General features: G+C 41.1%; 2 protein-coding genes across 6 annotated transcripts in view; both read right to left on the bottom strand.

The window, feature by feature from the left end:
- LOC140314696 (chloride channel protein 2-like) overlaps nucleotides 1-4,542 on the bottom strand; it is a 125,571-nt gene extending 121,029 nt beyond the window's left edge. For 3 of the 5 annotated variants that reach the window (XM_072393040.1, XM_072393039.1, XM_072393041.1), the window contains exon 1: nucleotides 4,237-4,541. In XM_072393040.1, coding sequence (XP_072249141.1) covers nucleotides 4,237-4,287 — 51 coding nt within the window. In that variant the 5' untranslated portion in view covers nucleotides 4,288-4,541. Of the gene's footprint in view, nucleotides 1-4,236 lie in introns of all 5 variants that reach the window. The other 2 variants (XM_072393038.1, XM_072393037.1) reach the window with 1 other exon arrangement.
- A 27,796-nt stretch (nucleotides 4,543-32,338) lies between these two features.
- Nucleotides 32,339-49,586, bottom strand: chrd (chordin). Its single transcript, XM_072393022.1, has 21 exons — nucleotides 49,196-49,586; nucleotides 47,090-47,193; nucleotides 46,870-46,996; nucleotides 45,177-45,323; nucleotides 44,891-45,008; nucleotides 44,566-44,653; nucleotides 43,455-43,596; nucleotides 43,134-43,271; nucleotides 42,840-42,922; nucleotides 41,236-41,383; nucleotides 40,017-40,123; nucleotides 39,254-39,533; nucleotides 38,918-39,159; nucleotides 38,711-38,824; nucleotides 35,485-35,670; nucleotides 35,203-35,296; nucleotides 34,969-35,025; nucleotides 34,715-34,818; nucleotides 34,322-34,585; nucleotides 33,673-33,766; nucleotides 32,339-33,269 (listed from the first exon to the last, which is right to left on the bottom strand). The coding sequence occupies exons 1-21, from the start codon at nucleotides 49,338-49,340 to the stop codon at nucleotides 33,205-33,207; spliced, it is 2,847 nt and encodes a 948-aa protein (XP_072249123.1). The 5' UTR covers nucleotides 49,341-49,586; the 3' UTR covers nucleotides 32,339-33,204.
- Between the last annotated feature and the right edge of the window lie 14,695 nt (nucleotides 49,587-64,281).

Below are 64,281 nucleotides of genomic sequence, written 5' to 3' on the forward strand. Positions count from 1 at the left end.
AGCATGACAGATGGTCACAACAACACACACACAGAAACACACACACAGGGAAACACGCACTCATGCATTATTAGTTCCAATGCGTCCCTGCTGATTGTTCAACAGCACTCATTTCTGTCATGATTACGATATCAAAACACTGGCCAACATAAACCAGAGGGACTGTCACTAAATCTGCCTCATCATAACTTTCCCATTAACAGCTTAACAAAAGCACCTTCATGACGCAATGATCAAACCGTGTTCAGACATGTGAAAAAGTCTCAGACATTCGATCAGACAAGGAAAATAAAAGGGAATTTCTTTCCATATTTGTCAACCACCTCGTAATCATCATTGTCGTTGACGAAGCGTCAGTCATCCACGATGCTTTGGGCAGTCCGACTGCGCTCGTGACATCATAATCTGACGTAACGCCATGACATTAAAGATCTCAAAACGCAGAGTGCAGTGAAGTACCATGCGACCAGCTGAATTTGGCCTCCTTCAACTGCCCCTCAGGCCACATAAGTGTGACAAAGTCTATGGAAGAAAAGACTTTAAAAGGTAAACAGAAAAAAAAAGCAGCACTGAATGACATGAAAGCAAGAGAAACAGAGGGGAAAAAAAGGATAGACAGCAATGATTTGATAAAAAGGTGTAAAAATCGTTGGTTCAGATCGTTGTGTCAATGTTCTTACAGGGAGGATTTGAGACTTCTCTTTTTAACTCTTCATGAATACAAAAAACTAACATGTAGCACAAAAAAAAAAATAAAATCTTGAGTGAATTATTAAGTACATATGAGCAACAGTCTGAAAAACAAACACTTTGTCGTCCCCCCCCCCCCCCCCCCCCCCCCCCCCCCCCATTTCTCCCTTTGTCTCTTAATTTGGAGAAACAGTGAGGATGGTCCCCCTTCCTTCTCTGGCAGCGAGAGGTGGTGACGAGCAGCCAGGGACGAGTTTCTTTCTCAAACTAATGGAAATACATTTGCTGGTGCGAGGAGGCGTTTCTTTAAAATAATCGTGCTATCAGAGCGATCAAAGTCCATCATGTCATTAATAGTTGACATGATAAATGGGGCGCACAAAATAAAACAGAACTAGACTAAAACCAATCATTTGCAGGTTAAAGTGCAGCCTGGGAAGAAACTATTCCACAATGACTTTCTTCATCCACTTCATACTACCTCGTTTCTTGGTATCCAAACAGTTCTGCTGTGTTTGTACTGCTGGATCTGAGCACGGCATCGGGAGTATGTGCCGCCTGACACAGCATTAAATGGAGTGAATAAAGCCTTGGTTTATGAGACATCTCACAGAGCTGGTGTGGACGCTCCTAAATGGAAATCCTCACGTTCCGCACACAGTGCAAGTTTCATGTCTTCTATAAGTCTGTGGAGGAGCAGCAGCATCAGAGCCAGAGACTGAAAGAAACTGAACAAAAGTTTCAGGTTTCCAGCCAGTTTAAGTGCCAGTGAGGACTGCAGCACTGAATTTATCAGTGAAAGCAAAACACCAACCTCACACTGAAATTTACAGTTGACCGTTCAAACAGCGTGCAGGAAAATTTAAATACTTTATAATATTATCAGCAGAGTACCACAGCATACCTGAATCACTTTGCTGGTTGAATAAAACAAGGGTTTAATAGAGTCCTGCTGGGCTTTAGGAACACGTCAGATCTGTGGCACATTGCCAAATGTTTAATTAAACGGATGAATCAATATCTAAAATTGTTAGGATTATAAAATTGCCAGAATTCACTGTAGTACCATTGTTGGTAGCTGCCTGCTCCCTCCCTGGAGTACATCTTCATCACTTTAACAAAAAAAAAAAACAAGAAAAACAGATGGTTTGACTGAATGAGACATTTTTGAAAGTTCCTTTAAAAACCAGCTGAGAAATCTCACTGCAGTTCTCCTCATGTGTCACCAAGTCATGTGTAGACTGTGACGTTCCCTTTTAAGAGGCTCACATTTCATTTGCAATCTGCATTTGGCACCAATATCATCAGCAGTTCAATTGTAAAATCTACTCATAGTTTTGCAATTTAAGGGAAGCAAATGCAGACAAAGTATTTATGCCTTTTATTGCCATAATAGACTTTCCATACCATAAAATGTCAGCTATTAGCCTCACGCTTTAGAACAACGCCTAATAAACTTTACCTTTGATCACATGAAACCATGAAATGACCAGCCTAATATCGCCATAAAACAGATATCCGATTATCAATTTCTCATTTTTTGTCAAGTGAAAGAATAAAAAGGTCTTGAGAGGGGACTTCAGTTTCTACCTGAAATAAAAACCAGAATCTTACCAGTTCAGACTGATCTGAGGGTGCTTTTACTTTAGCAACCCCACCAGCATTTCTGTACAGCCGGCTTTTCATTCTCCCTCACGACCGAACTACACTGGCCTCTTTGAGCATCCACTGCCCACAACAAAAAAAAAACCCACACAACCATCACGATTGCCAATACCACACAAAGACACCATGTTACAACAACCCACGGTGAGGAGAGTGGAGTGCAGTGAGCACTCATTTCTGTGAAAGGACGTTATTCTCGCACTGCTACTATTTTCATTTGATTTCCACTTAGATGCTTACACTATGTGGTTCTTGCAACAATCGTCCAAGCCAAGTGAGGCATGCCGAGTTTAACATTAAAAGGTGGCGTGGAGGGATTTTCTTCTCTTTTAAGAGAGCCGAGCACAAGAACTGCCAAGGTGACGGAGTGTCCAGTGCTGAATCAGCAAATTGTGTAACCACTCACATGGATTAGCAGCACACAGAGAGGGGTCCTCTTTACAAAGAAACATTTGCAAGAAAAGGAAACTGAGGCCCAAAGAAGAGCTACAGTTGTGGCTCCACTTCATTTAAAGCCTCAGAGTGACTAACACATAAAAGGAATCTATGCAAGGAGTGCATTCGTTAGGCTTAACAGAGGTTTTGTCAAGAAAAGTTTTACAACACACTCACATACACAATGTGAGGACTTTCAATCCAGATCCCAGCCTTTATCTTTCCGAGAAGTGTACTGCAAATCTGTGCTTTCAAAGACTGATCTTAGAACTGAGAAATGTCATTTACGATCAGTATAATGATGAATCTTAGTTCATCTAGACAAGAATCCCCTATACCTGATAGAAAATGTACCGTACAAGTGGAAAATCTGCAGACCCTGATGTGGACCTGTGCTTTACACGACATTTAACATCAATGATTCACCTTCTGAGCTACATGCAGGTCTTCCATAATCTCAACAACTGTCTGCTTGTTATGCAACATAAATTGAGCTGCAGGAAATGGCGCGAAGGTTAATGTGCGTTTAGTAACTTATGATTCCAAAACACTGTTGGTGCGGAGGGGCTGACATAACGCACAACATACATCTGCAAAGCTGTCTGCTGCATCTCAGCTTACTGAACATTATGTTCACACAGCTACTGAACAACAATCTGTTGTTCCGAGGGACACAACTTACTGGAGTTCCTGGCACTTACAGTGACACCCACGGGACAGTAGGTCAGTTTTTTCCCCTTATCAATGAATTAAAGTTTGATTAAATCAACCGGATTACATTTTTATTTATTTATTTTTATTTATCGTTTTTATTTTTTTTTTTTAAATCACAGCCAATAACGTTCTTTAAGTCATATTCCTTGGATTAATTTGTGGCTAAACTGCCGTTGTTCCGCCTGCATCCAAATCCTTGGTATGACAACAAGCACCGACACTTCCTGTGCCGAGCCGTCACAGACGCCAAATGTGTCGTGATCAGCGCTTCAGAAACACTTTCTAAGAGCACTTAACGTGCACGTGTCGTGTGGGGGTCACACGAAACAGGGGTCACACGAGCCGTACACAGCGGCTTCCAACGCTGCAAGACTTGGCTACGTCCACGTGAGAGTACGGAGGTTGAACTTCGATTAAAATCTGATCAATTATACTTGACCCTTGGTTTCCTTAAGAGTCATACCCATTCAATAAAGATTTTTCGAATGAAAAGGGTCATTGTTTAATTCGGCATATGCCAATTACACAACAACGCGTTCTTTTCACTTTATTCCAACTTTTGATCAGTTTTACACACAGCTCGCCGAAGCTGTTTGCACCAGAAGTGAACGCTCTGCCAGCCTTAAACTGAAGGATCGGTTCGCTCACTCTGGCGTTCTTTTTCATGTCTGACAAAAGTACGAAATGAGACACCCGTGGACAAAGATCAGATTGGCAACAAGTGACACTTACCAGAGTTTGTTCATACTGCAGCGCGCGCTGGTCCGAGCCGCCCCCGGCCATGGTTCCGAGCGTACCGACCCAGGAACGGGATGAAAGGTTTACAGCGTGGAAGTGACAGGAAACCCGACAGCGATGTCTCTCTCTGCGTCCTCGGTGACTAAAGCATTGGGCTGACTTTCGTGTCTGTGCTGGAGTTCACAAAGGGAACTCTAACTACAGAGTGCGTCTCGGTCACAGAAAAGTCCTTCATTTTATAGCTTTAAGTCCCAGAAAGAAACACACAGCGAGGCGGGACTTTGTGTGGATTGAAGTAGAATCGACCCTCCCATCGGAGCTAGTGTCAATCAAGCTGGACGAAACTGGCTCTCGGGGTTAATCACATGTATACATAAATAGCAAAAATTGTGGAACCCTATGTCTGTCTGATTTTTTTTTCCTTAAGAAAGAGTTCGACAAAAGTCAACACTTAGTTTGTATCTCAAAATTAAATTCTGACTTAGTTTCTCAAAGTTGTGACTTTCAGATTTAAGATTCAAAAATACTTTATCATTCTGAAACATGCAGCGACTGAACTCCCCAAGACGATGCAATAATGTAAGATCAAAACACATATAATAAAGTACAGTCAGTGGTAAAAGTGCGCAAAAAGGTGACGGTTCTATAAATAAAAAAAGTAAGAATTGTAGCGGAACTGAAGGAGAGCTGTATAGCAGTCTGACTGCCTTTTAAAAAATCCTTGCAGTTCTGGTTTAAATGGCCTTACACTGTTTGCCAGATGGCATAGGAGCAAATAAGGTGTGGAGGAGGCTAAAGGGGTCTTTAATGATGTCCTGTGCTCTCTGAATGCATCAGCGCTGGAACAGGTCCTGGACAGAGTGTAGGGAAACCCCAGTGATAGTCTCTGTTCCTCTGATCACCTGTAAAGCTTTACTGTCTGTAACACAACAGCTGGACAGGATGAGATTCACAAAGTCAGCGGCTCTCAACCACACCTCTACAGAATTCTGATGATGGAGGTAATTGATGTACACTTTAGATTCCTCAGAAAATCCAGTCCCTGCTGGGCCTGCTTCACCATTCTGATGGTGTTGAAACCTGGACCAGTGAAACTTTTGGACATCTGTGCTTTGAAGAACTTGGTATTGTTCACTCTCTTAGCCATAGAACCACAAGTGCTGATTATGTTCATCTCCTTTGTTGTTGTCACATTCAGCATCAGGTTATTGTCTCTACACCAGCTAACCCTAACCATGCTGAGCTCCATCATTGTGGTGTGATATTAGATAATCAGGTTCTGTGGCTGTACAGTCACAACCTAATAGTGTGAACAGCAGTGGGCCGAGCACACATCTTAATGCTCAGTGTGATGGTGTCAGAGCCTGACTTTCTTTTAGCATTCCAACATAGAATCTCTTGGAAATAACATCCCGATAACTTAAAGAGAACCTTACACAGCGGACACAGGGACATTGATTGTGTACTGGGTTAGTCTTTGCAAGCAAGGATGGGTCATGGCTTATCACTTTATGTCAAACTCTGTTAGAGAATCATCAGTAAGTTTAAAAAATATTTCAGAATAGAATAGAATAGAATAGAATAGAATAGAATAGAATAGAATAGAACAGACTTTATTGTCATTGCACTCCAGGGTACAACGGAAATGTCAATATAAGATTGTAAAGAACTTAGGTCTTTCAACACCTACAGAGCAGAACATTGGGCTCAAGAGTACCATTTTCTGCTAATAAAACCATTTTCACACAACACAGTCTTCTGCAACCCACTTTTCTGCATCCAGAAATGTAACCTGAAACTGTATTACACATGGCGGAAGCTAAATATCAACTCTGTGCAGAAACACGGCCAAGTTCTCTGGACATAAGCTCATCTGAGATGGACAGTAAGACAGTGGACATGTGTTCTGTGGTCAGATGAGTCCATGTTTCAGCTACTTTCGGGAAAAATTTACATCTGTTTCCACGTGCCAAAGACGGAAAAGACCAACCAGGCTGTTATCAGGGAAAGGTTCTGTAATGGGGAAAATTCCCTCCTCTGTTGTCACTGGTCTGAGTAGCTGACAGCTTGGCTCACCCATCACAAATCCTCCTTGATTATCCAAACTGAGGGTGGACTGGCTGCTGTTTGGTCCCGACCAGAGTTCGTTTCCTCAGATAGTCTGTTTCTTTGAGCAGGTGTGAAACCTCATCTAAACTCTGGTGCGGACCAAACAAGCAAACTCTGGTCCACCTGAAAATGTGGGTCTTGGTTCACTTGCAAGTGAACTCCATAGATTATGCAGCGAACCAAAGAGAGGAAGTAATATAGTAGACCATTCTGGTGTGAAAGTGCCCTTAGTATTCTAGCCTATATCAGTGCATCACACAACCCCACTTCAAAAAGAGTAAAACATTTCTTTAAGATAAAAATCCAGCAGGTATCAATCCCACATTGGATCAGATCAGTGAGCAGAAACTTCAAATAGCAAGATGCACAGATTTTCCAGTTCTCATATTAGGTGCTGACCAGTTGAGCAAAGGGGAGCTTTTCCAGAGGTCAAACTTGTGTTTGATTTACTTTGTCCTTAGAAACAGAAACACTGAGAAATTAAAGTGTTTGATGTACTTTTGCTGTGACGTGAAACAAATACAGAGTGCCTATTCATGCTGTCCTATTCAAGGAACTCCACAAAAATACACAGGCTCACACGCACACAAAAAGTGTATGGTGTTGGTTAATCATTAAAGTGGCATTGCTTTGTGTGAATCTTGTTTGAGAGTGATGACCTTTGTGGCTTTAAGTCCTAATGAAAATAAATTGGCTGTATGTGGCCCAATGGATGTAGGTATGTTTTGCAGTTTTTCTTAATGGCATTTTGGTGTTTTTTTAGGAGGCAATTTCAACGTGTATAAAATTACTCCTGCAGTCAATAATTAACACAAATGTTTCAGCTACTAAAAAGCTGGTTTTAAATTTCAAATATCAGTAGAGCTGATGCAAAATGGAGGCCAAAGTCTGACGGGAACACTACAGCCAACCATTTAGCAGATACTGAGATTACTGGGACAGAGACAGCGTTCTTAACTTCAGCTTTTATGGAAAACATGCTAAATCACTGTGTTATCAATTTCACAGACTTTAAGCTTGTCTCTTGCATTGCTGCTGTTTCTGATTTCTAAGAAACATATGACACAAAATGGAAAATGACTGGAGGTATGAAACAAAGAGAGATATAAATAGTCAACAATAGCCACTCATCCATTTCCACCTCTTATCTGGATTTAGATCATGATAGCGGATCATAAAAAGATTTTATATATGCCACTGGATTTGACTTAGGGTCTCTGTCCCTTTCTGAATAAGGACAAAATACTTTTGCAAAGAGATGATAGCCCAGTCTCACAGATAAGGAGTGACAGTTATGTTTGTCTACATGTCCCAAACACAGTAGTAGGATTAAAATGATGAGACGTTCACGTATGTTTAGGTTGTTCTTGTGTAGGCATTACTATAATGACCATCAATGAGCATTATAACGTTAAAGCCATAACAATCTATGCTGTAATATGTAAATCTTTCATACCAACCCTAACCATTGGTGAGTGACTAGAAAATAGGAAGCAGAGAAATCGCGAATGAGTGCAAAGTAGAGAAATGAAAGAAAAGTTGTGTCATAGTTTTGGGTGTAGCACGTGAACTCTTGAAGATCAGCAAGATGGGCTAACATCTACCTCCCGTCCCTCCTCCTCTTTGTAAGCAACTAAATCAACAGTGTACATATACATTGTAATGTAGCAAGACATCAGAGGTGAAGGATATCACCATGTCACCGCACATGACAGATGAACAAACAAAAAATCCAACTCATTTTTTTTTCACCAATACATTCTACAAAGTTTGGACAGGAGCAATAAAAGACAAATAAAAAAAAAAAAATCAGACTGAAAACCATCACCATTGAACACAAAATTTATACAGCATCCACCACTGCAAGTAAAATCCGTGAAAAAATGCCATCACTCATGCTCTTCCCAGCAGCCAGCTTTCATGTGGCACCTCTGTCTACTGTCTTTTAAAGATGTCTGTGTAAGTCATATGACAGGACGCTGCGTGCCGTGCGTTGCTGGAACAGTATAACCTTTCAACCTCTTAATCCAACTCTACATGTGAGCGAGAACATGAATATTTGGGCCAGAACTTTGCTCAAATGCTACTATACGCCATCTTCTGGTATGAAGTAAAATATCTTCAGTTTGGTAAATGCTGATTCCTCATTCTTTGAGTCAACTAATCACTCTATACATCATTGTCTATACTCTATACAAGTTTCATTCTCTCCGTATTACTTGTGAAGTGATCCTCCTGGGGACTACACTGATAAAAACTAAATTATTAAGAGCTACTGAGTAACACATAACTTGTGCAGAGTCACAGACCATTTAAAGGGTTTGGAGGTTTATCTTTTTTCTTATTTCTTTGTCATTTCCACAAACAAATGATCACATTATTCAACTGTTGAGGCAACACGATCTCAGTTAAATGTAGCATTAGAAAATATTTTCATACAGATTTTTAATTTACAAAGTACAAACCTAATAAAGTGCAAACCTAATTTATATTGCCAAAAAATAAACATAGTTACACCCTTGGTTAGGAATTTTGTGCAAACATTTGCTCCCAAACTAGAGCACACAATCCATTGTATTCTGGCAGAGTGATTATTGTGACCTCCAACCTACTCACACCCAATGCTTGAAGTGAGCCTTCTGAAAATAAGAGGTGACCTCTCAGAGACTAGCAATGCAATATTACAGAGCATGACAACACTGTGTTTTGTGATCAAGTGAGATCAAAAAGGACTTAAATCATAAAATCCCCACCAGTTTCCAGAGGCTGTTGTGGAAGCATTTAATCATTTTCCTTTTCTGTCACTCTACAGTTTCTCCTGGACCAACATCGCTGTATTATCACTGCTCCCTCTCACCATGGCTGCTTGTTAATCAATTTATTTGACAGCGTGTTGTGTTGTTTATTGTACAGTGTTGTGTATCAAGCTGCGGCCAGGCTTTGTGCTTTTGCTCTGTTGGTACCTGTTCAGAATGATCATATTTTGGATCAGGTTTAACAATCATCTTGTTTTTTTGATTGAGTCACTCAGATTTGGGTTATCTAAAATGAAAAGAGATGAGAGAAAGGATAGATGGAAAATTACTTGACATTACATGAGTGCTATTAATTAAAGGCTCAGGTACTGAAACCCATAGACAAATAAGGTCAACAAAGCCCTGCTATCCCTTTGTTTTTGTTCTCTTTTCTCTTTCTGTCTAATTCATAAAACTGTGTTTGTCATCAGGATAATGCTCACCCCACTCAGCAGTCCTCATACCAAAGCTAACAACTTTATTTGCCTGCGGGACAACTTGTTTGATGGACAGCAACGAGTGTGATGGATCAGGCTGTGAGGGGTAAACACACTTAGAGATAAATAAGACGGCTGTCGCCACGGCAGTTGGACACACTGAGGATGAATTTGGTAGGGGATATGAAGACTAATAGTTCAATCAAACAGTGACAAAAGAGTGTTGGTGCTTTCTTGGTATAAACAGTGAAGAATGGAGGTCAGTGAGGCCTGGAGCAGCAAGACTGTTTAAAGAAATTCATCTTTGAAAATGTCTGAGCATCAGGAGTGCTCGTCTGTGTCCATCCTAGTCTGGCTCAGATTACGGCCTATATTGTCAAGACAGGAGAAACAGAACACAGTTCACTATATCTAATCCTCTTTTGACCCATCTATTATAAAAAAAATAATATGAAACAGTTTAAAGTACATCTTTAAAACATGCATTTCTATTCACCCATCCTCCTTCTAACATAAAGAGAAATGTACTGTAAAACAACACGCTTAGAAGTGTTTTGTTCTGGGGCTGGAGTCTATCACGGCTATCATCAGGTGAGAGGCGGAGTACACCCCAGACAGGTCACTGGCCCATCAACAAGACAAATTACTATGCACAATCACACACTCAAAAATCCCAAATCAGCCTATCTGATGTAAAAAGACACCAAACTGAATATTTTGAAAGAGATGAAAGACAATGACACACGCACAAACACATCCACAGTCACACACACTTTCCCATGCTTTAACCACCTCTGTCTTTCTTTAAATTTTCAACACTGCAGCTAAGTCTGAATATTTTACACTGCCAGGTGACCAGTTGGAGGCTGTACATTCTAGTGTGTTTATGTGTAACATTACAGTGTTAGGGCTGCTATACACCAAACCAAGAATCAGGGACCCAAACAGAAACTTTGAATAAATCGTCTGTGGCATTTCTACATTTGTTCATTTGTCTATCTTTGAATTTTCACATTTATCTAGCTATTTTTGTTTTGTGTCAATATCAAATGAATAAGGTAGGAAGTCCACACAGCACTCAAACACAGAGGGATAGCATAGCTTTTTTTCATAGATTTCAAAGGAATTCTTTGTATCTATTTCATCTATTTTGGCTCAACCTGCTTTACATCCATCCATCATTTCATTGTCTTCTGCTTATACGAGGTCGGATCATGGAGTCAACCAGCTCAGGAGCGAAATGCAGACATCCCTCACCTCAGTGACACTCTCCAGCTCTTCCAGGGGGATCCCAATGCCTTCCCAGGCCAGGAGAAATATATAATGGATGGCAGGGTAGATGTAAAGCAGAATGAGCCAAACAGATGCAAGATTCCCTCCAGCGAATTCAGGGTCTACGTCCAAAGGGAGGGGACCAGGAGGCATCTTAACCAGATACACAAACCACCTGAACTGAGTCCTTTCGATGTGGAGGAGCAGTGGCTCTACTCTGATTTCCCAACAGATGGCCAAGCTCCTCACACAATCTCAAAGGCTGAGCGCAGCCACCCTCTGAAGGAAACCTATTTTAGCCACTTATAACTCTCTTTGGTCACTACCCAGTGCTCATGACCAAGGTTGAAGGCTGGAACAAACATGGACCAGTAAATTGAAAGATCACAAAAGACCAGAGCAGCATCCTCATTACTCCTGACGAACACAGGTTATAGAACCTATTATTTATGTTTCTGCGTTTGTTTATATATTTCAATAATTTTTGTCCCCCATATAAATATTACTGCATTAACTATTATTATAACTATTATAATTATTATAACAATTATATTATTAATTATCAATAACAAATAATTAATTAATATATTATTAGAACTAATAATAGCTATAAAAACAATTTTTATTGTGAAATAACAACTTAAATGGACATCATATTTTATTATAATAATATAATAATATTTCCCTCTCTGTAGTAAACACAGTGGACTTTTTGTTGTCAATCAAAAATAAAAGATACTACCACAGATCAAGCAGTAGTTTCAACTGAAATTGTACTTTTTCATTAAGATAGTTTTAAAATTTTTGCATGACAGGACATGTGACCATAAAAAACTACCATCCATAAAGCAGGTATTCCCAGCACAACACTGCATTGTTAAAGATAGGCAGTGTTACTTATTATATCTATCGGTGGTTTCAATGTTTTGGTTGATCAGCAAAACAATGCTAAGCAGGTGGACAGGTTGGAGGAACTGTCAGCAAATTCAAACAGGTTGTTTTCTGTTCTGTTCATCGGCTGGATGTTAATGTACCTGCAAAGTAAAAAGTAAAAAATCCAACTCCTTCATCAGGACTCCCAGCTCCACCTGCAACAATGCTGCTGTACTATGACTCATGACTTTGTATTCAAAGAGTGAGTGTCTGACTCATTCCACAAAATAAGGTCTCTTATAAAATTAACCAGGAAAGTTCCAAAATCAATGCCCCAGTCTGGTTTATAACATGTATTTCAGGTTATTGTCAGTATAGCAACAAATCTGGCAAAACATTTCTTAATGACACAATCTGCGATTGTGTCCAAAATGTTAAAATATTTTTAGATGCTTTTAGTCTTCACTTAGACATCAAAAACAGCTCAACAGCTTTTTAATGAGGGCATGTATCACAAATTATTGTGCACATAATCTATTCAAATGTACAGATTGACTACAGACGTTTTTCACACATGAGCACGAGAGGTTTTTCAGAGAAAGAACAAAACATTTGGTCTGGTCTTTTTCTGGAGTCATTGTTCACACACCTGTGTCACATCTGAGTGGGAGACTTTCTGCTGAAGATGAACTCTTACAGCTGGAAATGCAAGGGAGAGGGATGCGATGTGTGTCTATCTTGTGAGCTGAGGAGGTCAAATGTGATGTAAAAATACAGTGTGGACATCATTGTGTTCTCTTTATAACACAATTAAATTGCAAGTGATGATCCTTGATGACAAATGCTCCAAACATTTGCGTTCTCAAGTGCTGTTGCACCAGAACATATCGAGAACATTTGAAGACACCAGTGTGTGTGTGTGTGTGGAATCAGTTTGACTGATTCCATACACCATCTTCTGGCTCACAGACACTGGCTCTCAGATCTGACTGCATCAAACTAAACAAGGTTTGCCTTTGAACTGCAAATAAAGCTGAAGTGACTCTGGTATAAGAGCTGAGATTATGATAAATACTCTTTACCATTTATAAATTAGGTTCAGTGCAGCAAAATATGCATAAATGCCACAAATAAATCCCTGCCACATTATATAAAGGTAATCACTGTCATAAAGTATTTACAGTGGTTGTGTAAATACAGTTTGAAATGGGAAGTGCTTATCAGAGGCCTTTATTTGGGACTCCAATAATTATTGATTTAAGTTGTAATATATGAGAGCAGCTGTCTTTCGAAAAACCTTCAAAACCGACTACAGACTGCTCAGAGTCTGAAAAAACAACACGTTTAAGATTTATTTATTAATCTAAACATGCAGTAACAACTGCATACTTACTGCCAGCCAATGCTCAACAGTAAACTTATCCTAAAACCCAGCACACTGTATAACTGTTATTACTTATATTCCATGCCTCACATACATTTGGAAACCCAATGCAAAAAGTCAACACGAACTCTTGAGGAAGAAAGTTTAGTCACAATGAGTGGTGCAGTTTTGTCTTATGATTTGTCCAAACTGGTAACTGTATATCAGGGTACAAATGAGCCTCCTGTCCCTATGTTCAAGCAGCAGTCCTGTTCAGCTATATGTACTTTACTTCTTTTCCCATCAGTTGAGCTGTGCTGAGTAAATCATCTGACCCCCCGTGAGCTGTAGTCTGTTCAGACTAGAGAGAAAGGTTAGAAGGTAGTAATGGCAAAGATCTGACAGAGTTAGAGTGAGCTGAACAAAGGACAATATATGTGGGGAACTAATAGGGACGTGGCTGCAGTTGATTGAGTTGGAGACAGGTGCAGAAGTGGGGCTGATAACCAAAAGAGGGGAACTCAGGATACTAAAAGTAATGACCAGAACAATCTAAAACACAATACTGAGTATAAGCTCAAACAAAATTCCAACTTTTTAACACATCAGTGTAGGATATGACACACACAGCATGCTCTGAGATGTGTTTGTTATGGAAGACTTCAGAGGCCCTGACTGAAATCCTCCTTGCTCTGTAATATTCCTGCGATTCAGGTATTACTCAGAATAAAAGGAAATGCAAAGTTCCAGCCTATAAAGCCCCCCCATGCTGAAAATGTAGGCAGACAGGAGCCACAGGAAACCTGAGAGGAGGAAGCAGACAAGCTGAGGAGTAGAAAGTGATAGTGGCGTCTTTTTTTAATGTGAGATTCTATTCCCTTTCATCTGAGACCACTGACAAATCAGACTAGTCTTTCTGTAAAATGCCTGTTTGAGTTCCAGTGGCTTCCATCTTTTAATCCTCACTCTCTCTTTGTCTGCAGACAAAATTTCACGGTGCGTGGTGCGAGAAGGGACCCAGATGCAGTTCTTCTCAAAAATCAAAAGGTTTATTTACAAAACGGGGAGCAGGAACAAAAGGCAGAGCCGGATTATCAAAAATACTTAACATGAAAAAACACTAAACAAAACAAGGCTATCTTAAACAGGCTATGAGGCAGGCAATCAAACTTATCTTTTGTCGTGGAAGCATGAAGGGATAGTGAGGTAAGGATTCTGCAGTGACTGAAAGGAAACCAGAAGACTAAATACTGTGGAGGGAGTGATCAGTGAATGAGGTGCAGCTGTGAACAATTAACCAGGTGACTTGAGTGAACTGAGGTGGCAGGGGAAAAACAGGACGAGAACATAACTGAAACCATGATTAAACAAACTGTGACATAACATAAACTTCTATAGCAGACTGTGACACAAAAACTGAAAAGAAGCATGTTCTCCAACTCAGAGCCGAGGTGTTAAGTGGAAAAAATAAAGAATGAGAGGCAAAATGAGTCCTGGCCAAAGTTGCCACATTTTCGTGAGCATGTTAAATTTTTAAACATCATCGACTCCTGAACCAATCCCACCTGCATGCTGGGAATGTTTTAATTAGTGTAAATCTGTAGCCTGAGGCTCAGTGTGTGTAGAAGGTTTTTTGTATATCCTCCTTCAACCTACAGGCTGTAAGTAAGTTAAGGAGTCCTCAGGTGCAGAAGTCATTACTCAGATGGGATTTTGAGAGACAAGTCAAGGATTTATGGGTAAAATGAAAAAGCAACCATCCAGAAAATAAATGTGTTACTTGCAAGCATCCGCGCAGGTGTAGCTGATGAATGAATCTTTCTTTCATCTGGAAAAAATCCTTTTCATGAGCAGGTCACTGCGGGTAAACGTGAACACAATACAGATACAAACACACAAGGCAGTCATAAAAGACATACTCGCACACACACACAGATATACATACTTTTATAGATTAGATACGTCTTATTTCTTGTTGTCTGAATCATGGGAAAGTTTTTAATCCCAGCAGAACCTGGTCAGCACCAACAACCAAGGTCATAGTCTGATGAACATAAGCAAAATGCTCTACAAACACAGATTCCATGTGCTCACCTCCTTCATGCACTCAGCAGTCACCTGTTTGCGCTGGTGCCCAGAATGTCACGGCATATTTTCAGTATCAGCAAGTCACAGCAGATTGAAGTCTTTGTTCCACTATGTCCTTGCCAATAACTTAGATGAAGATTTTGCTGACACATATTTGTGACGGTTTGACTGATAGTCAAATTGCTTAAGTAGATTGAGTCTCAAATGAAACAATGAGGCTGCAGAAAAAAGGGAAACACTGCTTTTGGCTTCACAGCCATATACAGTGAAATTTTTACACTGGCATCAGCAACATCAAAAAAGGCTGTTTAAATCCAGTTTCTTCACGATAAATTGGAACATTTTGAGAAGCTTATGAAATATTTCCCCCTCTAAACCTCCAAATATCTTAACTGCTGTGTCAAGAACCTGAAAAAACATAACATTATAGAATGTCATGATATCAATGTCAGCTGAACTTTTTACACCAGAAGCAGCAACTGTGTACAGAAGGTTTTTAAAATACCTCAGCTGCTGCTGCAGATTTAACTACCATAGTATCCTATGATGTCTAAAGTGGACATGACATTTTGATTCCAAAGTATGTTTTTACCTTGAGAAAATCCATGTACTCTAACATCTATGTATTTTGGTTTTTGAACAAGATGAAGTCACTGATTTCTGAATTCCTGAGTTGGAAGCTACAAAATCAGAAGCTGACTACAACATTTAAAATGAGCTGATGAAAACCTTTCCCATTGTCTGTAGTAGTACGTTTATCATCAGTGTTCTAAGGGCTTTTGTGCAACTTTACTGTTTAAGTACACTGATCAACCATAACATTATGACCACCTGCCTAATACAGAGTGTGCTGCCAAAAGAGCTCTGACCAGTCAAGGTGTGATCAAAGAAGTATCCCATAGTGTCTCATACCAGGACCTTAGCAAAGAATCCTTTGAACCCTGTGGGTTGTGGGGAAGGTCTTCATGTATTAGGGCACTTTCACAGAGGCGGTAAAATTTCATACCTTCATTTGGTTTGGTTCACTTTCACACTGGACTTTTGAAAGCGGACCAAACCATCACATAGTTACAACAGCTGCTCAATTGGGTTAGTATTGCCCAAAACGAGTATTGACTAGGAAGGATAAAAGCATGACGAAGAAGAAAACCCATCGATTGGCCAGAACTGAAAACAGAAATCCATCCCCTTCAGCTGGTTTGTTCACAACAAAAACAAACAACAAAACAACACCAAATTTATGCAGTCTTGTTTTCAGTTTGGTGTTCAAACCTATTTGGTTTTTCACAAGAAGCTGCCCAGTATGAGTAGCAGGCGTGGCAACGAGCTATCCAGCATGTTGCTCTGTATATCCTCTCTTTGGTTTGTTCTCTTTACATTTCCCAGTGTAAACAAACCGCACCAGGGTTTGTTTGCGAGCGAACTGAGAGCCACTTTTTCAGGTGAACCAGAGTTTGAATGAGCTTTCACACCTGTCCAAACAAAGCGGACTATCCGAGGAAATGAACTCTGGTCTGTTTAGAGTGGACCGAACAGCACTGGTGTGAAAGTGCCCTTAGGCTTGCTTCCCACGGATGCTATCACATCCCATCACATGGGTATCTGGAAGTTTAGAGGTGAAAGGAATACCCCGGTATTAACATAACATGTAACATGCAACTATTCCAAAAGCCAGATGTTAGATGTGAATGGGTTTTTCATCAGTATAACAAGGGGTTAACAGTGACAACAGAGTGCAAAATATTTCCTCAGTTTTACTGTACTCTTCTGTTTCCTGTTTTCTTGTGTTGCCTTCCACAGTCCCGTTGAGTTCTTGATAAAGGCTCTTAAGATCCTGTTGATGTTGTAGAGTTCCAGGCATTCCATCATCCATGTGTGCGGCATTGAGTCGTAGGTTTTCTTGTAGGGTTTTCTTGTAGTCTTGGCGGTGCACAGATTTGAATGTCTGATCTTACAGTCTTGAGTGAGAGTTCTGTCAATCAGTAGCTGGTGTTTAGCTTCTCGGGTGTTAAAGCCAAATCACCCCTGGGCCCTGCTCATGCCTTGAGCCATAAGCATACTTGTGTTATCCTATATTATGCCTGACAGAAGCTTCATGTTGTATTTCGACAGGTTATTGGCTAGTAGTTGAATGGAATTGCCCCTTTCTTGGGATCTTTCATGACCAAGACTGTCCAACCTTGGATGAACCAGTCTGGTACTGGCTCACTGAAGCTCCAATCTTCTTGTCGCCAGATCGTTGGTTATCCATAAATGGTACAACTCCGTCCTACTCTTGGAGCGGCACCAGAAAACGACAGTCACCTCGCCTGGAAAAGGGAAACCGGGGCACACGCCTGCAGCAAGGCCTGGTGGCCGAGCCTTGGCTCTTAGGGCGTTAGCCCGAAGAAGAGTCAGGAAGCCACCTCCACGTGGGCCCACCACTCGCAGGGAGAAAATTCAGCAGGCGAAGGCAGGGGCCTATGCGTACTGATCCCTGTCATTGCAAACTGGCTCTAGATTATGTTATTGCAGTGTTTCTCAATTCCGGTCCTCATGACCCACTGCCCTGCACGTTTTCAATGTGTCCCTCCTCCACCACACCTGATTCAAATGAATGGCTCCTTATCAGGCCACTGCAGAGCTTGATAATGAGCTGATCATTTGAATCAGGTGTGGTGAAGGAGGGAAACATCGAAAACGTGCAGGGCAGTGGGTCATGAGGACCGGAATTGAGAAACACTGTGTTATTGGATCATTGTTAAATGCAGAACTGTAATTGCAGCTATTATGTTTTCTACTCTGTAGACTACACAGATATCTGTATCCAGAAACTGACCAATCACTGATGCATCTCCTTGTACAAGTACCTGATTACTTCCTCTTTTGTTTTGAAAGTGTTTTCGTGCATGTATTTTATTCAGTATTGCCTCCTGCTCTTGTTTCACACCAGGTTCAGTTTGTTGATTGCTTGTGTTTTGTTTGTCAGTATTGTCATTTGTTTCCAGTACATGTTTTTTCAGTCTCCCTGTCATTAGGTTTGTTTTGGAGCCTTATTTTGACCGTTTGTTCAACAAACCTCCACAAACTGACACTATGACTGAATAAATTGGGTAAAATCCACAGCTATTACTTCAAGTGCTTTTTCTTAACCTTGATATCCCATGACTGTTGTCTGTTGATGGGCTGGTTAGACTTAAACACATGCGATGCTACACCACAAGTGCTTAGATAGGTAGGTTTTTATTTTTATTTCCTTTTCTTTTTAGCTTTTTTAAACTTGTTCTAGTTGGTATCTGCTCAAAAGTGTTTTCATTTCTTAAATACATTTTTTGAGTGCATTTTTTCCAGTTCTATGACTTTCCCTCCCTCCCATAATTTATGTGTGGCATGTCATCACACCAGCAGTGTCCCCTCAGGAGACAAGGAACTGTGATGTGCACATCATTACAAGCCATCCAAGTGAAACCCCAGTGGGTTTTCAAGCAATCAAGACAAACAATTATCCAGCACAAATTGAACAAGTACTGTCCAACACACACACATGCAAATTGCAGCAACATTTCCATGGACATACATGCGACTAACTTGGCTCTTCAGAAATCTCAATTAAGCCCACATTTTCTAAGCCCCCATCCCTGAGACCGTTATGGAGGAACTTCATTAAAAGTGCAATTCCATTAGGAAAAATAATTGAATAAAACTAAACGACTTGTTCATGCAGTAACACACTTTGGCTTAGTATTTCAGACCCTCAAAGTGAAAGCTAGCTATCTTTCAAAGATCAATACAGAATACTAGGGGGCCATCAAATTGCTCTCTGACTCTCTATCTCCTACCCTTCCTCCATCACCTCACAATTTCCTCTCAGCCCATCTTAACAAATCTGATGCTGTCCCTTAGGTAATAAACTTTAAAAAGAAATCCATCACATTTGATCAGTTGATGCTTCACCTAATTGTTTCACACTCAAAATAACACTGGAAAATGTGTCTATTTTTTCTTTTGCAGATGATGCTCTTCCTCCTCAGCTACGGTGGCCCCAAACAGCCTGAATGAGCAGGATTTCCCAGTATTCCCCCCCACCATATACAGGGTTCAATGGACCCTCTTTTGCTGCCTCCACTCTACCCTGCTGTGTCCAAGACGTATTTCTCATCTACTAAGAGGGCTAAACAACACTCAAGCTCAAGCACCCACACTAAGACCTGGCTGTTCAATTCACCGCTTGTTCCAGTGACATTCTGACCATGCCTTGGCAATCTGCATGTTTTTCAGGGAAACATGCTGGTGCTGTTGCTCACTCTCAGCCAGCAGTTGAGTGTCAGTCTGGACCTCAACCTTCCTCCACTGCTAAGGCTTCAATTGCTGCTAGGGTCAATCATGCCAACTTTCCTTATGTGCTTGTTGTTGAATCATCCATGGTTTGTCCAGTAAAGATGAACAGGTGCTACATCTTATGCTACCCAGGTTCCATTGTTAGCCTGTGAAAATTGTTTAGACTAAGACACGTTGTTTTACTGTGTGTGTGAATAGATGAAAGTGGTTTGTTGTGTAAAAGCCCTTTGAGTGGTCAGCTAGACTAGAAAAGAGCTTTATAAGTACAGTCCATTTACCATTTAGTTAATGAAGCACTTAGCGGTTTAGCCCCGCAGTGCAGTCTGACTTGCTCACTGCGTACCAACCCGAGCAGGTCTTTAGGTCAACAAGCACAAGTCTTTTAGTTGTTGTCAGAATTAAAACTCCAGGGGTTTCTTTGAGTTACTGTGGTCCAGATCTCTGGAACAAACTATCTGCTGATCTGAGGTCCATTACAACTGTGTCTTCAAAACTAAACTCAACATTTCTGTTCTCTGAACTATATAATCAATAACTGTGTGGGATTGTGTCAATCTGTGATGTATTTTCCTGTGTAATTTTGTTATGTGTGTCGTTTGTGTTTACATGTAATAAAATGTGTTATATAAAAAGATTGCTATCGTTATTGCCACTGCTTTGCATGTTCTCTTCAACTCACCTGGATTTGTGGCTTTATTTCAGGCATTACTTGGGCTTTGGAAAGTTCAGTCAGTTGCACCCAGATGCAAACAACTTTTCCGTCAGCACAGTGCTATTTCTGAGTGCTTCTTTTAAATTGCTCCCTATGAGTAGATGGTAGATTAAAGGTGACAAAAGAGTATAAAGATGCTAATTGTCTCTCTGAAAGTTGTGCACTTGCATTGCAAACCATCACAAGAGTCCCACCTAAAATGGTTCCTTAATAAAACTTGAGATTGACCCTGCGACAAAGCAGCCCATACACAAAGCTGTGATTTTCATTGTTACTGATGAATTGTGTCACAAACCGGCCTCCTCCCGCTGACAGCTGTCAAACTGTGTTGAGCTTATTCACCTGTCAATGAGGGTAAATGTTCTTGGTTTATCAGTCATGGTGAACTGTATTTAAAAAAAAACAAAAACATATTTGGACAAATAGGCTTCAAACAGGAGTGACTGATCAAGGGGATCTTGTATATAGCGCAGTAAAGGAGCCAAGAGCCAGAGATTACTGAGCACCCAGCAATGGGTTGCTTGTAGAGGGAGGCTATATCCCCCCTGAGATTCTTCTGATTTAACTATTGATAAGCCTGCACTGATAACTGAGTGGCCCATAGTGGCAAATGAGAATGCAACTACTTATTCTACTTGGGTGGTCATTCCTGTATTTAATGCTATTGTTTTGGAGGTGTGTTAGCACTGGAGAAGTTACTAACTACCTTCTGCTGGTGACCCACTGGATTCGACACTGCTTTGGCACGGGGCTTGAAGAGGGTGGGCATTTACAGGGAGAGACTGTCAATCATTATACCGAATCTGACAACCTACTAAATTATCTACAGCTTTGGACTAGCATACTAATGTGAATAAGATTAACTGTTCTGTAAGATTCTCTTTATTCTTGTTTAGTGGTAGATTGCATGGTACCTGTGCTACCATAATCTCTTCACTTGGTTGTTTCAGTAGTTTGTGGTTCCCACCATAAACTAAAAATTGATTGCCACAAGGTCTTTTGCAAAAGACGCATTTGACTTCAGCTGGAATTTCTGTTAAGATAATCAAACAAAACGATATAGCTGCAATGTTTTCACATACTGGTGAGAGTCTCTTAGGTGTGTCAGGTTCATGTAAAATGCTGAGCATGTAAAAACACATGTTTTCATTGGCACAGGTGAGAAAGACATTTGCTCAGAAAACTATGACTGGGCAGATTTTATGTGCAACTCAAAGTAAAAAAAAACTTTGTGTTTTTACATGAGTACAACATCTCACTCTCATTTTGAATTACAACCAAATATAACACAACTTTTCTGACTGAAACTGTTTGATTTTATACATCAAGAATCTTCCATAACAAAGTATATTAATCTTTTTAAAAAAAATTGTAGTAAATAACTTTTTTTGTCTGAGGTCGAGTTTTAAGTAACTACAAGTTAAAGCTGTACTTTTACTTCTATTTAGGTAAAATGTCTACAAAGAAAGATGCTCCAGCAGGCGGAAGACAGGTTTATGATGCCACCTACAGACAGTTAAATAAAACTGCAGCTTACAAACAGTCAGATGCATTCTTAATAGCACATGTGGTGGAAGTGTCCCACATTTTTCTTAAAGATGATGTGTTGGAGTAAATATGTACATACATAACACCCACAAAAGGAAAACACAACTTGACAGTTGTACCTCAGAGAAAACTAATTAGGGTCAGCTTTAGATATAATACTAGAATAACCTACAATTCCATATCATATAAAATCAATGGAAAATCAATGGCCACTCAGCCTGCACTGTTATGTAAGAAGCTCCAGAAAATACACTAGGATGCCTCCACAACCACCTAGATTATTGACCACCTGACAAAGAGACCACAACTTATGAAACTGAAGGGTTGTGTGTCTGAGAAGGTGGTCAGCAGCACAGGAGCACCACAGGGGACTGTACTCTCACTGTTTCTCTTCACTCTGTACACCTAACTGTAATTAGAACTCAGAGTCCTGTCATCTACAGAAATACTCTGATGGCTCTGCAGGTGTTGCGTGTTGCTGGTCAATCAATAGTGTGGAAATAGTCACCTCATCTTAAACCAAAGCAAACAAAAGAGATAATTGTGGAATTTAGGAGGACCAGGAGTAAGCCAAACTCTGTCTGCGTCCTGGGAGAAGAGGTGGAGGTGGTTGAGGAACACAGATACCTGGGAGTATATTTAGATGATAGATTGGACTGGAATTACAACATCGAGACTATCTTCATGGAAGAACAGAAGAGACTGTACTTTGTGAGGAAGCTAAGGTCCTTCACAATCTACACCAATGTGTTGTATATCTTCTATAAGCCTGTGGTGGAGAGTACAATTTGCTTTGTAGTCATCTGTTGGGGCAGCAGCATCAGATCCAGGTATGCCACAACCCATCAGGTCCCTCTGAGCACTTTTATTTTTGTTGCTGTTCTGACAGCTTTAATCAGCAGGTCACGGACAAATAATTTAACTGACATCTAAATCAATACTCAACACTGACAGCAGACCTTTGCTGTCAGTGTTAAAACAGTGTAAACACGCTGTTTTAATAAGTGTGTTCAAATGAGGTTATACGTCTGCATTAGCTCTGAGTAGGAATTGATCTAAATGAATACATTTTGAAAGGTTTGTTTTAGTTTCGAGAATTGTATTAACAGTGAATAAAAAATACTAGATCCAACAGCGGCATTATCAGTGTCTCTGTCTTCATCTGGCTCTTCATCTGTTCAGTTTTTATTTCTCTGTTTCTAATGTTTCTATTTCTACTCCTCTTTCATTGTTTCATCTTTGGTTTGCACTAAAGGTCATCAAACACCTCTGACATGGAGGAGTGAAGGTTAAAATCCACGTTTCACTGTGGGAGCATAGAGTGAACATAAAAAACAAGGACTGATCAACACGTGATACTCAGACGTAATCGGTTCATAGCCAACAATATCCCAGTTAAACAGTCAAGAATGCAGCCTTAAATGTCTGTATGTGCTAATCGAACAGCGGATCCCCCAACTTTGCGTCAGGAGCCTACTGCTGTTACACTTTGTGTCTCTGACAGCCGTCTCATTCGCGCCAGCCTGCCTAACAAACACCGGAATATGAATATCAAACTCCAGGTGATGGAGCTCTTTCAATAAGTTATCATGCCCTGACTGTATCCCCCCAAAAATGTCGGCCTTTTGCTGTTAATACATGCAGACGCGCAGTGCGCAGCCTACTCACCATCCTCCTCCGGGACCCCTGGGTATTCCCAGTATGTCCTGCAAATCTCCTGTAGAGCGTCCTCAATTAGCGGTGAGCGGTCAGTCACCCGCCGCTCTCCATCCCTCTGAGGGGGGAGGAGGGGACGCTGCGGAGGAGGCAGCTCAAAATCCTACAAGTTGAAAGACAAAGTTGATTCAAGACAACAGTTCTATACAACACAAGAAATCGGTCGCTTCTGTGCCAAATAATTCTGGTCGCTATCAAGTGAACCAGATCCCGTTATCTCAGCACCACCAGTGACAGTGTGGACCGAAATCTCGTTGGCTGCCACAGCCTCAACTTCCAGGACGAAATTAAAATCGATAAACACCCACGCTGCCTGATCCTTTCCGGAGAAGTGTTTAAAAATGAAACACTCTGTTTCCATGTCATTTATGAGAGCATAAAGAAAGCATTAAAAAGATGCTCCTCAGGCATTCAACAGCCGCTTTTCAGCATGGTTACTGTGTGTTGCATTGCGGGTTCTGCAGCAGCAACAACCGCCTGATCCCGTCTCTCTCTCTCTCACTCAGTCTCCCTCTCTCACTCACACACACAGACACACGCGCGCACTCACACACCGTGTCACGAACTCACAAGTCCTCCCTGCTCCAGATGCGCAAACCGGGTTTGAAACGCAGACTGCGATACGATGGCGGTCGAGCGCGTAGTGGGGTGTAGAGTGGGCAGTGCACCCGACGCTAGATAACAGAGGTGACTACCTGTGGGAGGCTGCTGTGAATGAAGTTGAGATGCTAACATAAACGGGAGATGATCTGGCAGATGAGAGGAATATCTGTCTGATGGCTGCGCCGTGCCTTTCCACAGTCAGCTGGACCGGGCTGACAGACGCAAACATTGCAAATTCAGGATGGATGGATCCTCACAAGTATTATTTTCCTGTTTTTGTATACTAAGGTTTTACAGCACTGAAGCAAAGTGGATTTAAATGGTCATTTTTTGACTGACCAAAAAGAACTAGTCAAGTTGGAATTAAAATAGATTTTTATAGAATAAACAGAAAAAAGAAAGAAAGAAATCTTTGCCATCTTTGCCTCTTTCCCCCTGTGATTTTGGAAGTAGATACAGCTTTGACAGGAGAGCAGGAATTTGATGAGCTCTGACTTTAAACCTTTAAACTTAAAAAAAAATCTGGACATTTAAGACATTTATCTGAAGCTTTGGCTTTTTGCAATTGGCCACTAACTTCCTCAAGAACTATCATTTTGAATTCTTTGCTGGCTCCATCAGAGTCACATACAGAATTTCCCTTTAATTTAATTACTTTAATTAGAATAAAGGGAAAGCCCGTCCAGTGATCTTAGAGGTGAAGTCACACAGTATGATGCTGCCATCACCATACATCACACAGAGAATAATGTTTTAATGATGATGTGTACTGTACAAACTTTTTCTTCAGCCAGGTGATTTCAGAGTTCATTGTTTTTTTATTTCTATTTTTTATGGCGCTAGTGGACTTTATTTGACAGTAGGTAGACAGGAAAGGGAGCCAAGAGAGTGGGGAAAGAAGTGGGCTTCAGGCTGGGACTCAAACCTGGGCTGGCTGCAATCCAGGAAATACAGCCAAAGTACATGGGATGCCAACTGAGCTGTATGGCACCCCAAGAGTGGATTGTCTTTATCCTTGCTGCTCTTCCATAAAGCTGCTAGTAAGGCATCAGGTTGACAGTTTTTGTTAAATGAGATGGACTGTTTGAGAGGACAGTTTATTGAAATGTTGGGAGTTTAAAATTGAGATAAGTATACGAAATGAGTCTGTTGTGTTTGTGCAGTTTTCTCATATTTTTCTGTTTTCTTTATTTTTTTACTATATATTTACATCAAACAGTTTATTAGCTGATTAATTCAATTAGAATTGTATAGTAGATATAGGCAGTTAATGCTTCATAAAGTATTTTAACTTCACATGTAATGAATTTCGGAAAATCCAAAATCTGGTTATTTTCAAAATGAATTATGAACATTCTGATTCTGAATCAGGAAACTTTTTTCAGATGCTGTTTCTTAATGTATCTACTCTTCAGCACAGGGAAGGGGAAACATAAGATCTATAGTGTAAGTGGGGTTCAAAACACCTAAAAATAGGTAGTTTTAAATCAGTACGGTACATTGGTTTCATATTTCAAAATCTGACATTTTGCTTTTGGCAATCTGGTCCAAAGTAATGTCTCAGCAGGGCATTTGAAAACTGAAGAAAAGGATGGATGGAACTGTGGATTGAAGGAAAAAGGATATCCTAATCATTCAGACCTGCTCTGTGCAACAATGCTTCTCTTTCTCCCAGCACAAGAAGCAGGTTGACTTTATATTTTGGTATAGACATATTTCTTAAACACAAGACAATAATAATAATCCATACATGCATTTGTTTGACAGAAGGTAATGGGTTACTACATCACTGACATGATTCCCTGAAGATCGAGCTCAAGATATAATAATACTTTATTATCCCCGAGGAGCAATTCGCTTTTCAGCCCTACCAGCACACAAACACACACACACACGCCAAAACCCACACGCACGCAACGTAATAGAACACCACAGTGTTTGAGTTCAAAAGGTCAATGGATGTAGGAACAAATGAGAACTTAAATTAATTTGTTCTGCATTGGAGCAGAGAATACCTCCTTCCTGATGGCTGCAAATAATATTTTGAAAACGGAGGGTGTGTGCAATCTTCTCTGCCTTCTGCATAGTCATAACTTTATAAAAAGGAGCAAGTTTATTCTTATTATTTAAGTTCAAACCAGAAGTTTTGCTGCACAGTTTTACAATATGATCCAACTTCTTCCTATTCTTCAGACGGAGGGGCCCAAACCAGCAAATAAAGGAAAAAGATTAAAAAGACTCAATAAAACAAGAATAATATATTTTCATAAAACAATTGTCTACATTAAAAATCTCAAGTCCACACAAAACACATTCGCTGGTGAGGCTAACCACAAATGGCATCTGTGGTTGCTTCAAAAGACAATTTGTCATTGATTATTGTACCCAGGTATTTATATCTATCCACAACTCTGACTGCCTGGCAATGGATACAAACAGGGTGAACAGGAAGGGCCGTCTGATGGAAATCAATGGTAATTTCTTTTGTCATAGACACTAGAAAAGAATATCTGTACCATTCTGTGAAGACTTTGACCACTGGGCCATGATCACAGTCCACATCTTGGAGCAGAGAGACTATTACTGTGTCATCCTCAAACCTAATTATGTGTCTGTCCTGTTGGCAGCTCTGACACACGTTTGTAGACAGAACAAATAAGAGAGGACACACCCCTGGGGGAAGCTGGTGGAGGATAAAGGAACATCAGGAAAAACCACCATTAACTCTCACTTTCGGTGGTCTGCCTGTTAAAAAATCAGTTAGCCAAGAAATCAGGCCAGAGTCAAGGTTATGTATGCTGGTGAGACAATCTGCTAAAAAAGCAGAGTCAAAAAGCAGAAAACATCCACAGCACTCAAGATAATTTTGTTGAAGGCTTAAATATCTTACCTACAAATTTTGTGCACATTAATCTTAGTACATTAGGGTAACACTGGTTTGAGCTTCTGGCTTGTGCTATCACAGTTATGAAATTTTAGTTCACAAATGACTGTAATGCAAATATTTGCAATCAATGCTTATATCACAATTATGGCATAAGCCCTGAAATGATTTAATGATTCACATAACCCTTAGAAAGAATAGCAGACATGTATTGAGAGTGAACAGTGAAACGTTAATTAAAAAACAGTTTTGTCACTTAATGTCATGATCTGTGATTTTTTTGTGTTCTGTTCATGACCGAGTCATTTAATCTTTGGTTCTGTGTTCTCAGTTTGCTTTTGCATTCTTAGTTTCCTCAGTTCCCACCTGTTCTGGTTCTCAGCTACAGTTTCACATGTTTCCATCCAGCTGCAGTCACTTCCTCATCAGGTTCCCTCAATATATATTCCCCTTGGTTTCCTTCAGTCATTGCCACCTTAAGCCAAAGGTCGATGATCAACTTTGTTGTGTGTGTCATCAGACCTGCAGCTATATGTCTTGGACACTCGGGTGAATAGAGGGGCAGGGCTGTCAACCATCACCATCTGGTGGTGAGTTGGATGCAATGACAGGGAAGACTACCGGAGAGACCTGGTAAGCCTGAATGGGTAGTGAGGGTGAACTGGGAACATTGGAATTAACTTTTCTTTTTTTGGAGTTGGCTAACATTTATTGTGTAATGTATTTTATGTCTTTAGACTGATAGGATAATGTAATTATTGACAGTTACTTCCAATGATGACTACACAAAGTTTTAATTTGTTATATAACCTGTACAGCTGCTGGGGAACTGTATTTTAATAATGCTGTTTATCCCATTTTAAAATGTTGGGAAATGGATATTGGGTGTCGAGGAAAGAAAGGCCCATGTGTTTATCAAAGCAAACAAGGACAGTTGAACACTCAATCCCCCAGTTAACGTAACATGAATGTTTTTGGATAGTAGGAGGAAGCCAGAGAAGCCAGAGCAGAGCTAACTTCAACACCACAGCTGTACAGAGTGAAGAGAAACTGTGACAGTACAGTCCCCTGTGGTGCTCCTGTGCTGCTGATCACTTTCTCAGACACACAACCATCCATCTGTATTTTCTGCTGCTCTTTACATAACAATGCAGACTGAACTGTATTAAAAGCTCTAGAGAAATCAAATAACATGATCCTGTGCTGCCCACTTTGTCCAAATGAGAGTAGGCTGCTGAAGCTGGTAGATGATGACATCTTCAACACCTACCCCAGGACGATAAGCAAACTGTGGGTCCTGAAACATGTTCATTTGGTTATTTAGGTGAGCCAATAACATTCTCTCCTGGACGTCCATGGCATGGGATGTTAGGGCAAATTATTTCTTTAGTCACTGAAGGCAAATGCCTAATATTTTTTATGTACAGGAACAAAGCAAGATGTCTTCTACAACACTGGAACTTTCTCTTGAGTCAGGCTAAGGTTGAAGAGGTGTTGTAGAATCCCACATAGCTGTTCTGGACAGGTCTTCAGGACCCTGGGGCTGACACCATCTGGACCTGCAGCCTTGTACTCGACTGTCAAATATCAGAGAAGTGTGAAATGTGCAAAAACAATATGTCCAGTAACAGTCAAAAGCCCCAGGTCATTTTTAACATTCTTGATCGCCTCATTAATTCTTGTGAGTTTTTTTCACTGACTAGATTGCTGCCCTTGGTCCTTATCTTCTGCCTCTTATTGGATCCTGCTGTGTCACCTGTGTGCTCAACTGTTTTTGAGCAGTTTGAACCCACTCTTTGAACTTTCAAAGGTGGTTCTTCTGTTAAAGCTTTCATATTGCCCTCTTGATAGTATTTACCCCACACTTAGTAGAAGTGGTTTTAGCTCTATTGGGCCTGTTATTTTGACTTTGATAAACAGCTATCTGACTTCTGTCGGTGTCCCAAGCACTTTTAAACATCCTATTGTGCAGCCTCTTATAAAGAAATTCAATCTAGAGCCTTCAGTTCTTTCTAACTACAGGCCAATTTCTAAACTTCCCTTTTTTCCAAAGGTGTTGGAGAAAATTGTATAGATGTAATAGCAGGCTCATCTCTATCATAATGAGATTTTATAAAAGTTTCCATCTGCTATAAGTCATTCCACAATACTCAAAACAACACTTTTAAGACTACACCATTTGACACTGTTGATCACTAGTTCCTTCTGGCATGTTTGGAGCTGTGTGTATAGGCATCAGGGGCACTAAACTGTTTTCGGTCTCAATTATCAAACAGGACATTTTCTGTTCATCTTGACCAGTACTTTTCAGCAGAAGCCCCTGTCAGTTATGGTGTCCATTTTAGGTCCACTCCTGTTCTCTCCGTATATGTTGCCTCTGGGGTCGATATTCAGCAAACATGGCATTTCTAACCACTGCTTTGCAGAAGACGTTCACGTTATGTCCCTTTAAAATCAAAAGGTGATTCTTTAACTAAACTTCTGAGTTGTCTAATCTACTTTATATATACACTCGACTGCATTACCACGCACAGCTCCAACAGCCTGATCATGTTTGCAGATGACACAATAATTGTGGGACAGATCACCAACAAAACGAGGCAGGCTACAGGGTGGAGGTCCACACTCTGGCAGTCTGGTGTAAGGATAATAACCTGATCCTGAACACTAAGAAGACAAAGGAAATGGACTTCGATTTCAGGAAAAAAGAGGACAAATCATCTGGGACTGAGCATAAACGATGAGGAGGTGGAAAGGGTCACAAGCTTCAGGCTCTTGGGGGTCCACATCACTGAAGACCTCACTTTGAGCCCGAATGTCACACATTTCAGAAAGAAGCACCCCCAAAAAAGGCTCTATATTGCCGCAGGTTGCCTAAACAGTTGCTGATTAACTTCTACCGCTGCACTGTAGAGACCACCTTGTCATACTGCTGCACAGTGTGGTTTTCAAGTTGTATTGCAACAGAGAGGAAGAACCTTCTGCGGGTTGTCAAACCTGCTGCGGGTAGTCAAAACAGCACAGTGGACCACAAGATCGCCTTCTCCCAGGCCTGATGACATCCACACAACCTGCCTACAGAGACATGCAGCAGCCATTGTCAAAGGCCCAACCCACCCTGGTAAAAAACTGTTAACTTTACAGTAAAAGGTGATGAAAATTAAACAAGAAACTACATGTTTTGTGTCTTTGACAAAATGTCTTTGACAAAATGCAGACACACAAATGCAACTGCTGGAGTAGATAAAAATCTTCAGAATCTTATAGGTCACAGAATATGTATTTCAGAGAAAGATAAAGTGATGGAAAATAAACCAACAGGAGCAGTCTATATTCACTTATCTTCAATTACAGTTGAAGCAGAACATGAGGGATCTTCCTGACTGAACTTGTGCTTGTTAGAGAGAAGCCAGTTGTTTTTTCAGGATGAGCTTTGGACTCTCATCCAGGTTTGATATATTCTTGGTATGGTGATCACACGGAATATAAGAATCTTGGTTACTGAAATCCCTATTACATCTTCATTTTTTGTCTCCACATTTCTGATCTGTGTGTATTATTGTGTCCAGTTTCCCATGATCTCAGTCACTGACCGGGAACAATCAGAAAACTGGAAAAGGCACACCACACCATTCTGGTTCTGTCAAAGTGCTCCAGGTAGCATCTCAAGGTTTTTCAAAACCAAGACAAGCGTTATCCAGATTACAGTAAACAAAAACAGGTTACTTCAAAAATCCAATCTTAACTAGGATGTTTCTGAAGAACTCATATATTTAAAACCCCAGCTGAAGTTCAAACCAGGAAACTAAAATTAAGTAAAGAGCCACAATTCACTGAGAATGCAAGAAAAAACTGTTTTAGTGTCAGTGTCACAAGTTGAATGATACTGAATAAATACTTACTCAAATGATAGAAAACTAATACACAACCAGGTAAGAGGGTTTATAAAATATTTTTTAACAAGACATCAAGGAAAGATGGGGAGGATTCACATTACTTTGGGGAGCTGATTCATGTTGAATATTTTTCTCTTTGCATTTCTCTGTCTATTCTCAAAAACCATGTGGGGGTTTTATTATGTCATAAAGAAGAAAAGAGACAAGAGCTGAGGTCATCAGATGCAACTTTGATTTTAATGTCTAACAACTCATCAGAGCATTGGTCAAATTTTTATGTTTTTTTGGCTCTATTGGCCTTTGTGTGAAAGGTAGACAGGGAAGGGGACAGGGAGAGTGGGGAAAGACATGCAGCAAAGGGCCAAACATGGGCTCAAACCCAGGCCGGCTGCGTCAAGTAGCTACACCCTCTGTTCATGGGGCACCAGCTTACTCAGTTGAGCCATTCTCTGGTCAAATGATTTCTATCTCTGAAAGACTAAACAACTACCTAAACTGGTGGACTTTGGATAAATCATGTGCTGTGAAATATTAGTCATGTTCTAGCACAAATTTTTATGATTTATGTATTTACTTTCACCTGTGACACACAGGTGTACATGTGCAGGTGCAGGGCTGGTCTGCATCTCATTTTCATCACAGGCTGACACAGACCACAGCTAAGGATGATTAACCTTTGACCCCCACCAGCGACCTCTGACAACCCTCTGCGCTTTTTCCAGCTGGAAAACACACAGAAATACACAGCAACACACACACATACTGGAGTTCAGCTGGTGCCATCAGCCAGCTGCTTTTTAATGGCCACTAACAGTGCAATAATGCATTTCGTCCAGCAGAGTTCAGTAACAGATTTATGTGTGTATTGGAAAGAACTGTGCTTGCCCTTTGGCAAGGTGTGTGTTCCCATTTTAAGAGTTTGTACATGTGCACATCTGTGAATACGTGTTTATGTTTCATTCTGTCTTCACTCTGTTTGTGTGTATGTGCGTGCACATGTGGAGGCATCTAAAGAACAAAATATTACACAGCACATGTGCTGACTTAGTAAGAAAGCAGGAAAGGAAATTAAAAGGACAGAAAGTCAAACAGAAAAAGGAGGAATAAAAAAGGAAAGGAATTCAAGGAAAAGTGTCGACGAAGGACAGTAAAAAAAGAAGTAAGGAAACGTCAGCAAAATAAGTTTAAGAAGGAAAAAACCAGGAGAGAGATGCATGAAAACTGAGGCAGATGCTAGAAAGGCAAAACACTAGAGGAAGAAAAAGAGGAAGGATAAAGTGAGGTCAGTCTGGCTTATCGCCCCCTGATCACAGCTCCACATGTGGAAAAACTGCAAAAAGGAAAACTGCAAAGAAACAGGAGAGTCAGAAAGCAACAAAACTATAACAATAAAATCTACAAGTCAAGATCAAGACAAAAAAAATATGATAGAAATACATAAAAGAGAAATAGAGAATTCTTGGGACAAGCAAACCCACAGGCATTCCAAAAACAGCTTTCTTTAATTTTGTTTCCACACTATTCAATAAATACAAAATACAAACCAGCTTCGTTTCCCACAATGACTGAAAATCGTATTCAAAACTACTAAATTCTTTATAGAAACAGAGACAACCAAAACAGAGGTGAAATGAGGCGCTTCTCCCAGAGAAACAGAAACGATCCCGACAGCTACAGGAGTGATACTGAGTGGAAATTTATTCTTACAACAAATGAAAGCTGCAGGCAGGCAGAAAAGACAGTGACACTTTTTCCAGGTTTTCACTGTTCTGGCGTCTGTACTGCTGGTTAGCCGTACTCTTTATCAAAATACAAAATAAAGAAATAAAAATAACTAAACACACACACACATATACCTGCACTCACACATTCACGTTGATTTAAGCAACACTTTGGTCACTGTGTCCAGTGACACCTGTAACTATGGCTTTACTTCAAAAAGAAGCTCTGTCTGTGAAGTAACAGCTCAGGCAGTCTTACTGACATTCAAATCCAGCTGGATTCCTGTCTTGTTGAACAGCTGTGATGGAGTCACAGCTTCACTATTTGTCCCATTGAGCTGTTTTGAGAAAATGAGCAACACAGAAAGCAGAAGGCAGCAGGTGATTAAAGTTTGGTTGGTCCTCCCCATAGTTTCAATCCTTCATTTAATAAGTCTTTTATTTTCGATTTATTACATTTATAGTCTCCATCCTCCTTATTACAATCTTAAAGCTGAAAGCAGGGTGGGTGTCAGGTGAGGGCTGAGTGGGCCCAGTGCGCAGCTATGGGAGTAGGTCCATGTGGGAGGAGGAGGAGGGTGAAGATGAAGGGTATGGGGTTGTTTTGGAGCGTGTGCATCCCAGTGAGTCAGTGTCTCCATGTTCTCCTTTTGTCTAACGTTTTCATCATCAGGTCCTCTTCCTCTATGTGATCTGTGGCAAGCAGAAAACTAATTTTAAAGTAACACTAGAGAATCTTTGGCTTCCCCTACAGTTCTGAGATGTAACACCCTGGGAATGTGCATAACAAAGGTCAATCCACTTCCAAAAAAAACCATAGTTTTAAGGTTCACAAACTTCTCTGCTGTTGCTTTAAGTACGGCTGTATGGTCTTCACGTTTTGCTTTGATACGAGCAGTAACTATATTTAAATCAACTTAAAGCCAGACACCTGGAAGCAAATGGCCACATATACAAAGGATTTCTTTGCTGAGGTGTACAGATATTACATTTTTATACTGCCTCAGGATACACAACAGACTGTATTCATATAATACTTGGTAAAAATATGCAGATTCTGTTTGTCAGGGTGTGTGGGAGTGTGTTTATTTCTCACCAGCACATTCGGGACAGCATGAGCCCTCTGAACGTGTGATGTTGGAGCAGGTCAGCAATGGACATTGTTTCCTCTGACACTTAGTCACACCGTGCTGCAGAGAATACCAGAAGAAAAACAGGGATTAGTACAAAACAGACTATGAAGTGTGAAATGAAAGCAGTTTTGTGGCTTTTTTCTTTAGTTAATCTCACATTTGTACATTTTGTAGATGACCAGCTTTAATGAATCTCTCCATTCATCACCGCAATCTCCTTTTGATCTTACACATGTTTACATTTTTATCCAAACAGGTGGGCCAATAGGGTAAAGGGGGTCTTGCCTAAGGAAACCTACTGGAGGTAATACCTTTAATGCAGGGGATTTGAACCCAGGTCTCCCACACAGAAGGTGGCAATCATACCACTCCACTACCTCGTCCTATGTACCAACTCATGATCATTCCGATCCACGTACTTGTTTTCTATTATGTACAAAGGCTTTATTTTGAACTTTAATTCCAGTAACTAGGATTTAGATATTTTCTTCTGGAACAAAAGTAGATCTCAAAAATCATTAATTTTGTTGACCTGTCCATGTTTTATGAGATAATTTCCAATTTGTTTGCTCCTTTTTGAGTGCGTTTTTGTGGGTCACGTTTCTTGCTTACATCACACCAGCAGTTGATACACTTCATCTCGCCAACCAGTGGCACCCTGGGATGCCAGCTGTCACTGTTCTGGTAAAAGTTCTTTCCAAATTTGCAGTGTCGTGGGCCGTCTGCTTGCATCATGTCTCTGTGCTCCACACCTGCAGCAGTCCTCTCCTCCTCGGGACACTCCTTACAGCAGTCTGAAGGACTTCGTCTCACCGGGTGACTGCAGGTCAACACAGGACACGTCACCTTCTCACAGTGAACCTCCCCTGTAGATCCCTGTGGATTGAATACACATTACCAGCAAATTAGCAACACGTCTTCATTTCCAGCTAAAAAAAAACTTAGTTGACGACTCTGGAAAGTAAATCCAGACACATCTGAGTTGGCTTATTGGCGTTGATTTACCTTACAAGTGCAGACAGCACACTTAATGTATCCAAAGGGAGGAACAAACGGGTGCCATGTGGTTCCTGGGGCATGCAACCTCTGGTCTCCTTCAAAGTAACAACCTGAGAGACAAAAAACAGGGCAGGACTGTCAGGTGGAGAACTCCCAAGTGACTCAGAGTTAATCTATTTGCACACATTCTATAAATGAAATGTAGTACAGGAGAACCATGCAGAGTGAAAACATACAATAAAAGATGAATAAAATATTACCCTCGGGGTGTTCATCTACTCTCTCTGACGCTTTCATGTCCTTGGGCTCAGTTCTCTCTTTACATGACGAAAACAAAAGCACAAAAACTCCATTAGTTTCCATCTTTCTGACAGCTGCACAGAATGCTTTAGGACGACACCCAAAGAATAAAATTGCCCTGAAACCTAACTTAGGTGAGTATATCTCCTGTGAGAACATTTCTACCATTTCTAACACCAAGTAATCTTTCTCACCATCACAGATCGGGCAGCACTTGTCTTCAGGCTGAATGGTTCTGGAGCAGGTCAACACTGGACAGATGACTGGATCACAGATCACAGTTCGCTTCTGCAGAACAGCAGGATGACAAGCAGTAGGTTTCATTTGGGATCATAGATGACACATCATATTCACTCTACATAACCATTCTAACTCTCTTTAAATGCTTCAAACACAACAGAGAAAAACATACGTCTTGTTCATAAACAATCAAAGACTCCTTTTCATTGCAGCATCTGTGTTTTTGTCATCCTCACCTGGCAGCTGCAGGAGAAACAATTGTCATAGTTGGGCGTCCAGTGGGAACCATGAGCATGGTGCCGATTCTCAAAAAAACAGGTATGGGGGTCTTTCTTCAGCTCCTCGGGGTCCTTCACAAAAAGGTCGTCAAACTCCTCCGCCTCCCCTCCGGCCCCAAACCTACAGGTGTTTGGAACATGGACCTGGAAAACAGATATGGGTGAATAGAAAAGAAAAGAAGGTGATCAATGGAGGTTGAGGGCATGAAATAACAGAAGAAGAGAGAGTGGAATGTGTTAAGATTGAAAGACGGGTGACAGCTAAGCAGAGAAAAAAGAATAAGGGCTAAAAGCTGCTTCTTAAGTGGACTAGTTAAGTTTTTGTAAATTAAGCTTTTCTGTCCTCCAGCCCCATATCAAAATGGCTGAATCTGACTGTAATGAAAGTATGTGTGTGTGTGTGTGTGTGTGTGTGTGTGTTAGATCACTTTTCTTCTTACCTTCTGGCAGTCTACAAGTCTACAACTAATCACACAATAAATTCACCTGCAATGTTTATGGACAACTGTGGTGGCTTTGTATATTTGTATCCAGGGGGTCACCACCCAATCATTCAGACACAGAAAGGAGCTCACCAACCGAGCGCTCCCCTTTTCTCTGTTAAATATGTGAATCAGAAACAACGAAAAGCCCAAAACAGCACACCTCAGACATTTTAAAAAAATCAGTTCAGTGTTCTACTACACCATTCAAGGCAGAAATCTTCTTTATCATAATCAGTGTCAAAATCATACTGATCAATCAATCAATCAGTATTAATCAGTACAAACAGTTTACCGAACTGCCCACACCCGAACCTTGTACCACAAAATTGGCATGCAGAAGTCCTAATGCATCATTTTCTTCATTCACCCCTCTCACTGAGAGCTGTGTATCTAAACTTCTCACATGTAGCCGTCCTACTATGTGCCCACTAGACCCTGTTCCCACTCATCTATTCCAATCCATTTCTCCTACTGTTACCAGCGTCTCTGCAGGTTTCAACAAGTCAAATTTAAGATTTATTCAAGACCATAATGAACACAATTTAAGACCCATTTCACAACCATACCGGCAAAAAAGTACAAAAGGCATGAAGGATTTTAGGATTTTTTTTACAGCTCTTTCACATTGGAATACAAAATGCTTAACCTAACTCAAAAGATCAGAAGCCTTTCTATTGTGAACTAATAGTTGTTCTACTGTTAACTTTGGAGATGAGCCAAAATCATTGAAAAATCAAAATAATTAAAAGCAAGACTGAAGTTTATGCATTTGTTTTAAATAAAAGTAACGTTAATACATTTTTAAGACCTTTCAAATTCGTATTTAAGACATTTTATGAAATTTTAAGATAATTTTAGACATTTTAAGGCCTTAAATTCAAATGATTGCATTTTAGACGTTTCAAGACTTTTTAATACCCCGAGGATTAAAAGTGGACACTCCACTGAAATGGCTCTGTTGCCTGTGACAGAAGCCTTAAAAGAAGCCAGAGCGACAGCTAAGTCCTCAGTACTTATCCTGCTCGACTTATCGGTTGCATTTGACACGTTCAACCATTGTATCCTTTTATCCATACTCTCTAGCATGGGCATCACAGGGAGCGCACACTCCTGGTTTGAATCGTACCTCAATAGTTGGTCATTCAAAGCATCCTGGATTGGTCACACTCCAGCAGCGCACCACTTTGCCACAGGGGTCCCCCAAGATTCAGTACTGGGACCTCTTCTCTTTGCCATATACATCACCTCACTGGGCCAGATCATCCGATCACATGGCTTCTCATACCAATGTTATGCTGACGATACCCAGCTCTATCTGTCATTCCCACCTGACGACCACACGGTCTCAGCACGAATCTCAGACTATCTCTCATATATCGAAATGGATGAAAACCCATCACCTCCGACTAAACCTCTCTAAAACTGAACTGCTTGTCTTCCCACCCAAATCAACCATGCACCACAGCATCTGCATCCAAACTGGATCCCTATCTCTTGCTCCATCAAAGGCAGCTAGAAAATTGGGTGTCATGATTGATGTCCAACTAACCTTTAAAGATCATGTTACCTCCGTTGTTCGATCATGCCACTTTGCATTGCTAAACATAAAAAAGATCAGACCATACCTAACTCAACACGCCATGCAGCTCCTGGTGCAGGCTATGGTCATCTCCCGCTTTGACTTCTGCAATGGTCTCCTAACCTGTGCTGTGAAAGCGCTGCAGATGGTCCAGAACGCGACGTGTTTGGTCTTTGATCAGCCGCTACTAGAACAGCGCTCTGTCTATCTTCAAGAAACTCTTGAAGAGCTGGGTCTTCAAGAGTTTCTTTAAGACCTAGCTCCTATCCTAGCACTTACCCTGTACTTCCCTACCCCCTCTACTGCACTTTCTCTTTCTGTACTTTCCTCTATGCCTGCACTCTATCTCTACACTGTCACCCCTGTCACATCTGACAGAGTCTGACAAGGGGTTTCTTTCTATGTAGCTTATTGTTAGCTTTGATGTTAGCTGTAATGTTATATCCTCATTTGTAAGTCACTTTGGATAAAAGCGTCTGCTAAATGCATAAACACAAACGTAATAAAAAACAAATATTTCAAGAAGCTAAACTTTGGTCCCCACTACACTGCTTCATGTAGTTTAGGAGATAATGATCTTTTACTAGAAAAATACTTGTGTGGATAAACTGATGTATGTTCTGTAGTTGTACAATGATGATGTCACAGTGTCTTCTGAGAATGGTGCTTCTCTCTCTTGTTACCTCTTCTTCTGTGTTCATGGGGGCTGTGAAGGGGGCGTGGAACCTCCTCTAAGCAACCACCTGTGTATGTGCACAGCTGTCATTCAGTCAAACCTCAGCTGTATTCCCAGCCAGCTTCTCCATTCTATCAGTATCAGAATCTCATGTCAACCAGTAGCTTTTTCCATAAACATTAAACTCCAGTTATTTTCTGACTTATTTTCCCTCCAGTTCTGAAGGTTTCCCTTGTCCTGCAAGCTTGGTCGTTTCTCAACTCATCAGTTGTGAAACTAAAGGAAACCAGCCTGTTTTATTTGTGGGACAAGACTGAGCCTTTCTAATCAATCACTAAAATACGCAAAGAAACAGAAATCAGTCGGACGATTGTAGATACTGTAAGTGTCTGTGGATTAACGTGCATGTAAAAGTTGCGACTCTGAGGCTTTTCTTTTACATACCCGTCCTCGTATTTCTCCTTGGGGATTCAGCTTGGTGCTAACTTGAATGAAGGCTGTTCCCTGGTCCAGGTGTTGCAGCAGTTCAACACCAGTGTCTTTTAAAACTCCTTGAGCCTGAGGACAGATGAAAAATGGTGTTTCAGTGTCTTTCTTTATCACAAGTTTTATGTGGGTCATTTGATTGTGTCTGCTTGTAAATAGATGTACCTGTGAGCCGTAGAAGCCTGTCAGCAGTCTCTTGTGTGTGGTGCTGGTGTCATCTAGCTCTCCGATCTCGGCCAGTCCATGTAAGTGGGCATTCACAGTCAGGTCGTCCGTCTTACTGAGGCCTGCAACTATTATTTCATAGTGCAGGTGGCATTGTTTGTCTACTGAGACCCAGGCATGTCCAGAAGCGCCAGTTCTTACTGGTGGGGACACAAAGTGGCCAGCAAGAGGGATGGGCAACTCTGTTGGGAGCAGAAAAAGATGAGCTCGATAAATGAAGGGGCGTGCATACAGTACCTTTTAAAGTTATTCAGAGTATAACACATGGGTCCATACCATGTCTGGGCAGGTCCAGGCCACTATAAGGCAGGGCCTTGATCTGCCCCCTAAGCTCCCCCTCCGGGTTGTGTATTGTGGCCACATTGATGAAGAGTTCATTCTGCAGCAGCATGTGGATGTGTCGAGCCTCCAGACGACTCCAGCTGCCCACTGCCCGCCCTGTTTCCTTGCTGAACTCCGGTGTTAAATCATAAAGGATAGAGCGCTTGTTTCGACGTCGTGGCTTCAGCTCAATTGCGAGGCCAACAACAGTGCTGGTGAGACCTGCAACCTGAACCTGGTGGAGGGAGAAGAAGGAGAAGGGGTCAATTCCCCCTGCACTAAAGTTGCAAATTGTTTACTTTGAATCATTCCATTGTGACTGATTACTAAATTGGTGTGTTAATGTCAGTAAAACAGAACCTTCGACAAATGACAGATTTTTATTGGGTGTCTAACGATTAGGAGTTCCTCACTGCATGTTTGTCGTAAGTTCTGGTTGAAAAGTGCACATGCATCATCAATGATTTTAATGGGTTGTTTCCTGGCTTGTTGTGTTTAACATGTTTATCATTCAGTTTAGTGAGGAGGAGGCCATTAAAAACATTTACAGAAACATTTTATAGTGGATCTCCTCCCTCTTAACCTGGCCAGGTGTGACTCAAAACACGTAAACTTGTCTCCATAGCAAAGCATAATAATAATATGGTCCTAATATAATAATGACTAAATATAACAATAAAGAATCAAATTTGCCTTGAAAGAGTGAACAGATCCTTACCTGATAGTCCAGTGTTCCGTTGTCATGGAGGTTAAAGACAGCAGATCCCACACCTCCTGTCTTTCCTGGGGTTAGTGCATCTCCGCTGGACATCACACTCTGAATGGCTGAGCCAGAAAAAAAGGATTGGCATCAGAAACAGATTCCTGATCACTCTACTTAAAGTATCAATTCTCCACACGGACCTCCCCTCCATCAAACCATAGTGCAACCTGACTGCAGGCAAGAGGAGGCAGTGATTATGTCGTGTTAAAAAGTTCTTGTTGGCTTAGAGAGGGAAAGGTGGCATGATATGTTCCCTTACATTCCACAGCTACACACATCTTTGTCATGTAGCTCCAAGAGTCATCAAGGGGGCAGATTCAGTGTAATCACCATCAGACTGCGTTTCTGATCAAGCTATTGTGTGTGAAACCAGAAAGTACATTTTGCTGCAAACCCACACATGCGCATAAAAAACACTCCAACTGAGGTTAAGAATTCAGAATGAGGTAACCGTTGCTGCAGGTTTGAAAAGACTGAGCTGAGGGAACAGGGGGGAACAAGTGGCAGAGGAGGAGGAGAAAAGTGCAGAGAAAATTTTGAAAATGGCACACAGACAGATGACAAATAACACCGAAACTGGAGCTGAAGGTAAAGAAAGTGCGACAGAGAGAGAGAAAAGTGTGTCGGGCCTGAATTCTTCATACATTACGTCAAGCTGTTAATCATAGCACTATAACACCAGCACGGAGTGTCGGGTTCAGCACACTCTCACCTTGGCAACACCAGTGTGTATATGAGCTGGTGTCTGTGTAAACATTTTACAAGCAAGCATCTTTGTGTGTATCTGTGATGGTATATGTGTGCGACAAGTGTTTCATGGTACTGGACACAAAGAGCATGTTCATATACGTGTCCCATGGTAAGACTGTGTGTGCATTCTTTAACGCTTTCAGACAACTGGGCTGTCCACATCATTTCTAAAACCTCCATCTGTGTCACACACGCATGCATGCAAAGTCTCGATGGGCCACCAAGTCAAACATAAGGTATGAAGGCTTTTCCCCAAGCGATAATACTTGAAAGAATGGAGACAGAAAGAAAGAGCATTCATAGAGGACAATGACAAAAGTAGCCACAGCAGAAACAACTGTGAGACAGACCACAATGTTAACAGCCTCAGTTGTTGTGTCTACACCAGCTCGCATGAGGAAGAAAATCAGTCAGAGACACGTACTGTCACAAGATTTTCTGCCAGTGATGAAGCCGGAGATTTCTCTCTGATGGTGACCTTCGGTTGCCACAGCAATCTCTAGCTGACCACGAGACAACCAGAACAGTTCTCGGCCATTCAGGTCTGTCAGCACCTCAGCAAAGTCTGGATCCTGCACACATTGAGATAGTTAGCACAAAGAAAAAATATCACTTTTGAGTCAACGAGCAGATAAATGTGAAACCACATTCTACTGTACACAAATGGCAGAAATGTCACATCATCATGTCAGAGCATGTTGACATGATGTTGATGCAACACTGACATGTTACCAAAGTAACCCCCTCAAACTTATTTCAGTGAGAGATGGGCTGGTGATTTGTTTCGAACTCCAACTTGTTTTAGTTTCCTCTAAACAAAGAAAAAACCGACAGCGTAGCAATAAAAGCTGCTCAAGAGTAAATAAACACAACAGTCACAAAGGCATGACAAAGTAAGAACCCATTAGGACACAAACAGTTTTGTCACACAGGAACACATGACCCTTTCATCACCCCACTCACAGGCCCACACTTGGACATGAAGCAAAAATATGGGCTGCATTGCCTTAACAGGTTTCATACTGGAAGAGGTTTCATTTCAGGCAGACAGTCTGGACTCCAAAAATATGTTGAGAAATGTTGGATTAATAGGACAGATGTATGAGAGTGTCAAAGAAATGTTACTTTTATGATCCTGAGGACTCAGTTCAATATAAATATACATGAGGCATAAATCCACCAAGCAGACAGCCAAAACAGCTTGGGAACAGGGGCTGGAAACAGGGTTGGAAACAGGGAGGGGGTTACTTTTTGAGGATAAATGGACAGAATCATGGGGGGGTATGGTGCAGAGGGATATACTGTGGTGTTGTGTGAATCAGGCAGAACAGTAACACCAAGAGGACTATCAGGCTATTCAGTGTTAAACAGCACAAAAATAAAGGCAACAAACAATTGTGCTATGCTGTTTATATTCTTCTAATACTTAATCCTACCAGAAATATTCAGCATCTAACTCGGGGACAGTTTAAAGGCTCATGAGCCAGCCTCTGAGCTCAAACCTTCCACATTTTTTATGGACGGTCTCTCCAACCACTCAGCTCGACAGCGGCTCTTCATGCAGTTTCTGGCAGAATTAAAAACAGACCCACCTTTCATCACCACCCCTTCATCTCAGGCCACAGAACACTAACCACTGACATGTGTAAGGAGTGTGTAAGCACCGAGGAGTGCATCCTCTTTACCCCCCTCCACTCTTCCTCTGTGCCTCATCCCTTGCTCACATCTGTCTCCTGCCAAGGCTCCACTTGCACACTTTCTCTTGTCTTTTCTGTCCCTCTCCATCACTCTTGTCATGTATCAGATGGTTAGCTGTAATCAGAGCAGCGGTGACATCGCTCGGATGTGGTGACAAAACCACATCCATTTCCAAGACAAGGAGATGGAAGAGGGGATGGAGTGTGACTGTCACTGTGTCATGTTTCCAACCAAAAACTGCCTCTTCAGTCTGTGCCAGACAACAGCCTGTTAACATATTTTCACTTTCAAAGCTCATTTCTGACCAAACTGTAGATAATGACTACTCACATGAGAGGTGATGTTGGCTCGGATCTCTCTCAGGACATGATGGCGGTACACCAGTTGGACTCGAATAGGCACCAAAAGGGGTTCTGAGGAGAGACAAGACTGTTTACTCTGTGTCCCCGATACCATTCAGTCAATTCAGAGGTTAACCGACTTGAAAAAAGATATTTGTGGGAAATGATCCGCAGAAGTTTTATTGTTTCCTTCATGATTAACAGAGTGAACTTAAAGCATTATATGATCACTGTATTCACTCTCACTGCTACCTCAGCCCACTGCATTCTTCTCTCCTCTCACCTTTATCTTTGTGTTTGATGAGACCTTGCAGGATCAGGATGAAGTGCAGGTTGTTCTCTGTGTCACTCAATGTCAACATAGCAATGCCTCCCATGCCTGAGTTCTCCTCCTCTGACGTCAGCAGTGAACTGAATGTTTCTGTACATAACAGACATAGACATTAGTAAATAGTGTCTGGATAGTGTTAAAAGACACCGAACAAACCCTAAACAATTAAGCCATACAAATACATCTGTTACAAAAGTCTTAAAAGATTATAGGTGAACATATACAGAGCCACTTCTTTGAAAAAAACAACACACAGCTGCTCAGCATGCTCACCAGCAAACAGCGCTCTGTGTTTGATGATCTTTCCCTCCACTTCTTCTCGTCTGCTTGTAGACGTGATCATGCTGATGCGCATTTGCTCAGATTGCAGCTGTCGCAACAGAGGTTTCGCCACATTCTTCCAGACTCCACAGATCTGCAAACACAGGCAGGTAAGGTGCAACTGGGCATGACTATTAAACCTAAAAGTGTTGTCATTTCTCTGCTACTCAAAACATATTTAGAGAGCCATCACATTCATGTCTGCTTAATGCATCGAATTATGTGATTGTGCTCTCAAATCTTGGCTGTGAAGCTTAGACATAAAACCACAAGTTCTCTCTCAGAGTGGAGGGAAGAAATGTGGCAGTATGCCGACACCTCATAACTCAAGAGTTCAGGGGTAATCTGCATTTTAATTAGCAATACTCTCTGTCCCCCTGCTAGGCAGTGATGTAATATGTGAAAAATTCTTTCTCTCTCCAAACGTTCTGCTTCAGCAAACCCCTACTCCTTACTTTTGTGCACCAGATTGTTTCCTATGAGGCCGTCTGCTGCCTGTTGCTGTCATTTATTAAAAAAAAAAAAACAGGCCAATTTCTGGGACCTGTAGTAAAGGGGCTCCTGCCTCACTGAACTGAGCGCTCAGGTCTGAAATGGAATGTGGAGATGTGTATATTTTGGCTGGAAATGATGTGTAGTGATATAATCAGACCTGAGGGAGTAGGTGGACACGCATGTATGGTTACTACTCTTACACCAACATATCCCTTTACTGATTTATCAAGATAAAATTGGCCTGAATTCTGATGTTAGTTTTTGGTGTGAGCGAGCAAGTGACTGCATGTTGATAATCAGCCTGAGTTTGTGATGTTTAGAAAGAGCCAGTGAAGCGGACAGGAAGTGTCACTGTGTATATATGTGTGTGTGTTTACGGTTTATTTTTGCAAAGCGAGTTATGAGAAAAGAAGTCAATGTTTGAACACAACGTCCTGGGGATGAGAGCATTCATCGTGACCACACTTCGTTTCTCTCCCTTTCAGGAAACAGACACACATCCACATGTGACCAATACAATACTGATGGAAGCCAGAGGAGATGCTTTTCTGTTCTTGTAATGTCTTACCGTGTCTGACTGTCCCTTTGGGACTTTATATTCAAAAGCTGTGGTTCCATCTGAGTCCAGGAAGACTATTTTACTGGGGCGGCCCATTCTAGAAAGTAAGGGTGAGATATCAGGGAGATGCAGGCAAGACAGGGACAAAAAGTGAATTATATGGAAATGATACAAAGCTTTATATTCAGTGCTAATCTTTTATCTAGCCTTCTCTTCCATAACGCTGACTGCCACAGCAAAAAGCTATGGTTTAAACAACTGGAATGTCTCTAAAGACTAAATCTACAAAAAAACAAAAGAGGGATTTTTCACTGCGACACGCATTACGTTTTACCTCTGGTATGTGATGGAGAAGGCCAAGCTGGTTCTGGTCAGAGTACAGCGAACTCTGGCAATTCCACTTGAGCTGGGTAGCCACGAGTCTGTCACTCCTGTCAGCAACGCTACGAAGTCTGCAGAGGCAGAGAAAAAGGCCAAGTGAATTTCATTACCTTGTACGTAGATGTGGCCTGAAGGAGAGTCCTGAAAACTGAATTCTTGGGATGATTTTTAGAGATGATAAAGTGTGGGTGTTTTCCGTTGTGCTTGTTCAAGCACCACATTATTTGCTCAACACCTACCGGTGCGGCTCTCCCCTGGGCTCGTGTCCTCAGAGCTCAGGTAGGATCTGTCGTTGTAAGATTTGTGGAGGTCATCCTCTTTGCCCTTCTCATGGAAATACTCAAAGCTGTCCAGCAAAGAGTCTGCCTGTTTTTTGTCATCCATACCTACAGAAAGAAAGAAAACACAAAAACAGCTTTCATATGTTGCTATATCTGATGAATGTCTGTCCGAGCCTTTATCATTACTGCTATAAAAATGTGAGGTTTGACAACATGGCTACAGTAACATTTAGCTTTCTCAATGTACCGAGTTGCTCTGATCATGTAAAAATATTCATCGACTTTATAATTACTTTCTTGAGAAAAGCTTGAATCAATGAATCAATGTCATTATGGTGTTGAAAAGGCTTTTTGTGTAACAGAGCTAAAACAAGACACAACAAGACTGTCTGGAAGTTTCAATCCAACTTATTTCTCTGTTGGTCATGAAGAACTACCCAGCACTGAGGGCTGAAGGAGAACTGGAAGCAACACCGGCGTATAATTTAAACAATGACTCTGTGTTCCACACAAACTGCTGCGCATCCTGATGTCATGTGTAGGCCTCACGGCTCCACACATACACACAGCGGCACATGAAAAGTTTTGGCAAATCACAGCCCTCTTGATATATTCTGGAGAAAGAAAACCACACACTGCCTCTTAGTCACCCAAACCTTATTCACGGCTATTTTCTGAGGTGCTCCATTGGACTGTCTGCTTTCTCTCTTTGTGTGTTATTCCCATGCGCACACACCCACGCACACACACCTCATCATTCCTCCCCCTGTCCATTGCTCCACTGGGCATGCTTAAAGACTTCTGGGTAGTGTCATTCTCACTTCTTCCTACTTAACTTAAGCAATACTGTATCCTCAGGTGCACTAAGTTATGACACAAACACACACATAAATACACAAACACACATCATTTTCCATCAGTTACACAAACATACCAGGTGCAATGGTGCCAAAGCTAAAGCAAACACACTCAACCTTTTCCTTAAAACCTAACCACAACACATGCATGTACACACACACATACATACGCTCACACGCAGACACACACAGCAAAACGTTGTCCCTGCTGTGCTTTACCTTTACTTTCCATTCCATTACCAGAGACACAGCACAGAAAAAACACCCAATCTGCTGAATAACAGAGCAGGATTAGGACCCACCCTGTGTGTGTGTGTGTGTGTGTGTGTGTGCAGCAGTGTGTAGGTAAGGTAGGTGGCTCTGTGTAAGTGGAGCTTAACACATGGGTGGTACTTTCACTTGAGGTCTAGTTTAGAAAATGTGCGTCTAATGCAGCTGAGTGGAAAATCAATTAACTTGCTGGTTGTGTCAAACAGCTGTTCTGAAGGATAACTGACTGACCTTGAGAAGAGAAAAACTAAAGGACTGAGAGTGCAACAGGCTCTAGATAGAAGAAGAAGAAGAAGAAGAAGAAGAGGAAAAATAGAGGTATGAATCAGAGCGAAAACAGAAATAATGGAGAGCAGGTCATTTCTGGTGCAGAGGAGCACAACAGAGAGCGAATAAAGAAACCCTCGCTGAGATTGCTTGTTTTGTTTGGTTTTGTTCCCATTTATCTATGATGTAGTTAGAACAGCTAAAACCTGGATGGTCTGTGATCTGAAGGAGGTGAGTCTCTGTCAGTGGATGATTACCTTTTGGACAGGTTTTACAGCAATGCCCTGGAAGCAAGATGGGGTCTTGACAGTCTGGGTCCGGACAGTCCTGCTTGATGTTCTTGCAGTTCACCTTCCCAAACACCTTCCCACGACGGCTCTTTTGCTGTCAGAGAAACAGACAACAGTCAACTGATTGTTTCGACCTGCTCATCCATTGACACAGAGTATAGTATAAAAGTATTGAGATGAAACTCACAGGCTCACAGAAGCACTGGACACAGTGCATGACACCGAAGGGCTCTCCCAGATCTGGGTGCCACATGTCTTCCAGAGAGTAAAATCGACCTCCAAATGAGCATCCTGTAACACAAACATTGCTGCTATCAAGTTCAAACGTCAAGTAATTCTTTGCTTCTTTGAAAACCACACTCCATCTTGATTAGGAAATTAGTAAAAATACATTAGCATATATAAGCTTTGTAACTTCATGCAGCAGTTATTTATGTAAAGATAGTAAAGTTGGCGCATTTGATACGAGCTGGATTGTGGTTCCTGATATTTTAGACAAAGACAAAGTGCAAGTTTAGGTCTTGTATTAAATAGACGTATCAGTCTATACCCCCATAACGACAAACTACACAAACTAGACAGATTTTTCTGACATAAAATCAAATAATAGTTGCATAGATCTGTGCCCAGACATGTCAGAGTTGATAGAAACTCCCTGAATGCCTTGTGAGTTTTGGTATTCAGCCTTGAATCTAAATGATTCAAGACCAGGCATAGCAGAGGCATGAATTTTTTTTCAAAGAGATGATTGAGCAAAGATTTTGTAAGTAATTTAAAAATCAAAACTTTCGAAAAGTAAACAAAAGGATTTCCTACATACTAGCAAGTGTATGTGAATCCCAAAAGAACTGACACTGATTACAGTGCTGATGTTGCGTTTACACCCGCATCAGATGAATCACGTACAGCCGAGAAGGATTCTGAAAAGCAGTTTTACGGAACGTAAAGACTCAAAATTCCCTCAATACTTACCCAAAGCGGTCGTGAACACTCTAAAAGACTCAAAGCTGAAAGTCACCCTGTCAAAGTTGGTGTTTCACTTTAATTCACCAGTATGTTAAATAGTCATAGCTATAAAACACAACCCTGTCCTAATGTGTAGGTTTGGGGCTGAAGTGATGTTACAGCAGGGGAAAGCAGCACTTATAGGTATTATTGTTGTACTACAAGCATAATTGAGTGTTGCTCACACTGAGACCCTACAGCAGTATTACAGTTATTTCTGTTTAGGAGTACTGCCTATAAGCATTGTGTGCGTGTGTGTGGCATACAAACAACCTTGACACGGTGTAATGGCTCTCCTTGCTCACTGCTACCAACCTGGTTCACATTATTCTTTCATTACAGAGACTTCACACTTTAAAAAGCCCCGTTGGGTTAAAAAGAGCCAAACTTCTTGCTTTGCCTGCCACTCTCTGCTCAAATAAATCATCTCCCAGGAGCCAACGCTTGTAATGGAAAGTCGATTGATTACAGTTTCCAGCACTGAATTACATGGTAGAAGACGGTGGTTAACATGGAGTTGCCACTCCTCTGAACTCTTACCTTATAAAAACCGCAGTGAGCTCTGTATGTAGGGGCTTTCACACATGAATCAAAAGGCATTCACTGCGGTTATGACTCAGGGGTTTGGGCCGAAACACGAAGCAACTGGTACTGAGGAATATTAGCAGGGAACTAACGGAGACAGGCTCCGTGTGGGAGACGTTATCACTACTTTTTATGTTAACTTGAATACTTTGGCAAGCTTTGCTGCTTCACCTTGGCGCGTGCGGCTCCCAGGCAGAGATAAGCTCTGCTCAAAGCTGGCCCTCAAGAGGCGCAAGTACTGCACGTAAAAACCTGATGACTGTAATAACTCACACGTTTGCAGAAAAACGTAGTTCATTGGTCGACTGAAAACAATAGCAACAGCAATGTACTCAATGTAACAAGGCGAAACTTGAATAAAAAAAGCATATACGTCAAGAAAATGTGGAGGTTTTCATATCTTCATGCGACTGGATACTCGCGACTGCCCCCTTCAGTCAGATAAACTGTAACTATAACAATGCATTGCTAAATTCTTTTAAGGTTCTAAATATATGGCAAGTGTCTTGTTGTGCCGAATAAGATTATTTTTCTCTTTTTTGTCCACAGCAAGGTGTAGCCAGTTCACAGTTGAAAGAGTTGAACATAGCCATTCAATGTCATGAACAGAGTTGTGCTGTCTCCTCTCTCTGCGACGCTGTAGCCTAATACCACACATTTTAACCACAGGAAGCTAACCCCACTGGACGTGTTGGTGTGTTACCTGATAGACCCTTGGAGGGGAGCGGTTCTCTCTCGGACTGGATGGGCAGAGCAGGAGACTTGAGCCTCGAAGCTGCTCCAGTGCGAAGCCACCACGCGCAACTCAGTACGCATAAAAAGGAGCGGAGCGCGCGGGGAACCAGCATCACAAATCTCCACAAAATAGTTCCCCCAAAACACCAAGTGCTTGTATTTTATGAGGCAACTTAACACAACTAATGACACACTCTGATAAACGATGCCAGTTCCTTCGTCACAGCCCGCTCTTCGTTGTCATTAGGTCGAAAGTACCCTGTTAAAATGATCCCAGTATCAGTCAGACAGAGGTTTTCCGCAGGCGGGACCTAACCAACTGTACAGCGAGTATTTCCCCAAAATCAGCAGCCTCCTCAGAGCCGTCCCTCTCGGTTTTATAGCCGGCTTCGCTGACAGCTTAAAGCAGCCACTGACTGGGAGGAGGGGAGAGGAAGATGAAGGATGGGATGGGTGGGGGTGGGTGATGGAAAGGGAAATCGACGCCTCAATCAATTCTCTAAAGCTTAACATATGGAAACGAGTCGGAGATTTTTCTATCGAATCTTTCATCATGCACTGTTTATATGAAGTTCCAGAGACAGAAGAGATGTGTTTTTCATTAATATCATGATGTCCACAATCAATTTATGATTTAAAAAAAGCTTTATTATATGGAGACTTAATTAGATCCAGGGTTTGGTTTCCTGGTAAGCTGATTCTCTCTGCCCGCTTCTCTCGCTGTGGTACTCTCTGTTGATTGGTACTGATCGTGGGGATGTTGATTGGCACCAAATGCTCCCGATTGTTTGTGATTTGCTCTCCTCGTAAGTTTATGGGTATTTGCTCCGATTTTCAAACTCTGTAGGAATAGAAGCTTAAAAAACTGAACAGTATGTTGAGAAGCCCACTTAAAGTCATCTGACACCCACACAGAGCAGAGCAACATGAGCGCTCCTGTGGAGAGAGAGAGTGAATCTCCAGATCATGTACAGTAAGGAATGTGTGTCTGCTGCTGTGGCTGGTTTTATTTTTTCAAGTGTGTTTGGAGCTGAGACCTAAGTGACTTAACAGAAACAAATGAAAATAGTTGGAATTTCTCCTGGTTCTCTGCTCCCCTTTAGACCTTGCACTCAAGCCTACCTGGATAAGTCTATTTAAATCTTATTTGTTGTGATTTTGTTCAATGTGGAGGCCCTCTTGCATGCGTGCAGGTGCCAGAAGTTAATTAACTTCGACGGTTGAAAGTTCACTGCTGCCAATGTGATGCTTCACAACATAAACAGCAAGAGACATTTATTAGATCCGGGAAATGTTCCCATCAAACAAAAACCGAGTGGATGAGTAACAGTCCAGCTCCTCACAATGGTCCCTTGGCAGGGCAGTACAAAAGGTTTAAGTTTACATTACTATGGTACTGCTCATGTGTGATTTATATCCTGTTCACTAATGATGGGGCTTTTTATATGCCTGAGATGTTTGGCATAAAGGATTGATTCTGGATTTTGTAGACTAATAATAACTTGTAATGTTTCTGGGCCTATTTGCCAATTTCACTGCACACAGCCAGCTGTGTTACTGTCTCGATTCCAAGGAGACATCTCAACATTAAGACCACCGACAAAACGTGTCGGCACCCAAATAAAATTGGCTTTGTGACAGAGGCGCAGGTAAAGGTGAGAGCGCAAGGTGTTACTTTCATGTATGAGTTCTATTATGTTGCCTGTGGGAGCCACTTCCATTCTGGTGTGAGGATTCGCGCGCCCCCACCCACCGCCACCTCCCAGCAATTTCAATCGATGATGGGCTGTTTGCTCTTCATCATAGGGTGATAAGCGACGCTTTTCTTGTGCATTGCACACGGTGATTCATTAAGCAGACTGGATGGTAAATTGTCTGTTGAAGTGAACAAAAAAAACCCAGTACACTTACAGCCCCGCTGGGACGCTGACGGGAGCGTTTGGTGTGTATTGGAGGCGTCCAGCACCAAATCGAGTCTCTGGGAAGGTTCAAAAGGTGATCGAAAATAAGATGTTATCGGCCGATAAAACCTTGCTGCAGATCAATCCATTTTCGTGAGAATTTCGAGTTACAAAGTTAACTGATTCAAGCATAAAATCGTTTCTATTCAAAAGATTAGCAGCAGATGAAATATTTTAGAAAAACCTTTTAATTTGCTTTGACTTGAAGAGTTAAATAGTCAGATTTCCAAATGAAATCTACTTTTACAAATTCTAGAAAAAGATCAGTAATCTTGCACATTAACCCTCTGTAGGTGATGTATTTGTTAGTATTTGTACATGTTTATACAGCCTGACGTGCTTTAGTCAGATCATTTGCAATTAATTTAACAGGAAGTACATAATGTCTTTTCCTTTAATTTATACGTGTATTTTGGCCTCAGATCGTTGGATTTCGCTCAATTTACAGAGTAATATCATGCTCAATTAATATATTTTTATTGGTCTTGGACTGATCTGCACGGTGTTCAAGTCTACGAGTAAAGAGCCAAGACTAGGAGTGAATTCTGAAGTCATCTCTAATAAGCCACGAAGCATTACAGCCCAATAAAATCGATTAACAGCGGGTATGGATGCTTGCAGCTTTATGAGTCTTTTACGATTCCGATCAGAACTTAATTAGAAGCAGACTCACTGTTCCCCCTTTTTATTTTCTTCTCTAGGGATATAGCCGGGGAAAGCGCAAAAGCCTGATATGAATTCACTGCTGATAGGGAAGGAACATGCAGATAACAGATTTTTGCAGACATGACATCATTAAAATTACATTAAAGCTGCTGTGAGAGCAAACCCGGGGAGCGTGTGCACGGAGTTACAGGCTGTAAATCACACATAGGCCACTGCTGGGTAGACGCCCATTTTCATTCACCCATCACTGCGTGTGTATTTGCTCTTTTTTTCTGTCAGACGCTCCGGCTTGCAGGTCATAAATGCGGGTTGTTAAACAACCCCCCCCCCCGAAAATGTGTCTGTCCCTGACTACACAGCGCACACTCACAGGGGACCGCATCCTGTTTGCTGAGCCATTGACAGCCTGGCAGATGTGCCTGTTTCAGGCACACATGGTGTACGTCAGCTGTTGCTCATCACATACAGACTCCCCATACCGATAAGCATGTTTGACCCTTTGCTTTCACAATGACACCCCTTCAATTAGTCTGAAACTGTGTACATTTCCGACACTCACGTGACAATGAATGTTTACCGCACTAGGCTAAAAAGGGCGCTAATGTGTTGTTTACTAAATGTGACCTAAATGTATTATTTCACTTTAAATAAATCTGATTCATGCCCAGATGTAGTTGTGCCTTCTCCGTTGGATTACTGCCAAATATGCGCATTCGAGTTGAGATGTTTCTATCAACGTGTTAACAGACATGTTAAATGATGCAACTCATCTAAAGAAGCTGGACAATCATCCTTAGAGAATCAGAGCCAATCCAGATCAAGATGACCCGGACTAAACCACGTTTCCTTTTGTCCTTCCACCACAGGAGCTCCAATCTTCACCCATCACCGGATCATTGCACATCAGGATGTAACTCAGAGCGAGCTGTAAAAAAATAAAAACCCGCATGAGTTGGTCCTAAATGGCAAACGAGAAAGCAACAAAACAAGGAGCTCACCATGCTATTTCCAGCCACTGTTATGCTGATGCTGATAATGATGGTAATAAGAGGCAGCTCGCTCAGTTGTAAAGCTAATTTTGTGCTGCCGGCGTAGCAACGGAAAAAAGAGGGGAAAGGGCTTTTCCTCACACAATATGCAAATAAGGAAAGTCTTTAAGAGTCTATGTTTATTCATACAAACTGCATCCATTTGCAATTACGAGAATTTGGAGAGAAAGGCGCACTTCTTTTCTTCTCATCCGAGCTCAGATGTTATGGAAAAGCGTGGTATAATAATCACTGGGAGCAATTAGCGAGCTGAGGCTGTATCCCACTATAGAGGGGATGTGCGTGTGAGGGGCTGCTTGGTTTATTTTGACACCTCAAAGAGAAGACGTGTGTATTTCTAACATTTAGAGAAAACACGGCGCCAAATAGACAAAATCCAGCGTTTCTGTGCTTTATACCGTAAAAGCATTCTACATCAGTAAGAAGATCTGTTAGAAGCCTTCTTTGAAATAAAAAAGCCCCCAAAGACGTTATTAAGGCTACATTAATCATTAACTAATGCTTATTGGAATAGAGACAGATCGTGGGGAGCATTAGGAACAGCAGCAGTGCCACAAAAATACTTGATTACAAGTAATCTAAAGAATAACTGAATAAGACTACACGGCTTTTATCCAGCAGATCTTCTATGAAGGGCTAAAGGAAATATTTATGACAGAACTAGCAGGCTGTGGTGGTCACAGAAGTCAAAACAAGTCATCTAATTATTATACTGTTTTAGAACAATGACCAACCAAAACAGCATGTCCTGTGGCATGGAAGAGACATCAAATCAGCAGTCTTGAGAAGATTTTGATCTGTATTAATGTCATCAACTTACAGTAAAAAAGTCAAAAACTTTTTAATATAAAACCTTTTTTGGGTCAAGATTTCTTTCTTTTAATGTTTTAAGTGTTTATTCATGTCTGCTATGGAAATTTTGTGTCTGATGTTTGTCACTTTAAGATCACTCAAAACGTTATGAATGAGTTCAAATTTTGAAAGAAAATTCAGCAGCTACTGACTACTGAAGTTGATCTGGATCATTGTATGCTCAGCCTTCTCTGAGTGCCCTTTCTCAACATGTTACCCAAACATTTTCAGAAAAGATTTAACCGGTCTGCATACAGCAGAGTCCAGCCTGCTGTATGCAAACATGTGCTTTGTAGTCAGTGTGAAATCTAACATTTGAAAGTATTTTGATCACTTGTTGAAATGTTCAGACTTTAACATCTCGGGTTTCACCTTGCAGGCTAATTTCTTTGTCTTTTTGGTCCTTTGACACAAATAAGAAAGTCCAGACACTTTGTCGATCGCTTTAGATCATTCAGGGAAGCTGAACCTTTATTAGTCTCTTTGGTATACATCACCGTCTTGATCTTAATTAAAGAAAACCAAAAAAAAAAAAAAATTAAGAAGATAGTTTACTATGCAGGCTTAAAAAGTTTATCAGAAGGTATGAGGGTAAAGTGAGGCAACATGCCCCAAAGTTTCCAGCAAGTTACCTCACAGCCTCCATTTTGACTAAAACATTTTGCACAGGGGCTCAGATAAACAGTGACAATGATTTCATAGCCTTGTTTTGTAAGTTAAGTCAACACGTGACCATGTTCATTGTTACTTAGATACAAGCCTGAGTATGTATATATTACTACTCTCTTTTATATTTGCAATTATGGATGGACTGAGCTATGTGAACTGTTGCTACTTCCTTAAATTGTGGTCAATGATAGTTTCTTTGACGTATGACTGAAGTATTATCTTCATCTGAAAAGAAAGAAGGAGAAGTACAGCAAGAGTACACGAGTAAATGTAGCTATTCCACCACTAAGGGGGTCTTTTAGACTGATAGCCACTGAAATATAGTTCAAAATACAAATTTAAGGTGTATTTGGCCAACATTTCTATAACAGCAAATCAGCTGGAAGTGACATGTACACATTACACACGCAGCACTGAGACAAAAGAGTGAATTAAAACAAGACGGTAGAAATTAAATAAAATTAGGCAGATTAAACGGGAGAATAGTTGGACGCAAGGCGCAAAACAGAAGTCCGAGTCGGATATTTGTTGTTCTTAACTCCAGCACATAGGCTTCCTGCAGCCTCTATTCACCACTGCATCTTTCCATGGCTCACGTTCAGAAAGCGGGAATCCACCCAACAGAAGCTGCCAAATATACTCACACGCGCGTTCACAGCACGCGCTCTCCATCCTTCCGGGCAGACTCTTTGAAATCTTCATCACTCTGTTCTCATTTCTGTTTACAAGAGTCAAATTGCTTCCACACACTTTATTTTTTAGAGCCGACAAATCCACACAGAGGGATCTGCGCCCAAAGCGGTCACGGCACGCGCATTTTGTTTTTTTTAACTCTCGTGGTAAATATTTTCACTGTTAAACACGAACACAGTCATCGTGATGAGTATTCCGAGAGGCGACAGTCAAACAAGCTTCTCCCTGACTCATCGCTTGTTACCGAGTCTGACCTGCAGCTTATCTGATTCCATGCATCCACCAGAGTGACGCTCAAAAACCCAAACTCCTCACTCCCCTTTGACTGATGTATGCTCTGTCTGCAAGAACTGTTGTCATTATTTGTATTATTATACTATATGATAAATAGTAACAGTAGTAGTAGTTCTTCGAGGTAAAAGGGTAAACGCAATCCCTGAGACGTGGAGGCAGAGTAAGGGACTTTAGTTTGGCGTTGCTTATTCATTAGTCGTTTGGTCACAGGCGGAATGAATGAGTGTAAATAGCCGCCGGCACCAGTGGTTCTTCAGATTAGGCTTGGCCTGAAAATCGAGGAGAAAATTGTGAAATGTTATTATTTCACAAGTTCCCCAGCCAAACTCAGTAATGAAATCTGTAGACTTACAAACGTGCAAACTCTGGCGTGTGAGGAGAAAAGCCAGTGAAGATGAAACATAGAAGAGACTTGTTGCCACCTAGACTTTTAATCATTTTTATTCTTACACGAAGCAATGATATGACACATTCATCACAACAAAGTGTCATTCAAATAATTTAATGCAACAAGAGACCCCTTGTTTGTATGTTATAACCAGAGTGGTGAGGATCTTACTGGATTGTAATGGACGACAGGGCCCTAACCTGACCAACTGTTAACTGTCAATGTAGAGAAAAAAATGTCTACAAAATTGATTCAGTTATTTCTGCTGCCTTGAAAAAGCTTGCCAGATTACATTTTAATGAGACATTCTACCCTTGAGGAATTGTTCATTCAGGGACAGTACAGCGACTCCTTTGCTCATTTTAGGGCTTAGAGTGAACCCCTGAACTCCACTTTGTAAGGCTCTTCCTCTGGGTTTGCCTTCATAACCCTCAGAGCACCTATGAGAGCACACAGTGAATACAATCTGACTGAAAAATACTTGACTGGTAGTTGTATTCTTAGATATTAATTTCCTTCCTCTTAGTGTACCATGGACAGCTGGTAGACTACTGATCCCTCTATTAGCTGCAGTGTCGTCATAAGCCATACGTTGGACTGGTCAAAGTTGTTATAACAGGTATACCTGTTATAACAACTTTGCACTTTCACAATTACTGCTGGCCAGTTAAAACCACCACTGAGTACCCACATCATAATTCCTTCATCCGAGAATAAATCTGGACTTCAGTATTCATTGTAAGTTTCTTTTAGAAAGTAACAGTAAGAATTGTTGCTTATATGGCCAACATTTGATGGTGCATTCAATGACAAACGGGAAATAAGATGTTCTAACTTCTGACTGGTTAAAAAATAAAGAAGGTCAATTGGAAGTCAGATTTCCTCTTCTGGAAATAAACACTAAACAAAGTCCTGGATAAGCAATATTAGCTCATTTATTTATTCAGTTAAGTGAACTATATAATTAGTGATGAAGTTTGATGTTAAAATCAAATCAAGGTGCAAAAAGGTCTACTACCGAGGTACAGTGCATGCAGCATAATCTGAGGTTGAAGTTAGACGGAGATACAGAGGATGGAGGATGGATGACCTTGTAAACTGACACAGGTTTCCCCATAAAATCTGAGCTGTTGCATTTTCAGGTACATGGAGCCCAGAAGGGTTGTTTTTTTTTAATCTGACTTTTTAAGTTGATACTGACTTAGGCAGTCAAATATGTGCTCTCAAGCACAGAAATAAGAGATTTTTTTTCACAATTTGTCCAGGTATTATGGCCTCTCTAGGCACCTTCATTGATCACCTCCTGCTGAAGTTTTCTATGGTCTATTCTCTCTACACAAAAAAAAAATTCTCAGCAATGTATGTGATTATTATACTGATTCTGGTGACAAAGCAATTATGTCATGAGAGAGCACATGCTTCTCCAAGGCCAATGATGTATTTAGTTTTAGCCAAAATTGATTTCAATGTGCACCAAAGTTAAATGGGTTCTTCTTTTGGCCAAATTCCAACTCGTTATCAATCATTTAGCTGCTTTAAGTTCACCATAGTCATTTTTGTTACCTTGCCAACAAAAAGACGAGATGCAACTATCAAAACAACACAACTCTGAGGGGATTTTTTTTACTATAACTATATTTCAACTTTTTTACTTAACTATAAAATAAAACTTTGAGACATGGAGCCTATCCCAGCTGCAGGTGAGAGGCGGGTTACACTGTACCAACCTGGACAGGTCGGTACTCCATCACAGGGTCACATAGAGACAAACAAGACACACAACCATGCAGGAAAGACAAATTTTCCTTCAGTATTACAATCAGTAACAATGTAACATACTGCCACCCTCTGCTGACATTATGCAACCTAATTTCTATACTTTAAACCAGTCCATCTACATTGATTCTGTCTGAATGTTTTTTTTAAAGACCACTTCAGAGTTGCTCCACTAATGGAAAACCAGCTAATGTCAGAATGGTTACATTATTAGATCCTTTACTTGAGTCGCCTCAAACTCAGTGGCCATTGAATGATGGAAATAGATTAACTTTGGGCTAAGATGACACAGATAATTACAAAAGTTAATGATGGAAGTGATGAGCCTTCACAGCCCGAGAGCTGTTCACCAGCAGGGACCACTTGGCTTAATGAAAAGCAAATGTGTGATTGTGGTTATGGATGAATCTGACTGGCTCCCCTGGCTTATCCTGTGATTGTTCACTTGAGCCAAGGAGCTGTGGATGGTAGACTGAGAGGAGGGATGGAGTGGAGAGAAAGAGACAAACAATACTGAATGGGTCAACCAGATAAAAGAATACTCTCAGGTATTTAAAGGCGAGGTTGAGCATTACTGGCCCTGGTCACAGAGCAAAGTTAACGGTTATGCTGACAGAAGCTTCACAGAAATGGGCAAATATGAGCGTGTCCACCTAGGTGTCACGATTCTTGACTGCTGTTTGGAGCTGGTGCCATTGAATGTTTATTTTGACACACTGTGTTTAGGAAAAAATGGGACAGGGGGATGTTTGTTCTGCTTCACCTCAATACCATCACTCTGTGGGAACTCAGGAGAACGATCGGTCTAAGTTTTCAGTGGGTGACATTACTCGACTGATAACAGGCCAATAGTCTCTTTTACTACAGAGCATTGCTTTTATATTGTGTGCACACTGTGGTTTGGCTTTGTGATGCTGAAATGAGCAACATCTTGCTTCAAGCTCTTCCTGTCCTTTTTTAAACTTGAAAGACTGACACTCATATTACAAAGTGATTGCACTTCTGTATATTGGAAGAAAAAACAAATGTCCTTACTAAGCTTCTGCTGTTCACCTTTACTTGTTCATACAGACCAACAGAGACATTGCAGTGCTGTATCAGGGTGTGCTTTCAAAGTGCTTGGTGGAATCAGATAAGTGACAACAGTGTCCTTAATTAGAGTGATATGGTCTGTCTGGCTTTAGCCTCTTAACGATTAAACCCAGTCATGATATTGATCTGTTGCCAACTTGCCTCATAAGTTTGTACAATAGTTGTTTATTTAAGACCACACTACATCTCTGTTCTTTTGGTGCCTCTCTCTCAACTTTTTCAAATTAGGATATATTTCTGAAATGTATATTTCAGATGATCACAAAACTTTTCAGTTTAAACATTTGTTTTCCTCATACTATTCTAAATAACAGGGTTGTATATAAGGCCAATTCATTTTAAAATTAATTCTGAGAAGCTATGGCCTGCATTAGTTGCATCCATTATAATTTTTTGACATGAAAGCTTTTTGGGATCCTTTTCCAGCTTATTCCCTTTTAGTAATTCATCACCTGCTGTCATGCATGCTGGTTTCTCCTTCTCGTTTTCAGTTCTCCTGCTGTGTCTTACCCCTTTTGAAGTCTTTAGGGTTCCTGGAGTTTTCAAAGGGTCACAAAGGGCAGCCCTACAGTTCTATCGAAGACAGAATGTGAGATAATGTATGTTACCACCTGTCCTCGCTGCTCTGTGTCAACACTGCTGGTGTCGCTGCACTCGCTCCTCATATTGCCCCATGCCACTTGTACATTGTTTTCTCTTGCTCACACACACATACACATACACACACACACCAACACGCACACATACACATACACATACACCAACACGCACACACACACACACACACACACACACACACACACACACACACACACACACACACACACACACACACACACACACAAAAATAGGCCAGTGAGCAAAAGCTCAAAGTAGAAACTTGTATTTCTATTGCGTAGAGCCCCTACTGTCCGACAACCATCACACAGAGACAAATCAAGGCGTCCAGCTGCTACAAGCCCACCCTTTCCTCACACTTCACAGAGCAAATGCTCCTTCTGGCCCAGGAACAAACCAGTGGGGGTCGTTCAGATGAGAAAGGGAGCTGTATCATGGGGAGAGAGTCAATTGCAGGGTTGGGTTCAAGCAGAGAGTGGAAAGAGGCAGCCAAAGACCTTCAAAATGAAAAATTTGCCTTTAAATGAGAGCCAAAGATCAAACCACTCAGGGGAGTTGTGAGTGTGTTTTTAATGATCCTACTAAAGAGAATATTTCAGAGGCTCTTCTGTTCAGTCCCAGATTTCTTCTTTGTTTGCTCACAGGGAAGAGTCCCAGGAACCTCCAAAATGAAAAGGAAGCCTAGGTGGAGCAGAATGATCCAAACCTGGACACCAGTGCCGGGTCTGAGTCCGACAATGCCAACTTCTCTAACTTCTGTATCATTCTCCTAACTGACAGGAAGGGAAGCTATCTGTACCACTGAACTCTGCTGGGCCCACAAGGCTGCCTGTAGGCTGAGTCCTTACTTAGAAACACACAAGCCAGGAGCACTCCTTCAAGGCTGAAGCAAGTTGGTTGCATGGCAAGATGCTCCTGGGTCAGGTAGTTGTGGAAGCTCAGGATTCCCCCACCAAACAAGTGGAAAACCCCAAGAGTTGCGATCTTTGGTGGGACAGAATATACACACAGAAAGATGAACCGTTTCTCTCTCGCCACCAGTAGTGATATCACACCTGATAAGACAGAGAAACAACAGTCACTTAATGGACTTAAATTAATCTTAGATGGAGAATGTATCCTATCAACTTTAGTAAGCCATGATTTTCCTAAACATTTCCTGAACTACTCATACCTAACATTCATCACTCAACATTGTCACCGTGGCAGGGCTGGAATGCAGTGATTAGCACTTAGCTCACAACATCTGAATACTGAGGTGCAGTACATTCTTGTGGAGCAGTAGTCTACTGGGTATGTGGTGCTCAGAAACTTGAGGCTTCTGCTGTCAGTAGCATCATTAACATGTCAGAAGCCACTGATGAAAAGTTCCATTTTTGTTCCAAAGGATCCATCAGCAACTGTGTTTACAACTGACTTCTTCATTCTTATGTGGTACTTGGGTATTTGTTATCTGTTTTCAAGGTTTACTTAAAGACAAATGTCACAACGAATTATTTCAGCTTGTGACTCGGGATTTCCTATGAAGAACGAGAACTAATTTTTATTGAGTATATGTTGTGCGCTCCCTTACACCATTATATATCTGGTGTTTGGGTCAATGGAGGTATGGGAACCGTTGCCCGCTTCGTCTACAAATGGCCTCACACATGAAGATTGCTGAGCAAACAAACTCTGGCCAACGTCCAACGTAATTAAAGTTAAATTGTCAAGCACAATTTATCAGAAGTTAATGACAAATGTTACCAAATGTAGAAACATTTAAAGTCTGCATCTGTATAATGTGAAATAAAAATTGGGATTCATTATCATGGATGCATTGTTACAGAACAGATGTGTGTATGCTGCAGACATTGACAGGTCCCTTTTCTGAAGAATGTCGCTTTTCATACATAAAAAGAAACAAAATGTTTTTTCTGCATCCCAAAATATTAGTGAGTCATGTGTCAGAAGGCATTGTGTGTTTTACTGTCAATAAATGAAACTTTAACAGGAGTTGTTGTAGATCACTGCTCAGCGTGTGCTGCACGCAGCAAGGTGACAAATTCAAGTGAATCCTAACGCCTTTCAAAAGGAACGATCATAAGAAGTCTGCATGAGAAAATGTAAGCATTAAGGATGGTTTTCAATTTCTCAATATTCCCTATTCACTGTATCACAAAATGAAGTGAAAATGTTGCCTTAACTATTAGTTTGACAGATGATCTGAACAATATTTGACCCAATCAAAGCACGTCCAAGCCTCTCCTGTTATGGCCAGGAATTGGGAGTTGGTGGAATTCCATAAACTTCTTAAATGAGGATAAGAGGCAACACATGAGGATAAAAGGCAACACATGGCAGCCCAACATCTTACAAGGCCCCAGTTTTTACTTGTTTTTACCAGTCTCTGAAGTCCTTAGTGATAAAAAAAAAGAATAAAAAGATTATTGGGTTTGTTTGGAAAGTACAACATCAGTACTTCTGCATTCAGCATTCTCTTAGCTTATCAACCTCCATCCATCCATCCATTTTCTATATCTGCTTAATCCGTCGGTCAGTTCGCGGGGGGGCTGGAGCTTATCCCAGCAGTCATTGTGCGAGAGGCAGTGTACACCCTAGACAGGTCGCCAGTCCATCACAGAGCCACACAGAGACAAACGAGACAAACAACCACACACATGCTCACACTCACTCCTAAGGACGAGTTTTTAGAGACACCAATTAACCTGACATGCATGTTTTTGGACAGTGGGAGGAAGCTGGAGTTCCCGGAGAGAACCCATTCATACACGGGGAGAACATGCAAACTCCACACAGAAAGGCCCCAGCTGGGAGTTGAAGCTTATCAACCTTTTTTGTGCAAATGATATGTTTAGATTTGGATCCATTATGTAATGCCATCATCTTGTCTGTCCAAAAGTCCTGCAACAGACAGTACAGAGTCCTGATGTCAACATCTTGGTGTCAGTCTGAGATACTATGAACAAAAAGAATACATCAAGTGAATTCTCCCACATGACTGCATCAAACAACCTACCTTCCAAGTACCTTGAAAAATTGTATGCATAGGTACCAAGGAGAAGTGGCTCTATTCTAGTAACAATGCTATGTATTAGTTTTGCACTTAGCTTTTTAAAACACAGCTGTACTGTGTTAAGAGTTGCATGGAAATCACTTCTCCAATGTTGCTTAAGCAATGATCAATAGTCTGTCAGTGCTCTAACGTCTTGGTAGGACAGCGAACACTGAGGCTGTCTGATGATGTATGCAAGTGTGTGTTTACAAGTCAGTGTTCATGTTTATGTGAGTTTGGGTTCAAACAAGCACAGTCTTGCTGAGTAACACAGAGGGTTTCTGGAAGTAATGAGCACACTGGCATCAACCCAATCAAACCAAATCCAAAAAGGTTCTTACCAACCCTGTAGACAGAGCTGTTACTGACATCCTCCTCTCAGTACTATTGTCCTCAAGCAATGACAAAATCAGAGTGCACATGATGGGTTACAGAGTCCCCACTCATTTGCAGGCATTCTGATCCTGTTTTGGGGATATGACGTAGGGGAAATGTCTTCGTGGAAGGTGTGGTAGGATTTGGAAAGGTGGAGGGATGGTGGGACTGATGAGGGGTCCAGAGTGAAACACAGTCCTAAACAGGGCCAGAACAACAGAACAGAACAGAACAAAATATGTCACATCTAGATATTTGTTTTCTCACATTTTTGGGGGGAGTGATAAATTGCATCCAGTATAATTCCTGACCAAAGGCACTTTGGTTCATTCCCTCCTCTTGCAGATCTATAGCACCATCCACTGGTGTTATTGAGGAACTTGCATCACTGGCGCAGGTTCTCAAGTCACAGTCATAAAGAGAGGCATACAAATGTTTGGCCTTCTTACCCAAAATGCATCTTAAAGTGAGCTGCTTTTATAAGTAAGAGGTTGATGAACTGACTCCTCAAAAGCAAAAAGTTTAAGCTTTCTTTTCAAGATTTTAAGGAAGGTTGTAGGGAGCTCCCTACAAAGCAGGAGAAGCCTATGTGAATTTTTTCAATAGACTTGTTGACACAAGTAAAAACAGAATTGCAGAGCTAGAAGCCCATTGCAGAAAGAGTGAAGAAATATCCAGAATTGAAAAAAAAACTTAACAAGCTTAAAAAAGTGTTTACAATGAAACTTTACGAAGGGAGCTTAATTAGATTACTATGTAGGCTGCACAAACTTTTGTAATCTTTCTTGTTATATTGAAACAGTGATTTTCACTGTTTCAATATAACAAGAAAGATGACAAAAGTTTGTGCAGCCTTTTGCATCTTGTATGTTTATCTCTTTTTCTGAGTCCAGTTGTCATGATCTACCGTAGCTAAGATAAACACTTTATTTCGAGAGACACACTTATTTGCTTATCATCTGCCTGGAAATGAAAAAGGATGATACAGTTTGAACCAGGTAGCGCAGTACAGCTTAGCATGGAGGCAAGAAATGGAGTAATGCCTTAAAAGGAAACAAAACCCAACTGATCTTTCTCTCATGCTTTTTTTATTCACATCTTATTGATTTATTTTTGTACAAAAACTATCACTTATCACTACAGTCAGTGAGGCTTACACACCACCTGAGGCAGACTAAACAAACCACATGCTTAGACATACAGCGAGTGGATGTTGTTACTTTTGGCATGGGTCTTGCTATTTCACTTAGTTTGCAGCCTTTTAGAAGCTCAAACTATCAACAAAGCAAATAATTTTTCCCCTATTTCTCTAGAAAGCTTTTTAATTTTCAGACTGTATTTTTGTTCACATTTTTGGTAACACTGTATGACACAGCCTGTGATTATCAGACTAATTTCCTGAAATTTACTGTATCATTCTTTTAAACCTACACTGTTATTAAGTTTAAAATTCTGTACATATAAAACACTATTTCAAAATGATTGGGTATTAACGAGATAGTTTGGAGATGAAAAGAGACAGAGATAGATGTTACGTACACTGTGCATTAGAGGGAAGGAGAAACA

Source organism: Leuresthes tenuis, unplaced genomic scaffold (assembly GCF_036924035.1).
Source record: "Leuresthes tenuis unplaced genomic scaffold, fLeuTen1.0.hap1 SCAF_9, whole genome shotgun sequence".
NCBI lineage: Eukaryota > Metazoa > Chordata > Actinopteri > Atheriniformes > Atherinopsidae > Leuresthes > Leuresthes tenuis.

What these genes read in the sequence shown, in the direction of transcription:
- chrd (XM_072393022.1), bottom strand. Translation starts at nt 49,340, where the DNA reads ATGCTGGTTCCCCGCGCGCTCCGCTCCTTTTTATGCGTACTGAGTTGC. An exon ending in CATCAAACACAAAGATAAAG is followed by an intron (nt 42,923 to 43,133) that starts GTGAGAGGAGAG and finishes GTCTCTCCTCAG; the next exon opens with AACCCCTTTTGGTGCCTATT. An exon ending in GAGCCAACATCACCTCTCAT is followed by an intron (nt 41,384 to 42,839) that starts GTGAGTAGTCAT and finishes CAATGTGTGCAG; the next exon opens with GATCCAGACTTTGCTGAGGT.